This window comes from Vicugna pacos, chromosome 2 (assembly GCF_048564905.1).
Source record: "Vicugna pacos chromosome 2, VicPac4, whole genome shotgun sequence".
NCBI lineage: Eukaryota > Metazoa > Chordata > Mammalia > Artiodactyla > Camelidae > Vicugna > Vicugna pacos.
The window spans coordinates 8,226,429-8,298,517 of NC_132988.1; the positions used below are offsets into that span (position 1 = coordinate 8,226,429).

Below are 72,089 nucleotides of genomic sequence, written 5' to 3' on the forward strand. Positions count from 1 at the left end.
ACTGTATGGTGTTTTTCCATTGTTCACTGGTTTAAAGGAATAGAAGAAAATCCATGGATGTTGAAATCACTTGGCTGTCGGTTTGAATCTTACCGCGTCTTATGGGCATCAGTTTACTCACTTGTAATATCACAAGATAATGTGCAAAGAAAAGCATCTGGCAACAGACTGAATCAGATACATACATTAATGCAATATTCCCAAGAGACAGTTTTAATCAACACATCTTTCTCTTCTCTCTCACTTCGGAGGAGATGTTGTAAATGCAAAGTCTGACTTCAGTACGAGACTGCAGAGCTGTGGTTTTGTCTCGAGGGGGTATGTCGTGCCTACCCAGTGAATGCTTATGAGCATAAACGCTGAAGCTTTCACTGGAAGAAGCTGAAGCATCGCACAGAATTTTCTCATTAAGGGCAAACAGTAATCATCTGGATAATTTTATTCTGATCAAGTGTAGACATGTTTAGAAAATGAACAAGGTAATCAGATAGACTGGAACTGACACGAGCCTCAGAGTCAAACATGCAATTAAATCTCTGTTTTGCCCTTTGTTAGCTCAAGTGAGTTTAGAATGCTGTTTAATCTGAGCCTCAGTTTCCTTGTGTGTGAAATGAGGGTAAAAGAGGCTACTTGGAAGATATTTTGTGAAGATCAAATGAGGTAACATATATCCAATTTCTAGTACAGAGTAGGTGCTCAAATATTATCTCTCTTCCAACCTTCTATACTTTTTCTCCCCTTTAGAAATTATTGTGAAAATTAAATAAGATTTTGATGATAATTCAAGTGCTTCTTATGTCAGTTTTCCTTATATTTTAAAGTTAGGAGACACAACATTGTAAAATGATTATAACTCAATAAAAAATGTCAAAAAAATAATAATAAAATAAAGTTAGGAAAGGCAGCTCACAAAATGAGAGAAGATATTTGCAATGCATAAACCTGACAAAGGACTAGTACCCAGAATATGTAAAGAACTCTTACAACTCTCTTCCTTAATTTGTGTGTTACTTGGCATTAGGTTGCTTAATCTCTAAGTATTTGGGGATTTTTGAACTATGTTTCTTTTATTGACTTCTAGCTGAATTCCATTTTGGTCTCAGAGCAGACATTGAATGATTTCTGTTGCTTTAAATTTGTTAAGGTTTCGTTTTCTCTCCGTGGCTCAGAATGTGGTCTATCATGGTGAATGTTCCATGTGAGCTTGAAAAGAATGTGTAGTCTGCTGTTGTTGGATCAAGTAGGCAATAGGTGTCAATTCAATCCAGTTGATTGATGGCGCTGTTGAGTTCACCTATGTCCTTACCAATTTTTTGCTTACTGTTTCTGTCCATTCCTAATAGAAGAATCTTGAAGTATCCAACTATAATAATGGATGTATTTCTTTCTCCTTGTAGTTCTATACATTTTTGCCTCACATATTTTGTTAAGTGTATACACATTAAAAATTGTTATATCTTCTTAGAGATATTGTTTATGTAATAATATATATTACATAATTATTATTATGTAATAACCCCTCTACTATTCCGTAATGCTATCCTTTGCCCTCATAACTGTCCTTGCTCTGATGTCTTCTCTGTCTGAACTTATATAGTTAAGACTGCTTTATTTCTATCAGTGTTAGCATGATATGGTACATTTCTCTGTCTCTTACCTTTTGCCACTTTTTATTATATTTATCAAACTTTTGATTTTCTTTTTATGTGATAAAATGGGCATAATAGAAAATTTACTATCTTAACCATCTTTCTTGTGTACAGTTCAATGAAGCCATCACCACCATCTGCAAAACACTCCTCATCTTGTGAAACTGAAAACCTATACCAATTAAACAGCAATTATCAATTGTCTCTTCCTCCAGCCCAGGCAACCACCACTCTCCTTTCTTTCTCTATGATTTTGACTAACTACTCTAAGTAACTCATATAAGTGGACTCACATAGTGTTTGTGTTTTTATGACTGGTTTATTTCACTTAGCATAATGTCCTCAAAGTTCATACATGTGGTAGCATATGTGAGAATCCCCTTCCTTTATAAGGCTGAATAATAATTCATTATGTGTGTATACCACATTTTGCTTATCTGTCTGTCATAAACCACTTGGGTGGCTTCCAAGTTTTAGTTATTGTGAATAATGCTGCTATGAACATAAGAGTACAGATATTTCTTTCAGACCCTGCTTTCAATGTTTTTGAGTATATACCCACTAGTGGAATACTAGATCATATAGTAATTTTATTTTTAATTTTTTTAGGAATCATCACATTGTTTTCCACAGCAGCTATACCAGTTTATATTCCCACCACCAGTACAAAAGGGCTCCAATTTCTTCACATGCTTGCCAAAACTTTATTATTATTATTATCTTATAGTTGCCATCCTAATGATCTGAGGTGGTTTTATTGTAACTTTGATTTGCATTTCTCTTGTGATTAGTAATGTTAAGCATTTCTTCATGTGTTTATTGGTATATTTTTGGTGATTGGTATTTTCTCTTTGGAGAAATATCTATTTAAGTCTCTTGCCCAGTTTTAATTGTGTTTTTTCCTAAACGTCCATTTGCTTTTAATCTAAATGTATCTTTTATTTAAAATTGGTTTCCTATAAGCAATATAAAGTTGAGTCTTTTTCCTTTTTTGATCTGTTCTGACAATCTCTTTCCTTTAATGAGTGTTTTTAGACCATTGGCATTTAAAGTAACTATAATATAATTAATATCCACCACATTTTTTTTTTTTACTGTTTTCTAGTTGTTGTTCTTGTTCTTTGTTTCTGTTTTACTCTTCCACTTTTTTTACTGCCATTTATGGCTTTAATGGAGCATTTTATATGACTCCATTTTCTCTCTTTTCTTAGCATATTAATTATACTACTTTTTAAAACCTTTTTAAAATGACATCCCTAGAGTTTGTAGCATACATTTACAACTAATCCAAGTCCACACTCAAATAACACTAAACCACTTCATAAGTAGGCCAAGTACCTTGTAATAACAAAATAACCCTAATTTCGCCCTCTTGCCCCTTGTAACACTGCTGGCGTTCATTTTACATGTACATATATATGTTTATGCATAAGCATCCTATATCAATATACATTCAATTACGTATGTTTACATACAAACGTAAAATAACTGTAGCCGTGTATTTAATTATGCACGTTTATGTAAATATACACATTTTTGCTATTGTTTTTTGCTATTACTATTTTGAACAAACTGTTGTTTGTTAGCTCAGTTAAGAATGATAGAAAGAAAAGTTTTAATGTTATGTTCACTTATTCCTTGTCTGATGCTCTTCCTTTCCTTATGTAGACTTGAGTTTATGACCTGTGACATTTTTCTTCTCATTGAATAACTTCTTTAAATTTGTATATGATGTACCTCGGCGTAGTTTTCTATGTGTGTTTCCTTGGTGTTTATCCTCCTTGGTGTTCTTTGAGCTTCCTGGATCTGTGGTTTGGTGCCTGACATTAATTTGGGGAAATTGTCCCTCATTATTGCTTCAAATATTTCTTCTGTTCCTTTCTCTTTTTATTCCCTTTTTAGTATTCCCATTGCACATAAGTTATAGCTTTTCTGGTTGTCCCACAGTTTCTGGATATTCTGTTGTGCTTTCTTTCTCAGTCTTTTTTCTCTTTGCTTTTTAATTCTGGACATTTCTATTCATATATTCTTGTCTCAGAAATGCTCTCCTCAGCTGTGCCCAGTCTAGCAATGAGCCTTTTAAAGTCATTCTTCCTTTCTGTTATAGTGTTTTTGCTCTCTGGCTTTTTTTTTTATATTATTTCTTATAATTTCCATCTCTCTGCTTACATTATCCATCCATTCTTGCATGACACCTGCATTTTCTTTAAAGTCCTTAGAATATTCAGCATAGTTACTTTGAATTGCCAGTGTGAGAATTACAACGTTCCTGCCATGTCTGAGTCTGGTTCTGTTGCTTGCTCTGTCTCTTCAAACTGTGTTTTTTTATTTTGAGTGTGCCTTGTAATTTCTTCTTGATAGCAAGACATGATGGGTAAAAGGGACTGTGGCAAATAGGTCTTTAGTGATTTGACAAAGTATGGGGGAGCGGATGCTTTCTACCCCAGTAGAAGATCAGGTCTCAGTCTTTGAGCCTCTGAACTCTGAACTTAGCAAGGGCTTCTCAATTTGTTCTCCCCACCTTAGGTGGGAAAGGGTGGTTACATTTGGTTGGAGCTGATATTTTCCTTTTCTGTAGAAACTAGGGGTGGCTGGAGTTGGGTGTTTCCCTCCCCCCAGCTCAGTTAGGCTGATAAAAATTCAGCAGGTTAAGCTATGATAAAATAATTCCCCTCAAGGGCAGATCTTGTTATAAAGCACAGGATGCTCTGGCATAGCTTTAAATGGTTTCTTTCCCCTTCCTCCAGCCAGAAGCACAAGAGAGTTTTTCTCCAGTGAAAATATGGTTGAGCTCCTGGAGGTAAATGACACAAAGTGTGCCCCCCACCATGACTGGGTGCCCTTGGAGCTTTTAACCCTCACACTTGTCCATTCTAAGCCTCCACAGATTCACAATTATAGTTCAAGTTCATCTGCCCCAGCCCTGGTTCCACTGGAAGTTTCTACTCCAGCAGGTTGTGATTCTCTGTATCTTCTTGTGTCTCCAGTTTGGGGCCAGCAATTTGCTCAGTGACCTCACTTCTCTGATGGATCTAAGGAGAGTCATTGGTTTTCACTTTTTTCAGTTGTTTACTTGTTAGAACAAGGTGACAACTTTCAAGCTCCTTACTTGTCAGAATTTGGGGTTTCCTTTTGAAGTGATGAAAATCTCTAGAATCATAGAGTGACGTTGATTGCATAACTCTGTGAATATACAGAAAGCCACTGGAAAACACTCTTAAAAAGTGGATTTTATGGTATGTCAATTATATCTCAATAAAACTATAAAGGAAAAGATTCACCAGAAATCCAAATGACCCTCACAATTTTCATTCCTGACGCCAAAGCAAACAGAACCTTAGGCAAGGCTACTTTTGACGAAGGTAGTCCTGTAATAAAATAGAGTTGTTGTTTTTAAAATATGTCAAAAAGCACAGCTCATAATGGAATGCTGAGAAATGAAGGGGCAGTTGGGTAATTCCGTCAATAAACTTTGCTTTGGTATGTTTTCTGGCTTAATGAAATACTGTTCATCCTCGGTCAGCAATTTTAATGGATAGTCCTTTGTCTTCTCTCCCAGGCAGGATTCCAGATTTAGAAGTCAGGTAGGCAGCAGTCCTTGTTCTAAGAGCATTCAGATGTGGTCCTCCAGCCTGTGGGCTAAAGTGTGAGGCCAGGTAGGGTGATGCTTCAGGCTCCAAGGAGGAAGGTTGGCAGAAATTAGTCAAGTTCCAATCTTACCTACCTGAGACATGAAGGAAGGTGGCAGGGCACAGCCATTAAAGGAAGGGCACAGCAATTAGTATCAAGATGGTGAATAAGTCAACTCCCAGTAGACCTTGAGACCCAAGATGGCAGGAGATTTGACTTCAGGTAGACCTTGAGCTTCATTTTACACTCATTGTAGTGCCTTAGTGTGTTAAATGATACTCTCACAGGTGCCATGACAGTTCCAAGACTAACTATAAAAGGTCAAAAAGTGGGTGGTGGCCCAATTCCTGGGAATTCCCATCCCTTCTCCAAAGTAGTTGGGATAATCCTCCTACTCATTAGCATATGAAGTTACCAAGTGCATAAAAACTAACAACACCACACCTCATGGTTGCTTTCTCTCTTGCCTTCTGAGACAGCCCACACTCCGTCTATAGAGTGTGTATCTACTTTTACTTTAAACTAAACACCCAACCCCACACCTCTTGGTCTTTCTCTTGCCTTCTGAGATGGCCTGCACTCTGTCTATGGAGTGTACATCTCTCTGAAAGAAATCTACTTTTACTCAACTATGGCTCACTCTTTAATTCCTTCCTACACAAAGCCAAGGGCCCTCACTTGGCAGGGCATGTCCCAGGAACTCCACTGAGATCTGGGACATAGCCATCCTCTCACCCCTTTATTTTTTCCTGTATCATACGTATTGGGAAAATGATCCTAGAAGATGACTCAAGCATTGGCTGGAAGACTAGAAAGACTAGGAATTGTATAAACCAGGGCAGAGGAGATAGAGACCTGGAGAAAAGGAAAGCAGATTTGTACTGAGAGCCCTTGGATGGGACAGATCATGTCTCAATTCTGCAACTGTGCCTGAATCACCATGATTAGGAATTTGTGTTTGATCTCAGAAGCTATCTAGGTGATAATTGTTATTAGAAATCAAGAAATAAATGAGCAATGAAAATATTGCTATATAACATAACTATATAATATATAATTATAATTATATATTATGTAATTGTAGAATTATAGTTTTCTAAAAAAATGCATATATTCTTATCTATCCAATGTGTTGCATACATACACACACACATACACAGATATATTAATAAAGGAATCATTAAATGAAAGAAATTTGGGAAATCCTGTTAATTTGCCCTAGAAAGCTCTATGCTCTCATTCTCATGGGCTCTGACTCTTAAGTCAAACATGTTGTTTGATAGACCATGGGAGTAAGTCGATGAAAAACATATGAAGACTGTGAAAGATTTCATGTCTCACTGAGAAACTACATTCCAGAAGAAGACTTGATTGCTGAGAAGAGAAATCCTGGCTGTGAGGAAAGACTTGGTACTGCCCACAAACTCACTGAATGAGGCCAGTGTTATCCCTGGAACCCCAGCTTAAATTTGCCTCTTTCTACCACTTGTACTGTTTGTGGAGAAATACTTGCATTGTCAAAATACACATTATTCTGCAGTCAGATTTTGAAGTTGTAGTCTAATGTGCATGTCTGTATCCTTGGAAATCTGTGGACTAGAGGAAGGGATGAGAATATGCAGTTAATGGTAAAGAAATAAAGGTGATATGAATAAGCAAATTCTATTTTAAGTGGAATCCCATAACTGAGAAGGGAATTATGGGTATGAATAATTATCACCCCCCTTGTGTCTCAACTTTTCCACTAGACTCCTTTCGGCAGCTAAAATTAGAACGTGAATGGTATTGTTACTCCCTAATGTAACTTGTAACGAGAGAAAGATAATTTCCTAAAGCTATCGCAGGTTCAGCACACTGATCAGTTTCACAGCACTGGGCAGAGATCGGTTTGGTGCCTGCCCACTGTTACTCCGGGTGGGGCTCAAATTTTTCACCTTGAGCTTCAACTGCCTCTCCTGCAAAGTGGTCATATCAGCCACACATCCTCACAGGTACTTAAGCACTTGACATAGTACTCGCACGTGCTAAGTGTTTATGAATTCTGGCTATTATCATTTTATTCTAAATTTATGTAAGCTGCATTATAATCATGCTCGTGTACTAAACCAGCAATTGGTTTTTGTTCTTGAGTTTAAGAAAACCCAATGGTTTGTTCGTATTTAGCATGCACATTTATCTCTTCTTGAATCCCAATGGATCTGTTGTCGACCTGAGACTTTACGACTAGTTCACTCACTGTTTGGGGATAAAAGAGAAGAATTTGATACTCAGCTCATTATTTATGAAGAGCTAAGGAATCAGCCCGCACAGCTGAATGAGGTTCCTAGAAGTGACATCTCAGCAAATGTGCTGACAAAAAAGCACCTGCGTATTAAAGCTGTTCTCCAGCAGTGGTTTGTTTCCATAGCACCTAAGTAGAGAAAGACAAAATTCCCCATTAGTCCTCCAAAGCAGAAAATACCAGGGAGTTTTAAAACTACTGCTTTTAGTTAAGGAAAGATGATTACATTTTCCCATACACATTAGAAGCTGGTTTTAGAACTGTTTTTCTTTGTTCAGTTAACTCAAAGTCATTCTTAACGCTACAATTTGAATTCATATTAACATTCAACATATAAGACTTACAAGACTAACCATGCAAGTTTCTAAAATCTAAATGTCATTTTGCTTAGTTTAGGAGAGAAAATAACATAATAAAAGGGAAAATACCTCCTTGGTTAAGACAAACTGAGGAGGAGGCGTCCAAGAAGCTTTCAGGAATTGTCAATGATTGTCAATGAGAAGGAAGGATTTTGATCATTATTGATTCAACCGATTATTTTAGAAATTAAAAAGAAAAAACTGCTAAGTACTCGGCACTGTGCTAAATGCACTGGGACACAGTCACGTACAACAGTCCCTGCCTTCTCGAAGCTTCAGGAAGCATGGGAGGGAGACTGGACCACCAAGAGTTAATACCACAGGGTAGAAAACCACTCCTCAGCAGGCAGCTGGAGGATGCTGTGGACCATCACGGGAGGGAAGACAAAGGACTGAAACAGGGAAAAAAGGACACTACTCAGAAAAAGCAGAAACACTTTTATTAAAGAAAATGTCTGCTCTTCTAAAATCAAACACATTTAATACTTTGTCTGTATGATACATCAAAGCTATATCTTGTTCTTTAAAGTATCTTCCCTCCCAGTGATTCCGAGACTCCATCATGATTACAGGGTACATGAAATTCAGCACATTAACATGACGCAACCCCTCAGTCCTCTGTATAATGCATGATTGGTTAGACTCCACGAAACACACAGTTTGTACAAGTTAACACGGGCTACGTGAAGTGTCCTCAGTTTTCAGGTATTTACCCCTGCCGGCTAAAGTGGACATTCATTCAACATTGTACCTTGGTGTCCTCTGAAAGAATGGACATGAAAGTCAAAAATGACTTACTATATAGGCACTCATGTATGGAAAATACACTCTGTGGTTTTATATATACATATAGTAAGCTGGAAATAAATGCCTTTGAATTACATGTATGTTTATGCTAGAAAGGTTGACAAACACCAAATAGTCTGTGAAAAATGGAAGGCCTCTTGACCATCAATTCAAATAAATACAATTCCAACTACTTGCAGAAACATTAATTTCCTTGTTAAACTACTCTGAAATCCTTTGGTTGTCAGGTACCAAAATAGTTCTGAAGTTAGGAAATTCCTTTCCCACTTAATTCTTGTGGGTAGCCCAATTCCCCATGATATTTTCATAGCCGAAAAGTATTTTTAAATGCACTTTTTAAAATCTTAAGCGATAATCAATTAGGAACAAATTAAATGCTGTCTTTAAAAAAAATGCAAATCCCTTTTGAATGACTTCAGGCTATGTATACAAGACAGACTCTCAGCTCACATCCTGACGCTGCTTTTGCATGCTATCACCTCTGTAACACACTAAAAGGATGCATATCACCACCAGGACTGCCCAATCCACCGACAATCTCATCCAACCAGGATAGCCCCATCGAACGAGAGCATAAGGTGCAGTGCTTCTAAAGTCAGTTAATAGCAGTCCTTTAAAGAAATTTCATCCTAATAAATACAGTATAAAAGCCTTTATATTATATCCATAAGTTTACAAAAAGAGCACTTCAAGGCTGTCTGGCCAATACTATTGCCAGAAGATTCCAAAGCCCATATGTTTTGTTCCAAATATAATCATGACAGCTACTACAAAAGCAGTAAAAAGCAAGACGAGAAAATCTTTATCTTCCTTCCATGATGTCAGTCCCATTCCCTGGGGGAACAAGTCCTGAAAGTACATTGCAGGTTGTGCTTGTTTTCAAGCAGATGTCATCTGGGACCACCTGCTACCGCGGTCTCAGATTTTTTCATTCTCATCACTGCTGATCTTTTTAAGTGCGACGGGGCTTGCTTGCTTCAGAGAAGTCTTAGACACATCCGTGTGCATGGTGGACATGGCTATTGTCTCATAGTCATCATCCCGAGACCGGAAATCACAAAAGTTGAAGAAGAACTGCAAGTCTCTCTGGAAGTTTTTGTTCAGGAAGCCATAAAATATGGGGTTGACACAGGTGGAGATCATGGCTGTGAGGTGGCAGAGCAGGAATAAGAGATTATGGTTGCAGGTGGCAATGATCTGGTGATTCCAATCAAACACAGTGTTGAAGATGGTGAGTGGTAACCAGCAGACTGCAAACGCCACCACGATGGACAGCAACATGATGTTGATTCTTTTGGTTTCACTGGACCTGTACTTATTGTCTCTCATCTTATCCATCATGTGGTTCCTTCTTTTCAAGCGTATGTATATCTACAGAGAGGAAGAAAATAAAGGAGTGAGTTCAAATAGAACCACCAGGGGAAGGGTATAGCTCAGGTGGTAGAGCGCATGCTTAGCATGCACAAGGTCCTGGGTTCAATCCCCAGAACTTCCTCCAAAAATAAACAAACCTAATTACCTCCCCCACACCAAAATTTAAAAAAATTAAATAATACGGTAATACATAAAATATTAAAAAAAATAGAACCACTCATTGAGTGAGTAATTCAATGGTAAGGATGGAGATGGTAGGGGGAAAACGTTTTCTTACCTTGAAGTAGCAAATAAATATAAAACAGAGTGGGCCAAAATACTGCAGCACCAAGAGAAGGGTGGTGTAAGACAACCGATGCGAGTCCGACGGAAACTTATCAAAGCAGACGTATTTGTCCTTGAACGCATCAAGTGTCACGTTCTGGAAAGGCTCATCTGTCAGCACTTGGTAGATCAGGAAGGGCAGGGAGGACGCCAGAGCGAGGACCCAAATGACAGCGATCCCCACGTAAGCATGCCTGTTACTGGGTCTCCAGCCCCGAGGGTTGATGATCAGCTGATGCCGCTCCACGGCAATGAGAACCAGCGAGAAGATGGACACGGTGACGGAGACACACTGCACAAAAGGGTTCAGCTTGCACATCGCCTCCCCGAAAACCCAGTGGTCCATCAGCGTGTAGACGAACGTGAAGGGGAGACACATGATGGCCACTAGCAAGTCTGAGAAGGAAAGGTTCACGATCAGGATGTTGGTGACGTTTCGCATCTCCTTTTGCTTCAAAATGATGACGATCAAGGCCAGGTTTCCAGACACCCCCAGAATGATCACGGCCCCGTAAGCAAGGGCCAGTGTGAAGATCATGGCCAGAGGCAGATGGCAGTCGTCATTTTCAAACGCCAAAAACTGGGAATTCTTCACTGAAAAATTATAGTAGATGGAATGATTTTCAGCCCGGGAGAACAATGTTGAATTCATTTTGATTGGGTTGGTGGTTACGGATGACTTCAGACAAACAAACAGTATGTTTCCTCAGAGCAGGTCAAATATTCAACTGATTCTCATTCTCCATGTGGGAGTCCGTTTCTCAAAATTATTCTGAATTCTTCATTTCCTCGAACTGAACAATCTGTGAAGAGAAAACGACCAACTGCATTAGTAATGTGACTGAAGGCACTCAAAATGAATTCTGACTCACAGTATGGCTTCAAGTGAAGACACTGAAATACATAAGCAAAATGTATTCCATATAAACAACTTTTTAAAATAGCAGAAACAGTGCAAACATTTTGAAGAAAATTCCAGTAACACTTTTAATTGGACTTGAAATTTTAATTGGACTTGCATGAAACACAGTGGGTTTCAGCAAAATGTAGTGGTCCGGACATTTGTAAGATATGTGTAAATCTCACAGCCAAAATCTTACATAAGCGACTATCAGCACATTCCTAAACACTGTAAAGGGGAAAGGGTAGGGAGGGATAAATTAGTGGCTGGGGATTGACAGACACACATTGCTACATATAAAAAAGAAAAACAACAGGGACCTGCTGTATAAAACAGGGAACTATGTTCAATTACTTGTAATATCATATAATGGAAAAGAATTTGAAAAGAAAAAATATGTATGTGTACATGTGTAACTGTATCACTTTGCTGTACATCTGAAACTAACACTGTAAAATCAACTACACTTCAATAAAAATTCTTTTACAAAATGATCAAAAAAAAAACCTTGTAGGAATATGAATGTGTAACAAAAAACTTAATGCACAGATTAAAACTTATGAAAAAGATATGAAAGAAACAAAGAAAAACAAATAAACAAAATTAGCTAATTGTTCCTCTGACTATAAAAAAATTTATCAAATTGTAGGAATAGCCCCACCATACACTGAACTGATCGCCAGGGCAGACTATTTGGCACAAGAGCATTCAAAAGGAGATGATTAAAAACATCAAGACACCTTGTTACATGAAGGAGCTGAGGGAACAGAAGGTGTTTAATCTTGAAATGACTTCCTAGGAGTGGTCCAGACAACTTCCCACGTTTGAATGGGTAGCCTGTGATACATAGCATGTGGGTCAGAACATGATGTCCATCCAAGTTAGAAGCAGGACCAAGAGAAGTGTGTTGTATTAAAAATATTTCCCATCATCATGAAGAACGAAAGTTTAATCAGAGATAATGAGCTGCCTGCAAAACCAGCAAGTTGTCCACACACAATAGTTTGTAACTACTATGCAAGTTCTCACATTGTGTGGGAGATTCCACTGGTTAACTCTTAAACCCTGTCTGACTTTAAGATGCTCTGATTTTATTAATGTGTCAGAAGCTTTCAAAGGACATCTATGGTTTTAGTCAAATAAATATCTTCTGTCTCCAGGAGACTGTATACAGATACAATGCAGAGATCTAAATTTTAGTTGTACTTTAGATCTTTCACAGCATTTTGTGATTTGAATAGTCTTTTCTTGCTGACAAAACAAATCACAGACAATGGTCTTGTAGGGCTTAAAAGCTTCCCCCCCCCCCCAAAAAAAGCCATCTCTGATTTCCCTTAGATTACAAGGTAAATATTCAAGACAGAGTTTCTTATGTTAATTAACAGGCCATTGCGGCCGTGTTAAGAAAGGGAATTGCTTTTTCTTTCTTTCTTCTGTGAGAACAATAAAGCAAATCATGCAGATTTACTTCCGCTGAAAAGGAGGTAAGAAATTTAATGAACAAAATATGCGTTTGACTTTTAAGCAATGCCTCCACTGAACCTTTCCTTGAGTGTTTTTGCTTTCTACAACAGAGAATGGTTTTTAAATTATCAACCTGCAACTTGGCCTTATAAAACTAAAGAAGAAAAGTGAGGGTTGCTACCACTTAGTGAGAATAAGAGAATCAGAACTAGAGAAGGTGGTAGTCCTTGCGGATGTGATGTGGGAACGTTGCAGAAAAGTTCTTCCCTCCTCTGCACGACAGCTGGTAGCAACTTCTGAACCTCTGTGGGGATCACACCTTTTTCCCCGGAATCCCAAAGCAGAGAGACTCTGGGTGTCTCTCAGCATCTGAGGACAAACCTGGAGGAAGCAATTGCTCATCTAAAAATTCTCCGGAGATTTCTCACTTAAGAATTCGAAAAATTTTTATATCATGCTTCCTACTTCGGTGGCTACCCAGATATTTAACATAACTTCTCAGTTATCTGGGGTTTTCTTCATTATTTAAAGTAGAACTGATGTGACAGGAAAGTGTATCTTCTGACCCTCCTTGGCTCACTGTCAACACCAGGTGAGACACAGCCAGGAGGGACCACTGAGCACTTTCTCCGTCCAACACCTGAAGACTGCTACTTGACTGTCGCTCCTGGTCTAACAGCCCCACTGAGAATGCTCTGTATGGAGCGGGCTGGTCCCTTTATAGTCATCAAGTGCCCTGGCAATGGGCACTGAGCGTCTGCATCTCCATCACCCATCCACACTCTACCCGTCTTTCAAAGCACCACTGAGTCCCTTGACTCCTTAATTGGCTCCTCTCAAATGGAACATTACCTCTTTAAGGTAGGTACTCTGTGTATCTCCTAGTACCTTCCAAATATTAGATTTAGAACAGAAATGTGTTGATGACATAGCAGAGGCATCGATGGAATAGTAGGTTCTTGCGTGAGTTAATATTAACATCAAAAGCCAAATTCCACTGTCAACTGAAAAAGAAGAAAGTAGGCAACCTAAAAGTTGAGAATTCTGTGTCATTTGGCGGACTTGCTGGACACAAGCCCAGGAGGCAGCCTCTCAGATGGCTCTGAAGAATTGAGGGAGAAGCCAGGAGACAGAGGAGTTTTTGCAACAAGAGCCAGGTAGTTGAAACATCAAAAGATAACCGTTAATGAAAGAAAACCAGAGTCAATGAATTTAATGCTTTTCCATGTATGGGAATTTGCAAGAGTCTGGGCTCACTGAACCCATTCCTTTGCCATGCACCTAGCTCTCTAGGGCCAGTGTCCCGTTCTTTCCCTCCCGAGTTCCCTGGAGGCACAGCTGGAGGGCACCTGCAGTGGCTGAGGGCCCCATGGCCACAGCACCCTTGTTTACTGCCACAGCAGGTGATGTTCTTGTCCACACAATTACAGTCCTTTTACATGCAAAATGGATGCTAATTATAATAGTCATTTTATTTGGTTAGGTATAAAGGGGGAAAATGTTCCACTTTGTGTAAAAAAAAAAAAAGTTGTTTCTGAAAGAGAGTCCATTCACACTTTAATTTTTATTGAGCAGGACATTGTGTCATGTGTGGTTTTAGTGGAGACAACAGTGACCTTCCTGTTGAGTGTCTAGTCTTGTGGGCACAGAAAGACAAGGACAAATGGATCCATAGAAGAGACAGGGTGTTGGATAGGAAGTGCCACGGAGGAAAATGAAGCAAGGAAGGGGGACTGGGACTGGGGGGTGCAGCTTGTTACCGGGGGGCAGGGAAGGCCTCTGAGTGCCTGGGGAGATGGCGGTGAGCCTTGCCTTGAGGGAGGAAGTCAGGCAGATACCTTCGGGATGTGCCCCAGGTGGGAAGAACAAATGTGAGATCCCTAAGAAGAAAGGATGCTTGTTGTGTCAGACAGACGAGGAGAAGAATAAATAAGGCAGAGACTATAAGTCACTGGAAAGGTAAACAGAGGAGAAAGAGACTGTGGGCGCCTGTCTCCATGGGACAGCCTTTAACCTTGCATCTGGGACAGATGAGGACTTGCTGGAGAGGCGCTGGCAAAGGCATGAAGTTCTCTGACTTGCTTTCAGATTATTCCCCTCACAGTTGTTTTCAAAGACTGAAGATAGGAGAGAGCAGAAGTAGGGAGACTCCTTTAGAGGCTGGTGCAATAATTCAGGTGAGAGAGACTGGAGGTGTTAGCAGGGAAAAGGAAGAAAAACAGTTTATATCTCTTGACTGACTGACAAAATTCAACACATATGGGAACTAACGCAAACATTTATTAAATTATTACAATCTATGGGCTACAAATCTTTCTCGCAGATGAATTTAGTTTAAATATACTGAAACTCTATTTGGATACCTTTGAAATTCTATTTGCTAGACATCTCCTGTGAGGAAGAGCTGGTTCTTCATTAAGTAGAAGTTAACTTCGCTATACGGAAAATACAAACTTTATTGTTTAAATGTATTTGGAAGACGTTTATGCTAAGTGCATGTCATTCTAATTGGGTAAAACAGGTCTGCATTGGATACAATATGTATTCTCAGCCTACCTTAGTACGATCTCCAGAATGTGAGAAAATAACAATATTGAGAACGAATTTACATGCATTACCTTTGCAAAAGGAAAAGATTTGATATTTACTATTCCAATGTATATTTCTAAGATAAGGCATGCAATGACAGACACTGAGAAAAATTAAAGGTGGTTATATTTCAATATAGCTGTCGTGTGCCTTCAGAGACAAAACGGACACACTGCAAACATGTATCACCAGTTGGCAAATTGGCCCCCTTCCAAAGGGAAATTTCCTTCTCCATTTCAATCAGAATGCTGGCCTCGACCCTTCCTCTTACTACCTGAAAACACAGCTCTCCGGTCATAACCTGCTGCAGATACCTTTCTTCATATGCTCAGAACTGGTCACTCATCTCCCTTGTTTTTGGAAAACAAATGATCGCCTTGGTACAGCATCCTTCCAAAGTTACTGCTAGTTTATCGACACAGGTTACATAACTCTCTGTTCTTTTCCCTTCCAGGAAGGCTTGCTCAACAGACAGCAGCCTTAAAACAGTAAGAAAAGACGAATAAGGCAGTATTTACCCACTGAAAAGCTCTCAGTCTTTAGTCACGGGTGGGGAACTGTGCCGCCAGCTTTCTGCTCTCTTTTGCTTCCAAGGAAGGAGCCTGGAATCCAGGGACTGACAGCTCCCGGGCTGGGGTTCCCATTCAGGCAGAGCCAGGCAAGCCCTGGGCTTCCTCCTGTTACACTTTCCCTAGGGTCCTGGTGGAAATTGTTAATCTGAGAGCTCTTTAAAAAAAAAAAAAAAAAAAAGAGGGGGTGGGGGAGGTGTCAAAGCACACTCCCTCCCTCTTCCCGCCCCTAGGTTTTCCCTGTGCTTCAGGAGTTACCAAAGAGCAAACGGAATGTGTTAAATCAAAATTCCTGTCGGAACGCTGACGCGCCCACCTTTTTTATATTGTGTAACTAAGTGACTCGCCCCAAATTTTCCTCGTTCCTTGCACTCCCTTTCCACCACACTCAGACACACACATACACACACACACACACACACACACACACACACGCACGCACACGCTACCCATCTTTCGGGGGACATAATGATGAGACTGGCAAATCAGAAAACACCCACAACAATCAGAATCAAACAAGCAGAGCCCAAACTCGGTTCACTCTGGCCCAACAGCAGTCCTTAAAACAGTCGCCTCTGTCCAGTCTACCTGGGGATCAACGGACCACTCTCAGGCCACCTCCATCTCCAATCCATCCGCAATCTCTTACCCAGCCGGGCTCCACTATCACAGGTGTAAAAGGACCCGAAGAGTTAGATGATGAAAACTCGGAAAGAGGGGAAAAGGCTCAGGGCGTCTCCTAGGGCGCAGCGCAGACTGGAGGGACCAGCAAACCCGAGCAGGGCTCCACCCAGCCAGCGTGCGGGGCGCCCACGGGTGTCCGCGGACACCTGCCGCGCGCGGGGCGAAGGTGGACCCGCCAACCCGCCTCCCTCGGCCGTCCCAGCGGCGCGTTCCTCCGCAAAAGCCCAGCGTAACCGCCCCGCGGAGCCTCGGAAAGATGCCCAAAACATCTTTGCGAAGCAGGGAGGACCGTATTTCGCGAGAACTCGAGGAGGAGAATTCGGATCCCGTGCAGAAGCCGGGTGACCTGGGTCGGCCCCGCACCGCAGGCGGTCCCAGATGGCCGGTGGTTTGGAGCATCTCGCCAACCACCAGCGCGGGGACCGAACCGAAGGCTGCCTGCGCGCCCACAGCTCCCCAGAGCCCATTTCGGGACTCGCGTGCCTTTTCTTCCTCTCTCATCCTTCACCCCATCAGTGAAAGATTTCCCAAAAGTAAGTCCCCGAAAAGGTGTCCACTTGAAACTTACCCTCTCTGCCGGATCCGTCTTTTAGCCGGTTTCTGAGAGCGGGAAGGGCGGTCTTGGAGAGGAGCGGAGCGGGGAGAAAAGATCGCGGGTGTTTCTCCGGCTCAAATCCTAAAGATCGGTGAGGATGGGAAGAGCCGCCCCTGAAGCCGGGCTCCACCTCGTCCCGGCCACGTGACGGCCCCGGGCGGCGCCGCAGCCCCCCGCACCCCTTTCGGCGGACGCGCCCGGGCCGCCGGGGAATTCGGGAGGCCGAGCCGGGAGATGCGCGCGCTGTCGGACCGCGCGCCCGGCCCGGGGGTGCGCGCTCGGCGCTCGGCGCTCGGCGCTCGGCCAGGCCGAGAGGGAGGCGCGGTGCCGGGCGGCGAGGTCGTGCCCGCGCGCCGTCGTTGGCGGTCGGTGCCACCTCGCGGCCGAGGCCGCGCCGGCTGTGCGCGCGGCGGAGCGAAAGCCAGGCTCGGGGAAAGGGGCGCGCAGCCCACCGCCAGTGCGCCGCCCCTGCCCGCCTCGCTCTCCCCTGTGACGCTGGGATGTCAGTTACGCCAGGCCCAGAAGTTTTCCCTGCATTTTACACTGTGAACCAAAAGAAGACCTTAAAAAGGCAAAAGGAGCGAATCCCGGATGAAATAGACGGGCCTTTTAAAAAGTCCTTTTTCCCTTTACTGGGAAAATGCGTTGAGCCGATTTGTTCCCAGCACCGTTACTTCTTTCAGGAGAGCACGAGGAGCAGAACATTTTCCCGCTGGTCACTGAGAGTCACTGCCATTTCCTTGGTACTTAATCCACTACCTTGCTGAATAGTACTAAGGAAGAACAGAACAGAAATGTACTTTGATGGTGCAAAGCCGTCCTAGTGCCTGATGATTCAGGCTCATTGCTGATGCACTAATCTCAGATGTTTACACAATTCTAGACTACTTAGAGAAGCCAAAGTTGTGTAAGACATTCTCTCTCTCTCTCTCTCTCTCTCTCTCTCACACACACACACACACACACACACAGAGTTTACTGATGTAGATGAATACAATGTCTTCCAAATCAAACTGTCAAATAATAGAATGTCTTCCTAATCAAGATACAGGACACTGTCTAGAAGACACATACAAGTTTTACTACATAACAACTGTGATTGCATTCTGTCTTTAAAATAAAAACAAAACAAAACAAAATTCCCAGACAAATGGAATCCCTGGAACTTTATTGGAAAATGTTTTATTGTTCTAGTTGTCAGGCTGAATAAATACTATTTAAAGCTCAACAGAAACTGTAACTCATTTATTTATATAAATGGTGATGGTCACGATCTCTGTTGTTTTTTCTTACCCCCTTCCCCACCCCAGGAAAGCTTTCTAAAACATTTGTCATTTGATATAATGTTATAAAGTTGGAAAGGGATTATGACTGAAAATTAAAATAGCATGGCTGTATAAGTGTACTCTAATTGTAGATATAAACATATATTTTTAAAAACACCACTAATGACAAAAGAGTAAAATAGTATATATATATATAAGAGTATATATATATATATATATAAGAATATATATATATATATATTCTTTCTTTCTTTTTCTTTTTCTTTAAACCAAGGATGAAAATCTAAGGCATAAATTTAGGAATTTCAACTACTTAAAAAGCAATAACTCATTTAGGTTTCTGTTCACTCTGTGTTTACTCCATCCTGTTAAGTCACATTCTATTCACAGAAGCAAATTTACTCCCAAGGTCTTGATCATCAAATTGGCTATTTTTAATCTGCTGCAAGAATTACAAATAAAATAATTTAATTCTCTAAAACAAATAGATTTTATGTAAACATTTTTGTTATATCAGCAAATATTTTGTATTTAAGAATATAATTTGGACTCATTAGATCATTTCCTTTCCATGTTTTCCAAGAATACTAATAAAGGCGTGTCTGCAAGAATGCCTGAATTACTGTGACCTTGTATTTTGTCATCTTATTCATTTTTATAAAGTGCCTCTCCAGGCAAATTTGCAAAGCTGCATTCTTGAGATATTAATATCAATATCAGTACCAATCTTTGAATGATCATTGGTCTCAAAGACTTTTTTCCATGTCAGATTTTGAGAAGTTTTGAAACTTTGAACAAAAACAGCAAGTTTATACAATTGTCTAGGAATATCATTTACTAAAGAGTCTATCAAATGTGTAAACTAGAAAATGTAGTTATAGTATAATAACCAAATACAACATAAGATCTTCCTATAATATAACCTCAGAAGACTTAAAATAAACCAGGTAATCTTGCCCAGAAGATAAGCATTAAAGAGTAATCTGAGTTCCTCAGAAGATGTGTGTTGAAGACGTTTTTTAATCCACTCTTAAGTGAACAGTCAGTTGCAACTTTTAAAGCAGAAGTTTTAAAGATAAATATAAGTGTAAGCCAGCACCAATAACCGCAATCTGTTTGTTTTTTGAGGGAAGAAATGAACCTTTAAGAGATACTAAGTGCATACTTACAATAGCCAAGACATGGAAGCATTCTAAATGTCCATCAACAGAGGACTGGATAAAGAAGATGTGGTACATTTATACAATGGAATACTACTAAGCCAGAAAAAGAATGAAATAATACCATTTGCAGCAACATGGATGGACATGGAGATGATCATTCTAAGTGAAGTAAGCCAGAAAGAGAAAGAAAAATACCATATGATATCATTTATATGTGGAATCTTAAAAAAAGGACACAAATGAACTTATTTACAAAACAGACACAGACTCACAGACATAGAAAACAAACTTATGGTTATCCGGGGGGATGGGGGTGGGGAGGAATAAATTGAGATTTAAAGATTTGTAGATACTATTATATGAAAAATAAATAAACAATAAGGCCTTACTGTATAGCATAGGGAACTATATTCAATACCTTGTAATGGCCTATAATGAAAAAGAATATGAAAAGGAATATATATATATGTATATGTATGCATAAATGAATCACTATGCTGTACACTGGAAATTAACACAGCATTGTAAATCGACTAAACTTCAATTTAAAAAATGCTTCCAGTAAAGCAATGATACACAATCAATTGTAAATGAATCTCAAAGTTAGAGTGTTACAATGTTCTTAAAAGTCCTCATCTTAGAACCAATAAAACATAGTAGGTAAAGAACTTTGACTAAATTGGTTAGTACATTCAAATAGTCAATGTGATCATTTTATTCAGCTGTCTTTTTCAGACAATTAACTAGCAGAAAGAAGTGACAGTTAATTGAGTTACAATGTTAGTATATAATTAAATAGACAATCCATCTATCTTCCTTGTGTAGAAGACATCAAGTATCATTTATGGATTTGTTCTTGATTGGAAATGAGAATGCACTTCAAGAACATTCTCATTTGGTTACACAGGCTACAAATTTAGAGATTCATTTTAAAACTCTGTCAGAATAGAATCTGTAGGACTAAGATCTCAAAATTATTTGGTAAATATTCAAACATTTTCATGCAGACTTCATCTTGTTAGACACATTTTCAACCTTCAACAAATGTGTAATATTATTTTACAAAAGTGTAATATTGTGTATTTACTGCATGGTAAAATGAGAAGAGCTTTGCCATTGTCATATTGTTGTTTTGATTATATTACCAGTTGTTCGTATCTCCCTTCAAAAAGGAGTAGGGATAGCTAGTGAGAAGGGCAAATATGGATGCCACCATTGATTGACCTTCCACCTTCCATGAAAAAGGTCTCCATTCATCCTGCCCCAGTGCCACCCCAACCCTACCCCCACCCCTGAAACCTCAGGCTTGGCATTAGACCCCTTCACAACACAGCACAGCAGCAGATCAGACTTGGCCCCTTGATATAAAGCTATTTCCCATCCTGAGACAGGGCAATTTTTCCCAAAGATAAGAAAAAGATTCCTTACGTGAACATAAATCATTTAACAAAGAGGTGCAGAGGCGGTATGATTTCCCAAGGAATCACTTTTCTTAGGTGGTTGTGCCTCAGTCATTCCTTTGTGTAAGGTCTAGCTGTTGCTTTTCTTTCCCCAGACACATACAAAGCCAGAAAGAGATCACGGTGCCAAGTCTGGTCTGTGATATAACCTGACTCTTCTCACCCTGGAGACCTGCCTGGCTACCACTCTCTGCTAGCAGAGTACATTGGTGAAAATAACTCAACTGCACAGATTATTGCAACTACAAATTCAGAACCTCGGTTGAGCTTTAAATACTACTCAGAAATTCCTGGGCTTGGGTGACACCCAATTCTGCTCCTCTAAGAAGCTATTTCAAATTGCCACCCTCTCTCCCAGGCTCCTGCCTCATACACTCAAGCCTCAGTGAATGCCTTCTTCCTTCTGAAGGGAGTAAAAGCCATAGCATATTTATTTCCTTTCACAGCCCTCATTTTGGCAGCAGATCCCCCAGCCCAGCTGATTCAGCCTCCACGCATCGAGTGACACTAGCCCACTGAGTTTTCCCAGCTGCCGCGCTAAACGCCACGTGATGGAGACCAGCCATTGTCATTGTGCTTTCCTGAGGGGCGGACCTACTCAATCCACCAGCGGTTGTGTTGCCACTAATTTCTGGGAGGTTTGTTACGCAACAATCACATAACTATAATACCTGTTGATTCAACAATTTACATTTCTAGGCTCAACACTGAAGGCAAAAATAGCAAAACAAAATCACTCTCACTTCCTCACTGCCACTCTCACTCATGTCATAGCCTCTCTGGCGACCTTCTCTTTCCTGGTCACTCCTCCAAGATTAAGGTACATTTCCTGCCCTCTCATTGTTCCTCAGATGATCCACTGGGACTTGCTTCTTCCCAGGACACCAATGGCTAAACCAGTGGACACAGTTAAGACTTTATTACGTCTTTACAGTTGCATTTGACTCCCTTCACCATCTTCTACTGGAATCTTCCTTTTCTTTGAACCTCACTAACTATACTTCAGATGGCTCTCTTTCTTTACTGGCTATGCACAGTCTTCTTCCCCAGGATCTGCTGTCTCCACCTCCTTCTTAGGGTTTTTTTCTCCCTCGGACCCTTTTGTATCAATGGGCCAGAGATGGTCCCTGTCTATTAGCTTTAAGTGGTCGCCATAATGTTGACTTCTTCACAGCCGGCCAGGACACCCATGCCGGACGGCATTCATCTCAAATTCTCACACATCTAATTGCTTTAAATGCAATTCAGATAAAGATAATTTCAGCCATTTAGAGCTGACCTAATTTCAATACTCTGAGAAATTGCACCCAACATCTGCTAACCTTCAGTAAGACAAATCCTGTAACTCTAAAAAGACATTGATCCGCTGCCACCCTTTGGAGCCCTCTGACCCAAATCTCCCCAACTTGCCACTGAGTGATGTCACCTAAACACTGAGCCCCTCTCTGTTTTTTCCTTCTTCCCAGGGGTCCCCTGTCCCATCCCCCTTCTGAGTGGTAGTCCACAGTATTGTCTCTGGAAGATCTCTTGCTGGGAGAAGCTTCTTTATCAAGCCAGCCTGTCCAGAACCACCCAAATAAGGCTTGTGTGTCCTGCCTTTCTGGTCCTGTCTCTTGCCTGATCAGCCCTGAAATTCCCAGATTTACCAGAGATCTCATTCTTAATCTCCTTTCACTTTCAAGCTTAATCATACCCTCTGCCATCAATCACATGCTTATATGTTGTTTGTAATCCTAAATCTCCACGTGAAGTACAGACCCCTCCCCAGCTTCCTTGGCAAATGTGCTTCACTGCTGGTGGACCTTATGCAAGCCAGTAACATCTTCTCTACCCCTCAAGCTGGAACCTGAAAATCGTTCCTCGTATTTCCCTCTCTTGCACTCTCAGATTCAACTGGTCTCAAATTCAATTGGTCAGTTGGGAATTGGTCACACATTCTCACTGCTTTCACCACCTAATACATCTAAAATGTGTTCTTTCACATCCATCAAGTTCCGCTTATTTCTCTACTAAATGGTCTCTTGGCCACCGGCTACTTTCGCAGCAGTCCAGTGATATCACTGATCAGCTGAAATCTTCTAGGTGCTCTCCAGATCCTTTACCCAAAGTGCAAACAATGTCCTTTCTAACATTTTCAGTATCATCCTCTACCCATCCCTGCACATTTCAGTCAAATGGCACTGTCTGCACTTCTCTGAATGTTACTCCATCAGCTTCACACTGTTTCCCCACTTCTTACTTGCTCACCCCCTCGGTCTGCTGGTTTGTTCCACCAGTTCTTCAAACTTCAGTTCAAGGATCTTCTCCACTATGAAGCCCTGTCTTAAACATCTCTCTCCATCTCCCAAATCCCCCCCACCCCCACCGCCACCGGCTGAGTTTGCCCTCCTATGCATTCTGAGTTCATCTCTAACCTAGAATGTTTCACACTGTATTGCAGTCACTATATATGTACACAGATGAACAGCTACACTATGATCTCTAGAAGGCAGTGACTATTTTTTTTCACCTCTTAAAACTTAGAGCCAGGAATAATATCTGGCATATGATAAGATACTGAAAACAGTTCTGTTGGGGGACTGAAGAACAAGAAATAGGATAGGACTAAATAAATTATGAACATCACAAATCAAGTCCATTTGTTCATCTCAAACCTTTTAAAATAATCTTCAGCATTTGTAGCCATGGTGAATTACTGTTATACACACACACACACACACACACACACACACACACACACACGTAATGCATGTATACATGTAGGCATTTTATACATTATTACAATTATACTCCTCTTGCTGATTCTTCTTATAGTTTTGGATTTCCTTATGTGTTGATTCTGTTTTCCCCATTAAGTGTAAGCTTAAATAATTGACCTTACTGCCTTTGAAAATGCATATAATGTCAAGTACAGAAAATGTCTCATACCTTTTTCTACCTACTGAATACTATAATTTTAAAAGCTGGATTACCTGTGAGAATGATAAGAGTAAGACTGTGGTAACATGCATTTTTGAATAGCATATTATTCAATCATATCCACTTCTGATTCTGAGCTTATGCTTTGAACAGTTCTCTAAACATTCTTTTTAAAGGCCATTCAAAACAAACCAACATACCAGAAATACATAAATAAACTGGTTCCCTTTCATTTCCACTTAAATATAGCAAAGCTATATTTAGACTTATAACTAGATTTAAAATATTAACCATGAAAAATTAACTAAGAAATGCATATTGAGGTGATACTTATCAACAACACTTTTTGTGAGTTTTAACCTACAAAAGAGAAGAATATATGATCTGTATATGAACTTACATGATGGAATATTGTGTTTCCAAAGGAATCTATGTTCTCCCTCATTATTTACTTTGCAATAAAATTTTTTAAATAATATAATTAGATAAAGAATGGTTTGTTGTAAGACACACACAACTTCTTAAAAAAATGAATCAAATAATAAATATTATATATTTATTACTAGCTACAGGGAAGAGAATCTGCCATAATAATGGGAAACTTCATCATCAATATTTTTCTTCTTTTTCTTTTTTTTTAGTTCTCCTAATATGAAGGGGAAACAACCAAAGTTTATGGCCATCAAATTTTTCTGAAGATCCAAAAGGCTATTTTTCTACCCATATGTCTGTAATATGTGCTTATTAATGGCATAAAATCAGAGGTATTCCAAGCCCAAAGTGGGTGCCAGATCTACTAGTCAGAATATTTTGTTTTGTAGGCAAAGAAAGTAAAGACTAAAAAGATCAAGTGGTCTAAAGCCACATCACTAATTTGAGATAAAACCTGGCTGCATCCAGGTGTTACGAAAAACATCCATCAAACAAATATGTATATGGTTCGTGATTGTATAACTATATACGTGTGTATTGCACATAAGTGTATATATATTTTTAACATAAAAAATTAAAAGAACTGTACGTTCCCTCTGGAATCATTCACTGCTCTATATTTAATGATGTAATCATTAGCGCATTAAAAAGAAAGATAAAATTTTGCTTATGTAGCACAGTGCTGGGCAGAAAAAGGCAGCAAAATGTTTATAGTTCTCCCTCAGCTTCTCAAAATGATCATTAATCTCTGGAAAAATGACTCTATGCATTCGAATACTTTGAGTTTTTTTTTAATAGCTTTTGTTACTTTAAAAAATACATGCATCTCACAATTATAAGTTAGTTCCTTAAGCCTAAATATTGATTATGTGACAAACTATGACTATTCAAAGAAATCAATGCAGCAATGAGCATCAGGAAAGTATTTTTAACACATAAAAATGGCCCTTTCCATACCATTTAAGAATTAAAGATTTAAACTTACCATGAGAGAAACAGTGGACAAAGAAACGTTTACTCTTAATGAATATAATAAAAATTGTCAGAGAAAAAAGTGCAACAAATAATAGTATTTTCTTTAGTTTATTTACTCCCACTATTCCTATAACTAACATATCAAGATCATGTATCATTTGAGAAGATATCAAGGCGCTTGAGTAACTGTCTTTCCCAGATGGTAGTCATTACTAAAATGTAGCAGTTACTTTGACAAAAACAGCAGAGATTCCTCAGAGAAATGTCACCCCACGCATTGTCTAAAGAGTGCTTTATCATTCAATAATTTGTCTTAGGAGTCCTCAGTAATTTTAACTTTTACCTTTATAGATATTTCTTCCATAACTGTTAAAGAAACATGAGAACTGGGAAATAGCCAGTTTAATTTTGTAACACAGATGAAATCCAACTTAATTTCCCAACTGAGCATTTTCTGAATAGTGAGTGGGAAAAAAAAACATAGGACAGGGGTGGACATTACTAATTCTCTTCCCAGAGGTGGTTCTCCCTCTGCTAAAATGTTACTCCCTCAGACAGAAACAAAATTACTCTATCATGTCCTGCAGAGTGATGATGATTAGTCTTGAATCCCTCTAGGGAAATTTGAAGGGAAAAAACACACTTGTCCTGATATTTTCCTGTTTGTGTGGCACATTGTAGGAATTTTCAAATTGACAATTTCTTCAAAAAAAAGGATTTCTAATAATGTGTTCACTCCATGTGCACCAAACGTGTCTTTAAAGAAGAAATTCTGACTCCCTTTTTGAAACTTGCACATTTGTGTGTATGGTGAGAAGGAAAAGGGTGAGTTAACGAAAATCTTCATCTCAAAAACATGTTGTTCTTTTATTTTTACTCTAATCATGATAGTTGCTTCAACCTAAACATTCATACCATCAAAAGAAAAAAGCCAAATTTGTAGAAAAGTGAAAAATACAATTCATCTGTGTCTCTAATATACAAAAGTTTACAGCCTAAACTACTTTTTTCTTTTTTTTTTTTTTTTTGGAAGATGGTATTGGGTCTCAGGGTGGGCTTCAAAATATGCCACAGTGGCATATTGATTATTTAAAACTAAAGTTACTTAAGAAATGACCAGTGCAAGAGAGAAACTCTGACCCTCCCGCTCTGCCTCCCAGAAAACAGAGAATAAATCTCCCGCGTGAAAGGTGCACTCCCTGCATGTGGAGGTAGGACACTTTTATTGCCAGAGAGAGGGAGTTTGGGCAGAGCAGCTTTGCTGCAAGGCTTACAAACAAGCCTTGTTACTCCTTTAATTTACTACCCCAAGCCCAAACTCTGTTTAGATTCCTTACTAAACCAAAACCTAAGTTCCTTTGTCCCATCAAATCCTCACAAATGTATTCTTTTTTTGTCTAAAAAATGTAAAAGTTGCCTCATTGACCCACTTCCTAAGTCCCATTTCTATGAGACCTCCTTGTGTGTAATCAAAATGTGTTTCTATTTCTCCTGTCAATCTGTCTTGTGCCAACTTTCTTATTACTCCAGCCCCAAGAACTCAAGACAGGGACGGGGGACATTTCCCCCATTCGTCGTGGACAGTCGTCACAGCAGGGTTCATTTGGAAGCTGTTTTACGTCCAATGGTACTGGAAGGAGGTGTGTGCTGTAACTGTGCAGGGATGGGAGGCTAGGAGTTCCTGTGGTCACGGGCGGTACCTCACTGCACAGATGCTGGAGTGAAGAAAGTCTCCCAGCCAAGCTTTTGTTTCCTCCCAAGGGTCCCCTGCTTGGCGCTTCCACCTGGCCCTCACTCACTGAAGAACCCCGTGGGCCTGTTCACACTGCCTATCGTTAACGCGGCCAAGGAGGACGCACTGGATTTAAGAGCTCTCGGATGGCCCTTTGGCTGATACAATAACAATCTAGACGGGTCCCCTGAGTATCAAATGCTAACATTTAGCAGGAAAAGGCCACAAGAATTTTTCTCTGACCTCCGGGGTAACAGCTAGCGCTTGCTGCCCCCAGAAATTACATTTACAAATAGCCTTGCTCCCAAGGGATACAGGCCAATCTTATGGGACTGGCACTTGTCCCCATACATGCGATACTGGGACTGTCACACAACCGTTTTCAGTTGTAAAGTGCACAAAAAATACACCATCTTCCGGTCTCTGCTATGGTCAAACACATATGGACCTCTCCCTAATGTGTGTGTGGGCGGGGGGGGGGGGGTGCTGAAGTACCTGACAACTGGTAACTGAAGATGAGGCACATGTGTGCAATACATACTTGGAGGCACTGGGGATGGAAATCACGTTGAGAAGAAACGGGAGGACAAGTTTTGTTTGTTTTGTCTTTCTAACCTCTTTTCACCCCCGTCCTCTCTCACCGCCGCGCTGCGGGGAGAAGCGTGGGCTCCGCTCTCTCCGCGCCCGCCCCGCGCCCACGCCTCGTCCCCGCGGCGCCGGGAGGAACCCGGTCCCCGTTCGCCCGGGCGTCTCCGCGCCCCCGCGCCCCCGCGCCCCCGCGTCCCCGCGTCCCCGCCGGCGCAGGCCGACCCCTGCCCGGACGCCTTCCCGCCTCGCTACAAAAGGTGCGAGAAAGAGCAGTACTCCGCTTTGGTTGGGGTTTTTATTATTATCATCTTTTTTATTCCCCGAACAAAGAGAAAACCTGGGCCCTGAAGCTTTCTGGGGGCGCCCGGGCTCCGCGCGCACCGCGCCCACGCCGGCTCCGCACCCTGACTTCCCTGCGCGCCCGGCCCACGCGGCCTCGGCGGGCCCAGCCTGGGAGACCGGGTGCCAGAGGCCCCCGCCCCTCCTTGGCCCACCCGAAGGTAGGGGGCGCCCCGCGCCGGACTCGGGGAGCGGGTCCCGGGTCCCCGCGGGCTCAGTCACGTGCCGGGCGCCCCCCGTCCCGGTCCCCGCCGCCGCCGAGCGCAGAAGCGGCCGGGATCCCGGGAGCCGGGGCGCCCCGAGGTACGGGAAGGGCCGTGGGTGGGGGCGGGGGTCCCGGCGGGGGAACGGGCGGCTCTCAGGCGCGGAGGGAGCTGGCGGGGCCCCGGTGAGGGGCAGGCGTCCCCCCGGGTGGGCGGGCAGGGCCGAGCGGGGGGAGAGTGTCGGGGGTCCGGCCGGAGCCGGGGAGGATGCAGCCCGCTGGGAGGGCGAACTCCGGGCGGTCCGGCAGCGCTCGGGGCCGGGGTCCCCGTGGGGTCCCCGGGGGGTCCTGGGGAGCCGGCCACCTGCCTCGCCGCCCGCCGCTACCCGGTCTCCGCTGCGGGACCAGGTGCCGCCGTGACACATCCCTGCGCCGCGAATTCCGAAACCGGGAATTTATCCCCGAGCTTGCGGACCTTTCGGTTGCCTTTTAAAGGAACCCAACCACCGTGTTGGATCGAAGCCCAAAGACTTGACGGTAGACGGCGGAAATCGCCTAAGGCGCTCTCAGCAGAATTTGCAGCCCAAATGCAATTTTTAAATTTCAGATTTCTCAAGGGAAGAGCAACTCTGCTGTTAGAAACGAGAAGAGAGGGTGGCGCGTGCTGGCGTGGTTATCGGCAGAGCGGAGCTGTATTTATCTTTCCGATTCAAATTTTGCCAGATTCTGGCTTTAAAATCAATCATGGGAATATTTGAGAACGTGGAATCTCGCCATTGTTCCGGGCTCACGGCAAAGGAGGCAGTGGTTGCTATTTTATCATGGTTAGAGGAGAAAAAAAAAATACCTGTATTTTATTCTTTTGTGTGATGAGCATCATCGTAAGGCAGGAAATGAGCCTAACAGAGAAAGAGACCTGGTTTCAATATACAAGCTCAGTCTTGCAGTATCCTTTGAGTTCATGCAGTAGTTTCTTCCATTATTCTTTTCAACAGCTCTCTACTTAACATATTTAAAGTCTATTTACAGGATTTCATTTGTCTTGGTGTCACATATAGATCAATTTTTATAAAACATTTTAATATGAAAAAATTACAATGTCTTTACAGTCTTTTTAAAGACTCTCCACAATTCGACCAATAACTTTTTTTTTTCACTTTTTAATCAGAGGATTAAAGTTTGATGTTTCAGCCTGGGAATTCTGATGGGTGGGGGTGGGGGTTAAAACTAGATCTAAAAAAGAAGATCAAAATCTGGTAATTAGGCACCACAAAGGTTTCACATAGTCAGTGTCAGACTTCTAAAATAGCAGTTCATTTTTTAAAACAGTCTCTCTTTAGCTATATTTCAGAATTTCTCTAATGATCTGAGATGAAGAGAAGTTTACATTTAACATTTGTTATATATAAAATATTTAGGTGGCTTAAAATTGTGCAACGTTCATTATAACACGTGTTGAAAAGCAGATAATCATTAAAGAGATTTACATTTCCTCTATAGGCTTGCTTTTTGTGCTTTTCAGGAAAAAAGGAAGTGAAGGGGTAAGTTTAGGGAAAGAAATCGTTTGCTTTTTTTCTTTCATTTTTAAGTTATTCCTCTACCATAGACTTTTCGATTTAGGAGAACAGAAGACTTGGATCTTAGTGGACAGAATTTTCTTAATGTATAAAATGTTGGCTGGCTACAAGGAGGCAATTTTAAAGAAACAAGTTAGCGTTCCCTCCTTACCACTCCCCCTTTATTTGCAGTATCCATTATTTGGTTGTAAGAAGTCATTCATCTGAGCAGACTGACAGACTGCTCCTTCAGTGCAGAACATGGGATATTAGGTGTTGTTCGTAGATGGGGCAGAGTGGGGCTAGTGAAAGAGCAGGGAAAGGTTAACTATATAGTCATGTCCAAGTAAAATGAAGAAATTAATATTAAATGAATAAAATGAATGTTAGGTGAGACAAAAGCATAAGGGGAAAATGATATCAATCTATCAATAAGTCCGAATAAGTATTTGTGATATTCAGCAACAATTCCAGAGTTCATGAAACAAGACCATCAGGAGAATGCTGTTCATTCATTCATTCATTCACCATCATCCACCTAGAGACTTCAATTTCCCAGGCACTTGCAGTTGGTAATTACTCACTGGGAACCTTGAATTAATCTCTTAGAATATTCCTCACACGGTACCTTGTGTTAGTTATCTTTACTCCATCGGAGCCTGACCAACACTTGGCATATTAGATGTTAAATAAATGTACGTTGAATGAATAAAGGAAGGGACCACTGATCTTTCTTAGCTATTCATTAACGAAGGGAGCTACCCCTTTAAAATTGTGTATAAATTAGCATTTTTTTTTTAGGGAAGGAAAGACTCGTTGCCCTCAGTTTTTCCTGTATCCAGTGAATACTCAGGATGGCATTTCCTTCATCTGCTTACTAACAGGGCAGTGGTCTTTATAATTTAATGAATTCAATATATTATGTGCATATTTCATAATAGAAAAGTATTAGCGACCAACTCTGCAATCTGATGCACTTCTTTGTCCTTTCAATAAAAGACATGTCGTAAATATTTTTTGCTATTTCAGTTTTATGTTGCTGTATGAGCCTTTATTGGTGAAGATACTGACGGGCAGACCTCAGAGATATTGCATGTTCAGTTCCAGACCATCGCAATAAAGTGAGTCACGTAAATTTTGGGTTTCCCAGTGCATATAAAAGTCTGTTTACTCTAGACTGTGGTCGGTTAAGTGTGCAATAGCATTTATGTCTAAAGAAAACAATGTACACACCTTAATGTTAAAACACTTTGTTGCTAAAAAATGCTAACCATCATCTGAGCCCTCAGCGAGGGTAATCTTTTTGCTGGTAGAGGGTCTTGCCTTGGTGTTGGTGGCTGCTAACTGATGAGGGTGGTGGTTGCTGTAAGCTGGGCAGCTAAAGCAATTTCTTACAATAAGACAACAATGAAGTTTGCTACATTGATTGACTCTTCCTTTCAGGAATGATTTCTCTGTAGCATGCAATGCTGTTTGATAGCATTTTACCCACATTTAGAAACTTTTTCAAAATTGGAGCCTTGCAGCCCCTGATGCTATTTTATCAACTAAGTTGATGGAATATTCTAAATCCTCTGATGTCATTTCACAGTCTTCACAGCATCGTCACCAAGAGTAGAGTCTATCTCAGGAAACCACTTTCTTTGCTCTTCCATAAGAAACAACTCCTCATCCATTAAAGTTTTATCATGAGATGGCAGCAATTCAGTCACATCTTTGGGCTCCACTTCTAATTCAAGTTCTTTTGCTATTTCCACCACATCTTCAGTGATTTCCATCACCAAAGTCTTGAACCCCTCAGTGTCTCCATGTGGGTTGAAATCAACTTCTTCTAAACTCTCATTCATGTTGATATTTTGACTTCGTCTCATGAATCACAAATGTTCTTAATGGCATCTAGAATGGGGAATCCTTTCCAGAAGATTTTCAATTGACTTTGCCCAGATCCATCCAAGGAATCACTATCTACGACAGCTTCAGCTTATGAAATGTGGAATAAGACTTGAAAATCAAAATCACTCCTTCTTTCACGGGCTGCAGAATGGATGTTGTGTTAGCAGACAAGGACATAACGGTAATCTACGTCTCCGTCAGAGCTCTTGAGTGACCAAGTGCATTGTCAGTGAGCAATCATATTTTGAAAGTAATCTTTTATTTTTTTCCTAAACAATAGATCTCCATAGTGGGCCTAAAACATTTAGTAAACTGTGCTGTCTGTCATCTAGGCTTTGGTATTCCATGGTCAGAGCCTAAGCAGGGTAAATTTAGCATCATTCTGATGGACCCTAGGGTTTTCAGGTGGTAAATGAGCACTGGCTCAACTTAAAGGCACCAGCTGCATTAGGCCCTACAAGAGGGTCAGCCCGTCCTTTAAAGCTTGGAAGCCAGGCATTGACTTCTCCTCTCCAGCTATGAAAGTCCTAGAGCACATCTTCTTCCAGTGGAAGATTGTTTTGCTTACACTGAAAATCTTGTTGAGCGTAGCTACCTTCATGAATTAGCTAGATCTCCTGGATAACTTGCAGCTTCTGTATCACCACTGGCTGCCTTGCCTTGCATATTCACATCATGAAGATGGCTTCTTACCTTGAACCTCATGAACCAACCTCTGCCAGCTTCAGACTTCTCTTCTGCAGCTTCCTCAGCTCTCTCTGCCTTCATAGAATGGAAGGGAGTTGGGGCCTCGCTCTCAGTTAGGCTTTGGCTTAAGGGAATGCTGCGACTGGTTGGATCTTCTACCCAGCCCACTCACACTTTCTCCATCTCAGTGAAAAGGCTGTTTGCTTTCCTATCACTGTGTGTTCACTGGAATAGCATTTTCAGTTTCCTTCAAGAATGTTTCCTTTGCGTTCACAGCTTCAACTGTTTGGTTCAAGAGCCCTAGCTTTTGGCCTGTCTCACTTCCAACGTGCCCTCCTAAGCTTAATCATTTTTAGCTTTTGAATTAAAGTGAGAGATGTGTGTCTCTTCCTTTCACTTGAACTCTTAGAGGCCACTGTAGGGTTATTAATTGGCTTAATTTCAATATTGTTGTGTCTCAGGGAATAGGGAGGCCTGAGGACAGGAAGAGAGATGGGGAATGGCAGGTCAACGGAGCAGTAAGGATGCATGACGTATATGGATTAAGTTGCCCATGTGGGTGCAGTCCGTGGTGCCCCCAAAGCAATTACAATAGTACATCAAAGGTCACTGATCACAGAGCACCATAACAAATAAAATAATAGTGAACAATTTGAAATACTGAGAGCATTACCGAAGTGTGATGGAGACACAAAGTGAGCACGTGCTGTTGGAAAAATGGTAATGATAAACTTGCTCTCTGCAGGGTTGTCACGGACCTTCAATTTGTTAAAAAAAAAAAAATATATATATATACACACACACACACACACACACACAATAAGTGGAATAAAATAAAGCACTATAGAATGAGATATACCTATAATTTAAAATGCTCCAGTGCTAGGGCCATGGGAATAGCTCAGCGGTAGAGCGCATGCTTAGGTCCTGGGTTCAATCCCTAGTGCTTCCATTAAAAAGATTTTTAAATAAAATAGAATTTTAAAGTGCTAAATTGTCACAGTTGCCTATGTAGGTGCTCTTCATTTCTTTTTGGGGCCATTTGAAACCTTGTCTAATTTCAGTGGTTCTAATATATGTGTATATGTAAACAGACACACACACACATACCACATATATACACACATATATACCCATATAGTCATGGTCTATCCTAAATTTGCCCCTATTCCCAGGATGATTCATTTCTGTTACTTTAAAGCTAAGAAAATTAAACTACTCTTCTAAAATGATCAGCAACACACATTTACTTAACCTCCACATGTACAGAGCGCTCTGTTAGGCAGCATTAATATCATGAACATAATTAAGTCATTTCCCCTTCTCTCTATTGGAGTCTAACAGAGGACTAACCAGAGACATTGAAGGCACTCTGAAGTTTCGACTCAAAACCACACTGTTTCAATTAGCACAAACTCTGCTGCATATCCCCTTACTTCAGACTTCAGACAGTAATATTTTTCTCTCAAGGGGTGTCACCCTTCAGTTACATGTGGCAAGAAAGTGCCAAGCCATCATGCCACCTACTAGCCCGTTTCTCTCTTGCCCTTTCTTGTTCCTACCTTGGTCAGGGGAGGCAATCGGTAACTCCTATGAACAATGAAAAAGGATTGTTTCCCAAAAGTGAGTCAAGAGAAGACGACGCAGGATCACGCTAACAAATGGGCTGTGCGCATGATGCGTGTAAATAGGATGGTGAGCAACCTAGGTGGACTGACTTCTGCCCCAGTTACCCTTTTTAACTTGAGGCTGCATCAGTGTAAATGGTTGGTTAGGGTCTAAGAATTAATGAGTAAGTTCCTGAGCGCTTGAATTCATTTATCTTGAAAGGGATGTAATTAGCTTTCAGAAATTCATTCAACATAGACTCAGGTGTAGAAGTTGTGGAAAGCTAAAACTTTAAAGTTTTCCCATGGTGCAACGATGCTTATATCATCCTATATGAAGATTGCTGTGTATAAACTTGAAATTAAAGTTATTTGTGATGAATGTATGTACACAATATGATTTTCTATTTAGAAATGTACTGGAGCAGGACTTACAAGTTCTTTATGTGTATTTATTTATTTGTGGGGTTTTTTTTAGGGGAGGAGGTAATTAGGTTTACTTATTTATTATTATTATTGTTTTATTGAACGGAAGTACGGGGGATCGAACCCCTGACCTCATGCATGCTAAGCATACAGTCCACCACTGAGCTATACCCTCCCCCCTTACACATCCCTTATAAATTAAAGATACTAGTGTTTACTATTAATGTAAATAGATATGTATTTTTACAGTTTTAAGTATATTTATCCAACTATTGATCTAGAAACAGGTTGATAAACATGTATCAATATGTAGGGAAAATGCTTTTTATAAACCCTCTATATTTCAAGATCTCTATAACGATGTATATTCATCAGAATTAATTAACTGTTGCTGTCCTGAGTATTCTGTAAGATGTTATTGTTAAAAAAAAAAAAAAGGAAGTGCTTACTTTTTTAAAAGGGAGGATGCATCCCTTATGCCGCTTACTGGTGTATTCTAGGCAGTTTTGTCCTTCATTCGACAATACTGCCAGGTGGCTTATGTATGTAGTGGTATGTGTCATTAATAATATTACAGTATTAATTTCCTTGAAATGAAAACACTTATTATGGGATTTTATATCAATATCACAGCTACATTTAACATTATGCTATGATAGTTTCCTTAAACAACATGAATTTATTCTGTCCTTTGAAAGCTGAAATTAATTTTCAATTTTTAAATGAAAAGACAAACAGGTAATTTTTGATTTAAAAAAAACCCAGAAGCCAGCTGAGCTGGTCAGTGGTTTAATTTATGATAGTCTGCACGTCTCAGAGGATTGACAATTGCTCTTGGGATGATTTTGCTCACCAGGATTGTGTTCACACAGTCAGCAGTACCACTTGATAAACACTTATTTAGTGCCTACTGTATACATGTAGGTTCTGGGGTAGCGTTTCTGTACTTGAGAGGCTCAAATCTGAAGACCTCATGAATTGGATATATTTAGGATACTAAACTTTTGTTTGAACTTTTCATCTTCCCATAAATATTTTTTTTGTTTGAATTTCTCATGTTCTTGTAAATATTTATTTAACACCTGGAATGGTGAACTTACCAGGCCGTGTTTTATGGTAGATAGCATGGTGCAGAAGGGACAGTTTCTGCTTTTCCATTGCTTATACTAAGTAAGGGAGACAGGTTTGCCTTGTAATTGCAGTGCAAAGCGAATTGGGTCATGTAGCATCAGACAGCTATAAACAGAAGAAAGTGGGGCTTCCGAAAGATCACATCTAGTTGAACAGCCCTGGGAACACTTTAGGGCAGATGACTTTTAAGTGTGACCTTGGTTGAAGTAGGAAAGGAAGGAATGTTTAAGGTAAGATTATGTGACTACAGTTTGTATCAGGTACCTTGAATAGAGATCACTCTTAATTAGCTGTTATAGAGATCTTGGGTTCTTACCCACATTTGCCTTTTCCTTCCCTTACATTATTTCTACATCAATTTGAAAAACAAGGTCTACTATTTTAACACAAGTTAACACACCCCATAGAGGTGATGACAGATTTAAACTTACTGTAATTATCATTGGCCATATCAGTGTCTGGTATTTGCACTATACTTGGAGCCAGTTAAAGATCTCACTAAACTGGTGGGGGTATATATCTCAGTAGTAGAGCATGTGCTTAGCATGTGCAAGGTCGGTTCAATCCCCAGTACCTCTACTAAAAAAAAAGAAAAGAAAAGAAAAAAAACGCTAAACTTTCTTAAGAGATTTATAAGGTAATGGGAGCAGATGTGAAATTTTGTTTTTTTCTTAGTGGATTAATATACAGTAGTCATGTAATTTGTTTTCAAGTTGCCAACTAATGTCTTTCTATTTCCAGCAGGAGTCTAATATGGATTCAGAACTCAAGGATGTTTACAACAGGACACTTGCCGCAGAGAACAATACTGCTGGCACTCGGAATTCGGATTTCCCAGTCTGGGACGACTATAAAAGCAGTGTCGATGACTTGCAGTATTTTCTGATCGGACTCTATACATTTGTAAGTCTTCTTGGTTTTCTGGGGAATCTACTTATTTTAATGGCCCTCATCAGAAAGCGAAATCAGAAGACGACAGTCAACTTCCTCATAGGGAATCTGGCCTTCTCCGACATCCTGGTTGTGCTGTTCTGCTCACCCTTCACGCTGACCTCTGTCTTGCTGGATCAGTGGATGTTTGGCAAAGTCATGTGTCACATTATGCCTTTCCTGCAGTGTGTGACGGTTCTGGTCTCAACATTAATTTTAATATCAATTGCCATTGTCAGGTATCATATGATAAAGCATCCTGTGTCTAATCATCTGACAGCCAACCATGGCTATTTCCTGATAGCCACCGTCTGGACGCTAGGTTTTGCGATTTGTTCCCCCCTCCCAGTGTTTCACAGCCTCGTGGAACTTCAGGAGACGTTTGGCACCGCCTTGCTGAGCAGCCGGTACTTATGCGTGGAGTCCTGGCCGTCGGATTCCTACCGAATTGCTTTCACTATCTCTTTATTGCTGGTGCAGTATATCCTGCCCCTAGTTTGTCTGACTGTAAGCCATACCAGTGTCTGCCGGAGCATCAGCTGTGGACTGGCCCACAAAGAAAACAAGCTAGAAGAAAATGAGATGATCAACTTAACTCTTCACCCCTCCAAAAAGAGCGGGGCTCAGGTGAAGCTGTCCAGCAGCCGCAAGTGGAGCTATTCGTTCATCAGAAAACACAGGAGGAGATACAGCAAGAGGAAAGCGTGCGTGCGCCCGGCTCCGGCAAGACCTCCCCAGGAGAACCGGCCCCGGGCGTTTCCAGAACGCCCCGGCTCCGCGAAAAGTCAGCTGCCTTCATCCAGTAAGTTCATGCCGGGGGTCCCCACCTGCTTCGAGGTGAAACCCGAAGAAAACTCGGATGTTCCTGAGATGAGAGTCACCCGTTCTATCATGAGGATAAAAAAGCGATCTCGGAGTGTCTTCTACAGACTGACCGTCCTGATTTTAGTGTTTGCCGTTAGCTGGATGCCGCTGCACCTTTTCCACGTGGTGACTGACTTCAACGACAACTTGATTTCAAACAGGCACTTCAAGCTGGTGTACTGTATCTGTCACTTGTTAGGCATGATGTCCTGCTGTCTCAATCCAATTCTATACGGATTTCTTAATAATGGGGTCAAAGCTGATTTGATGTCCCTTATACACTGTCTTCATATGTCGTGAATCTCTGTGTTTACTGAGGGAAGAACAAACATTGGGATCATCTCAAATATGTTCACAATGACTATATATGGGTAGTAAACAAACTTTGTTAAACACATGGAATTTTGTTTATGTATAAAATCTCTGGGTTTGAATGTCAGTTCATAATATAGGGAAGATAATTTTAATACGTTATAATCCGATGCATTCATTTAGTTACATAAAGTCATTGTCAATCCAATCGGTAATTCCATTAAAAAAAGTAGTTATATTACTTTTTATTTCAGCTTGTCTTGTGAACAAATGAATTGTATGTTCTTGCTTAAAATAAAAGTTAGCTCTAACCATCTCAGTATGTTTTTCAAAATTATAATAAGCAAAAATAATTTTCCTAGGGCACATTTAATTTCCAGTAGGAAGAATATCTATTAATCTTCATTTTTACTTCACAGACTTCTTAATATTTAGTGTGTGAAAATACAGAAAGTATTTTCCATATTTTAATATGCTCAGCAAACCATAACTAAGTAACAGGTACACCCAAGTCATGACTTTCACTAACTCTGGATACAGTTTTGGAACTCCTACAGGAAAATGCTTTTTTCCTAGTATTGATAATCGGTCAAATTGTCAATTTATCCCTTAGTAATCGTAGTAATACAGTTAATTTATCAATTAAATGCAGATTTTAAAATCTTTTCTAGACTTATACCATGATATTAACACTATCAAGTAAAGATTGTTTTCATATACCTCTTTTATATTCTAAGAAGTGAAATATAAACGATATCTGTATTTCCAAGTATTAAATAATGGTAAAAAATACTTAAAATTTCTACAGGGAATAAAAAAGACTAGTTAATTTTTTTTGGCCAAGATAATAAAATGATTGATATATTTTATACTATTTTGGTACTGAGGTCTCGTATGCTGTCTTACTAAATTGAGGCCAGTCTTTTCAACTAGAGCTTTTTGTTTCTTTCGACCAGTTTGTTTGTTTGTTTATATAACTGGGTCCCTGAAAATAATTGAATATTTTCACATAGGCTAAGATGTGCAAAATAATAATGCTGTCTTCAGGTCCCATCACTGACTTAGCCGTCCTCCATGTTGATTCCTGTTCATAAGGGAAAACAACTAAACAAAACAAGAAACTGTTTCAGTGTTCAAGTAATAGATAATTCTGGTAATTACTAAATCAACTCAAAGGCCAGTCTTGCCCCCAGGGCTTTCTTTTGGCCCCTCCTTCCCTAGATGACACCCACATGTGGGGGAAACGGAAGATGCTGCTGGTCCACACTTGCGCTCTGGGGGTTCCTGCCTGACTCCAGGCGATAAGTAATTAGTCTTGCCTGATCGCTGTGTTGCCTCTGCCTGTGCTGTGTTCGTAGCAGGGTCAGAGCCCGAGGGTCCAGCCCCAACAAGCCCCCCGGGCCAAGACGTTGTAAACTCACTGACTCTGGTTCATTGAATCTCAGCCACATCCTCCAATTTGTTCTGAGCCCGGGCTGTCCGCTTTGTGGGGTCTGGCCCCTGTCAAGTCTAGGGACTATCCAGAAACTTTAAATTCACCACAAGAACTCTTGAGAAACTTGAACTTCTGTTAGAGCAGGCAGATAGCTAGATATGAGCAGAGAAAAGGGGACACAGGCCACATGGCAGGAATTGGGAAGAAAGGAGGGACACAGGCCAAATACAGGAAACCCTACATAATGTAAGCACCCCGTCAGTGAAAGAAAAGCAGTGATCACAACTCTGGGGGTGATAAGCAGCCCGGGGCCAACAAAGAAAGGTGGAAAAAGGCAGGAATCTCCAGTGTCCGAATGTAACCTTTTGCTCATTATGCTCTCATTTCAATAAAATTAGCCTTGCAGATTAGAGGTAACCATCACAAAACGACATCATGACACTTCTGATCCAGACCAAATAGCGACAGAAATCCCTCCTCCCTTCAGGAAGGTGGAGCTGGGATGAAAATCAGGGAATAAGACCCCAAACCCCTCCCCTCCCCCAATGAATATTCTGCCCATTCATTTTACACCCTATGTAACCAACTTGCCAAAGAAACGCCGGGCAGCCGCTCACCTGCCCGCTCTCCCCTTGGGAGTGCACTATCCATCCCTTAATAAATCCTCACTTTACTTTATTAACCTCTGTGTCTTGTCTCTGAATTCTTTCTGAGATGGGAAAGAACCTGGACAACAGTTGCGTCTACTGGCAACACTTCTGCTGCACACATGGCACGGGCAGCATGGGCTTCCGCGGCTTGCTCTGCACAAACACTATGAGCCCCCATGTCCGTGCTTTTGTGCTCACACCATGTGGCTACAAAAGTGTTCTGCTTTTCAGTCCCTTTCTAGATATTCAAATGTGAAATTAGGTTAAAGTCCCTTCTGCTTTTAGCTTCCCTCTAATCTGTCTGGTGCCATCTGACTGCCGCCCGCCCCGCCAAGTTTTGATATGGCAGCAGAGAGACCCAGCGAACAAACTCTGGTTCACTTTGGCTTTTCCTTCCTTTTCTTCTTTTTATTCTAAGGGCATCTGCTTCTTCCTGCCCACCAAGAATGGCCCTTGCTAATAAAACCTTCATTTTTACCCCTGCACTGTAGTTTATGGTAAAACCACATTCAGAATACATAGGTTTGTTTTTAGAAAACGAAGCCTTTATGATTTAAAACGTCTCTCTCCTTTAAATGCTTGGATTCAAAACTGTTGTCTCACCCCAGACCCCAAACAAAAAAATCTTTTAAATCAGTCTCTGATTTAAAAGAAATGCTTATTTTCACTTTCACTGGGGCAATCGATTTCAAGGTTTAACTTTAGCAGCCAAAGTGGGAAAAGCTCGCTGATATGGGCAAATATAAACACATGGGGGATATTTTATCCTGTTTGAGTGACTTACATTAGCAAATGTACAACGACTGTCAGACTTCACAGATTTTATGGTTGCTGATAGATGACTTTAGTTAAACTGGATAAACTAATTCGGGGCTCTTCAACTATTGAACTCAAAGGAAGCCATTTATCTTCCCCAACCAGAAACGACTGAATGTTGTTAACAATCAAAAGTTGAGAAGTTTAAATGGATTGCTGGATAGAAGTCATTAAGAGGACGATTGATGGTTTCAGGAGATGATTGTGAATAATAATTTCTTCAACGGAGACTTGCTTTGTGAGTTAAACAATTTGTATTCAATCTACTTTCCATTGCTCAAGAGCTGATTATCTGACTTTTTTTCCTTATTGTCTCTCAGTGTCTGAGTTGATTGCTTGTTTCGTAACACCTCTGCAAAGCATGGCTAGTAAGTGGTGATGAAATTATAAATGGTCAGCCTGGTCTCTGTGATCACTAGATTTTAACAATTATTTAGAAATACTTAATTCAGGAAGAGACGTTAAATTGAGTTTTGGTGGCTATTTTTAATTATTCTTGCTAGCTGTGGATAATAAAACAGTAAATAAAAAAAAGTAACCTGGGAAATGCACAGAGTATCTAAAATGATTAAATGGTGAAGAAATGTATGTATGAGGATTATTTTATTCATTATTTATTAAATAGCTACTGTGTACCAAGACCTCTTCTAGGTGTTTGGGACACAGCAATGGAAAAAATGAAAAAATCCGTCCTAGTCTGATGTTTGCCTTCTGGAGCCAGGGATGGGGGTCAGTGGCATGAAGTGGACAAACATACATGATAAGAACAATAAAAGGTGAATTACATAGTAATGATCTAGTACATAGATGGGTGTACTTATTTCCTGGCACGCCTTAAGCTGGGTGGACTGAAACAATAAAAACTCACTGTCTGACAGTTCTGAAAGCTAAAAATCTGAAATCAATACGTCTGCAGGGCAACGCTCCAATGAAACTTGCCTCTTCCTGTTACTGAGTCCAAGCTCATATTGCTTACCACACGACTGGCCGGTAAAGCAAGGGACGAGTAGTTGGGGAAAGGAATAGCAACTTCATTTGGAAAGCCAGCAGACCGAGAAGATGGTGGACAGGTGTCCCAAAGAACCATCTTGCCTAAGTTAGAGTCCATGCTTCTTTTATACTCAAAAGGGAGGGTATAAAATCGAACATTTCCTGACTCCTGTCAGCCTCCAGAGAAGATGTGTTAATTTCTTCCAGCCTGCAGCCATTCACAGGTGAGCCTGGTCAGGGTGTTTCCTGCGAGCTAAACTAAGGTATTTTAGCTTAATGCTCATTACCTGGGGGACAGGGTTCCCAGAGATGGGCCATTATGTATAATTTAAGCTTATAGGCAACATCCCTTTAGTGATTAACTTTGAAGGCAATAGAATACAAAGATTAAAGTAAAAGAAGTAGATCCAATATGGAGTCAGATTTGTTCTTCCCTATTTCGCTCCTAGTTCTGTTATTAGCTGGCAATTTTTGGTGGTCCTGGAAGGTGTATACCTCCATCTCTGCCTTTGTCTGTGTGTGTATGTTTATATATATATATATATATATATAAACTATATATATAGTTGACTCTTGAACAACATGGGTTTGAACTGTGCAGATCCACTTATATGTGGAATTTTTTTCAACAAATATATTGGGAAAATGGATATTTGTGACAATTTGAATACACTCACAGATGAACTACACAGCCTAGAAATAGCAAAAAAAAAATTTAAGAAAAACTTAGATATGACATGAATGCATAAAACGTATGTAGATACCAGTCTATTTTATCACTTGCTATCATAAAAAACACACAAATATATTACAAAAAGTTCCAATTTACCAAAACCCATGCACACAAACACTTCCCGACTGTACATGGCACTATTCGAAGTCAGAGAAATGCAAACCCAGGTAAAGATGCAGTTTAAATCACACCTGGATAAAGTTAACCACAGTTCATTCTTAATAACTTTGTAGACACCCCCTGTTCACCCACATTTTAGTGAATCATTTCTTTGACTAATTCTTTATCCCTTATGTATGTATGTATGTATTTAAAGGGAGTCTCAGCAGGTCCATCACACAAGTCTACATTTCCTAGTTGTCTCCTAGTTTGAAACTTCACATCCTCATCTTGGATTCGAGCTTGGATATCACTGCCATGTGAACTCCCTCATCCTTGAGATAAGACCTCCAGAGTGGCAGTAGTTTTCATCAAGCCTCAGCAAGTGACTTCGGGGCCTCAGCAAGTCTTGGGGGCTTGGATGGCTTGTGCAGGGGTTGTAAAGAGCCCCCTGCTCTCTGGAGGGAGGGGCGTTAGGACTGATGACCAGTGTCTTCCCTGCAGGGAGGGGAGCCAGAATAGAGAGCAGCGTTATTGCTCACGCACTCTGGTTTATCCTCTAATCCAGGCACATCTCTAGTACCTCTTTAAAATCAAACAAGCAAATAATTGAATTAAACCTAACACTTAGAAAGCACTACATAGTAATTAGTGTGATTTAAAAATTCATTGTCATCATTGTCATCTTCGTCATCATCAACAATAGATGCTCATTATTTGCCAAACACACTGTAGGCTCTTTGCCTGAATGGTCTCATTTGCAACCTTGCCTTCAAGCACAGTGCTTACCCGGTACTGCTCTGGCCTTGTATTTCCTTACTGTGTCTGTAGACCTTCCTGGAGCTCAAGAAGTGTTTTGTGCGATACAAATCACTATAGGTACAAATGGGTGCCATTTAAATTGTTCCCAGGTGCATACTGAGCTGAAGTTCATGCAGGTAGTTTAAGTCAGAAGAGCAGGTGGGGACGCAGTGACTCAATCAGTAAAGTACTTTGCTGAACACCCGAAACCACGGTGGTGCTTTTGACCATTATAAAGTTTGTCATTGTTTTTAGTTTTAATTTTTTTTTTATTAGGGGGGAAGTAACTAAGTTTATTTATTTATTTATTTTTTGATGGAGATGCTGGGGATGGAACCCAGGATCTTGTGCAATCTAAGCATGCACTCTACCACTGAGCTACGTACTCCCTTCTCTTTTTAGTTTTAGACTTAAGTTGTTTAACAGGGACCATTGTTTCATGGGAAGCATAAGCAACATGTAAATGAGGAGGATGAACATGATGATAAATGTGCAAATTTGTCTCAGGGTATTATGCAACAGCTTTAGAAGTTGCAATTTCTAATTAAAAATTTTGTGTGGCCCATTTGGATGACCTTAACCTAATAAAAACATTGATAAATAAGAAAATAACAGAGCCTATATGATATATGATCTATTGTGAACAAAGATTATCCAAATACATGATGAACCTTTAGAATAAAGTGCTCTATAAATAGAAATTTAAATGTCTAATATATCTGATTATTAAAATCAAAATACATAAGAATTTTCTTTAAAAAATTGACTGCATGAAGTGCAAATTGTAACAATTTCAGATATCAGGTTATGAAAACAAGGTGTTTTATAAAAATATTATTGACTTCATTCCTCCGCACTATGAATTACTTATTTTATATCCTTTTCTTTCAAAAGTGTCTATGTCAGTTAATTTTGCCTTTCATTCAGGTATTGCATATTATTTAGCCAGAAGTATAGAGGCATATTGAAAATCAATTTTAATGTTACCCAGAGTTTTAAAGAGTAGATTTCCTCTTTTAGTAGTCTACAGAGATAAAGAAAAACACATTAACTGTATGAAATTGCCAGTATTCAATGCTTTTGACCTACAAAAGGTGGTACTACCATAAGCTTTAACCTATAAATAAAAGTCTGGAAATTTTCCAACATTGGCCAGATACAGAAGTTTCAGACTATTCCAAGAAGATTTTAGTTTCTTCAACTTCTTTACTTTTGTCTAATGCTTAATTTAGACTGATTAGTTATATATTAAAAAACAAAAAGAAACCTAAGTTATATTTAATCATTTTGGATTCATTGTCAGGTACCTGTGACAAGAGGAAGCTGGGGATCTGTTAAGAATATCCCCTTAGAATCTAAGCTCTATGAGAACAGAGACCTGTCTAAATTATTCATCAGCAGATCCTCATACTCTACTGCAGATCCCGACACAGAACAGGTGATAGTAAATAAGTCCTGTCAGACCAAATCTATGAACGGACATAGAGCAAGCCCTCACAAAGAATTAAACACATGTTGAGAATTAAGAGGGTCTATGAAGCCCTGGGGCTCTCAGTCACAAGATAGTCTTCAATCTAGGCTTCTGCCACTGAGGTAATTTAACTATTGTCCATGTTTATTGCTTCTCTCTCTGTAACTACAAGCTCTCTATACATCCAGCTTCCTCCATCTACTTGTTCCCTTCCTGCCTTCTCCAGAATTCAGCTTGCCATGACTCCCCTCTCTTCCCAAGCTAATGTCACCCGAGGATCTCAAATGTAATAGCTGGCATCTCTTAATGGTGCCCTCTTGACTTTGCTTACACTGCTGACTGCTTCATTATTTTCATAATTGGGACCAAGCGTTAGGACCTGCCTGGATACATGATATTTTTAGGCACAGTGGGGACAAACAAAATAGCCACATGCTCAAAAAATGTTTTGGGGCATCCTTTATTCCCCTGGGTCTAAAGATAGGAGGTCCAAATGGTGAATTGAGAGGTGAGAGAGAAAAATTGGCTGGCGGGGAAGTCCCTGTGACCAGGGCAATAAGCAGCTTCAGGATAATGATTTCCATGGTCAGTTTTCTGTGGCCAGCGGTGCTGTGCTATGAGGTTGCCTTCTTCCTCATTATCACCTGCTCCATCTCCTCAGGGACATCTACAAGATGCCATCGCCTTCCTTAAGCATTTGTTGAGGGGATGAACGAAGTGGATGAACAACAGTTCATAAGAGGGGAATCCCAGATGTAGAGAGAGACTGAAGATAAAGGAGCAGGATGGGTGACAATGAGAACTGATGTTCAGCATGGATGAACTTTGGGGCGGATGCTTCCCCCTAAATGTGAGATGAAGGCTTCTGCTTAAGACTAAGTGCTGCTTGGGTTTATCTCTCTGGCTGATGGAGCTTCACTCGCCCCTCTGTCCTGTTGGCTTCAGCTTTCTCCATCCCTCTTCGTTTCTGATGTTGCTCTTTTGGGGAAAAATTAAATCCCCTGCAAATCCAGTGACTCCTTTCTACAAAGGCAGAGGAGAATTTAACAGTTTTATTACTGGAAAAACATTAAGCTGGACTTGATGGGCATCACAGGAAAATTGCTAAAAAGATTATAAAGACAGAAAGAAAGCTTCCCCTTTTATAGAAATAGCCAGGCGTGGGCAGTCCATCACCTCCATGTTCTCGGGGTCAGCGATAGCTTGTGGGTAGGTAAGGGGACTGGACAGAACTGTTTGCTCTACGTAGTTCATCTTATGTTCACTTGGTCTTGGTGTGACATCTCTGTTAGGTAATTTTTTTTATCCAATAGAAAATAAAGTACCATATAACTCTATGACAAGCAGGAAAACCCCCACAGAGACAGGAGATAGTGTACTAGCCTTGATGTGTCCATTTCAAAGAGAGGTCCCCAAAGCTCTTAAGGGAAACATCCCTGGGCTGTAAAAATGTAAAATTGCAAGGGGCTTTTTTTTTTTTGAAGCTTCTTAAAAGATTTACAAATCAAAGGGACGGGAAAGAATTTATCAATGATGTTTCAAAAAGAAATTATCTAAGAAGAGATTTCTTTCCTTTATAGCAATAGAGAAAATTCCTTTTTGTTGTTTTTTTTAACATTTTTTATTGATTTATAATCATTTTACAATGTTGTGTCAAATTCCAGTGTTCAGCACAATTTTTCAGTCATTCATGGACATATACACACTCATTGTCACATTTTTTTCTCTGTGATTTATCATAACATTTTGTGTATATTTCCCTGTGCTATACAGTGTAATCTTGTTTATCTATTCTACAATTTTGAAATCCTAGTCTATCCCTTCCCACCCTCTACCCCGCCCCCCCCCCCGGTAACCACAAGTCTGTATTCTCTGTCCATGAGTCTATTTCTGTCCTGTATTTATGCTTTGTTTTTGTTTGTTTGTTTGTTTTTGTTTTTTAGATTCCACATATAAGCGATCTCATATGGTATTTTTCTTTCTCTTTCTGGCTTACTTCACTTAGAATGACATTCTCTAGGAGCATCCATGTTCCTACAAATGGCAATATGTTGTCAGTTTTTATGGCTGAGTAGTATTCCATTGTATAAATATACCACCTCTTCTTTATCCAGTCACCTGTTGATGGACATTTAGGCTGTTTCCATGTCTTGGCTATTGTAAATAGTGCTGCTATGAACATTGGAGTGCAGGTGTCATCCTGAAGTAGATTTCCTTCTGGATACAAGCCCAGGAGTGGGATTCCTGGGTCATATGGTAAGTCTATTCCTAGTCTTTTGAGGAATCTTCACACTGTTTTCCACAGTGGCTGCACCAAACTGCATTCCCACCAGCAGTGTAGGAGGGTTCCCCTTTCTCCACAGCCTCTCCAGCATTTGTCATTTGTGGATTTTTGAATGACGGCCATTCTGACTGGTGTGAGGTGATACCTCATTGTAGTTTTGATTTGCATTTCTCTGATAATTAGTGATATTGAACATTTTTTCATGTGCTTTTTGATCATTTGTATGTCTTCCTTGGAGAGTTGCTTGTTTAGGTCTTCTGCCCATTTTTGGATTGGGTTGTTTATTTTTTTCTTATTGAGTCGTATGAGCTGCTTATATATTTTGGAGATCAAGCCTTTGTCGGTTTCACTTGCAAAAATTTTCTACCATTCCGTAGGTTTTCTTCTTGTTTTGTTTCTGGTTTCCTTTGCTGTACAGAAGCTTGTAAGTTTCATTAGGTCCCATTTGTTTATTCTTGCTTTTATTTCTTCTAGGAGAAAATTTTTGAAATGTATGTCAGATAATGTTTTGCATTAACATCACTAGACAGATCTTCCAGACAGAAAATAAACAAGACAACAGAGAAATTAAATACTACAATAGAAAAACTAGATTTGGTGGATATTTTCAGAGCATTACACCCCCCAAAAATAGAATATACATTCTTTTCAAGTGCACATGGAACATTTTCCAGGATTGATCATGTACTTGGACACAAAAGAAACCTCAACAAATTTAAGAAGATAGAAATTCTCTCAAGCATCTTTACTGACCACAATGCCATGAAACTGGAAATCAACAACAGAGAAACAAAGGAGAAAAAAAGAAAAGCATGGAGATTAAACAATATGTTATTGAAAAAACAATGGATCAATGAGGAAATCAAAGCTGAAATTAAAAAATACCTTGAGACAAATGATAATGAAAGCACAACCACTCAAAACCTATGGGACACAGCAAAGGCAGTGCTAAGAGGGAAATTTATAGCAATACAGGCCTTCCTCAAAAAGAAGAACAATCTCAAATAAACAAGTTAACCCACCACCTGAATGAATTAGAAAAAGAAGAACAAAAAGCCCCAAAAAGCAGCAGAAGGAAGGAAATAATAAAGATCAGAGAGGAATTAAATACAATAGAGATTAACAAGACCATAGAAAAAATCAACCAAACCAAAAGCTGGTTTTTTGAAAAAGTAAATAAAATCGACAAACCTCTGGCCAAACTCACAAAGAAGAAAAAAGAGAGAGCATAAATTAGCAAAATAAGAAAGGAAAATGGAGAAATTACAACAAACAAAATAGAAATACAGAATATCATACGAGAATATTATGAAAAACTATATGGAACCAAACTGGATAACCTAGAGGGGATGGACAAGTTTCTGAAAACATACTGTCCACCAAAACTGAATCAAGAAGAAACTGAACACTTGAACAATCCGATCACTAGAAAGGAAATAGAAATAGCAATTAAAAACCTCCCTACAAATAAAAGTCCAGGACCGGATGGCTTCACTGGGGAATTCTACCAAACATACAAAGAAGAACTCATACCAGTCCTTCTCAGACTCTTCCAGACGATTGAAAAGGAGGGAATACTCCCAAACTCATTCTATGAAGCCACCATCACCCTGATACCAAAACCAGGCAAAGACACTACAAAAAAAGAGAATTATAGGCCAATATCACTGATGAACATAGACACCAAAATCCTCACCAAAATTTTAGCAAATAGAATTCAACAACACATAAAAAAAGATTATACATCATGACCAAGTGGGGTTCATCCCAGGGACACAAGGCTGTTATTTTTTGTTTTTACAATTGTTTTCACCTTTACACTGTATGACAGTGGTTCTCAGAAGAGGGTCATTTTGGCTCCCAGAGGTCATTTTACAATTGATGGAGGCTTTTTTGGCTGTCACAACTGGATGTGTAATCAAAGCTGTTGCCGGAGAATCATACCCCAGAATGGAAACCAATTTCTCTTACCTAAATTTCAGGAGGAAGCTGCAAAGAGAAAAACAAGAACTGGTTAGAACCAACAAGGCCCAAGATGGCAGAGGGTCTGACTTCCAAGAAACCTTGAGCCTCATTATACACTCCCTGTAGTGCATTAGCTGCTAACTGACACACCCACAGCTGCCGTGACAGCTGACAATTGCTATGACAACAATCAGAAAAGCCCATACAAGGACTAAAAAGGAGAGCTGCATCAATTTTGGGTCCAAACCACATCCTCGTTCTTGGATAAGGCGTGAATATTCCTCCCTCTCTTTCCAGTTGCTTCCCTTTTATCTTGACCCTCCCATACACTTGATGTCTCTGCTGGAATTGGGTTAAGAAGTTGATTTGCCAACTAAGTTCCACTTTTCCACTCTTTGACCATTGAATAGAACCCGTGTTGTTCCAGTCTCAGCATTGGTTTTGTTATGGCTGTGTGAATCCAATGGGAAAAAGAACCTCCCTGACTGAGGCAAGGGGTCTCAGCCTGGGCTAGGACCACAGCACGCATTCAGTCGACCAGTTCGGTGATGGGAGAATAGGAATACAAGCACCTAGTCTAGAGGCCAGGGACGCAGCTAAACACCCTACAATACGCAGGACAGTCCCACAACAAAGAATCATCCAGCCCAGCACATCAGTAGTGCCGCGGTTGAGCAAGCCTGCTCTATACGGAAAGTAACCACTCAATTTATCATCTACATTGGGATGCTTTTAAGAAGGAAAGCTGGTACTGCTAATAGAAAGCCTGGGACAGCACACCTATATAAGACGTATAATCATATTGTCCAGGGATTTGACAGTCAGGAATTATGGTCAGGATATCTACATCACTGACAGTGTCTCTCAAGATGTGCTGGTGAACACTGAAAAATTAGCTTTCTGCAAAGGAGTAGGTGTGCCCTGATTTACAGTTTTCATGATTCTGCAGTGTGGCCGATTTCAAGCTATCAACATGCCCTCATTAGACGGGAGTTGGGGTGAGATGTGCAGAAGCAGAGCATTATACAGGACTCCCACCAAAGGTGTAAACAACCTTCAGAACAAAGGAAATAGTAAAGGGGGGAGGGTATAGCTCAGCTGGTAGAGTGCATGCTTAGCATGTATGAGGTCCTGGGTTCAATCCTCGGTACTCCACTAAGGAAATAAATAAACTTAATTGCCTTCCCCTTCAAAGAATAAAATATTTTTTAAAAAGCAAATAGAGAAATAATTAAGGAGTGATGAATGTGGACTATTTATTACCTTTGTTTTAAATATAATTTAATCATAAGTTTGTATCTTTTTAATCATGGCTGTTTTTAACAACTGACTTGCAGATTCCCTGCAGATTTAACAACGAGCTTTCATGAGATGGTACAGACTGGATCCAACCCACCGTTATAACTTATTTTATGATATAACTGGAAATAAGACTCCACTTTTTTTTTTAAGAATCCACTTTTGAGCTTTTAGAATATGTAAAATGACTACACAGGGTGAGGATTTGCTCTTGTATTTTTCTCGCCCCAGCACCCTGCTGCCTAATCCTGTTCCCCACCCGTCAAAGAAGAGGATTTACTCACTTAACTGTTTAGAGCTCAGGTATTTTTCAGTGAAAAAGGGTTAGCTCAAAAGCAGGAATTTAGTCTCCATGCTGTCTCTGCATCCTCTTGCTGCCATGGAGCAACTAGACCTTAGTCTAGAAATAAGGAGTCCAGAGTGGGTAAGTCCAGAAATGAGGAGAGAACAAATGGGCAAGTGGGAGTGCCCTGTGGCAGAATCCCAATTTCACATTATTTGGAAAAAATCTTCACAGTGTGTATAGTTAAGGTGATGGCACCTTCCTGGTTCCATCCAAGGACAAGCCCAGCATCACCATAGGATATCAATATCACTGAACATAATCTGCTAAGCTTTCATTAGACTTGTCACACCTCTAGTATGTTAGCTCCATTTTAATTTTATTTTTGTTTCAATAAATACGTTTGGCAAAAAATGTGCAAAAAATATTTAAAGGACAAGACCAATACATTATAATAATATTGATTAATTAGCTGTAATAGTTTTCATAATTTTCTATAATGTGCTCCTTTAGGTTGTATAAAGCCATGTATCCATCGGGACCAAGCACCCTTGAAGGAGTTCATTTTACACAAACTTTTGTATTTTTTTCTGGCTTTAGACTATTCAGATTTTTTTCTCAAACACATTTTTTTAAGTGTTTAGTTTAAAAACTATTCAAATAAATTTATATGTATTTTTGTTACAAACAAAACTTATTTTTCTGTGTCTGGTTGCACTAGCCCCTTATCTAATGTTATATGTGTACCTTATTTAGTTTATTCTATCTCAAACATGCCATAGGACTTCCCATCTTGAAAAACCAAACTCTTTTTAAATTTTTTTTTTATTTTTTTAATTGAAGTAGAGTTGACTTACAATGTTGTGTTAGTTTCTGATGTACAGCAAAGTGATTGAAATATATATATATATATATGCTCTAAAATATAAAATAAATACACATATATATATATATATATATATATATATATATGCTCTAAAATGCTTGACTGACTCCCAATTTTCTTTGTTTAAATGGACTTATTTGTTGCTGAAGTCCAACATTCACATGTAAATCATGGGTGTACAGTTCAATTACTTTTCCCAAAAGGAACACATTCATGGAATCACCACTCGGATCACCCTAGAGTAACCTCCTGGGGCCCAGAATCTCACCTCGTCCTGGTTATCACACCTGCCGTCTCCTCTAAGGTAATCACTATACTGACTCCTATTACTATAGATTTCGTTTACCAACTTTTGAACTTTATATGAATGAAATCAGAATTTACTCTTCTGTGTCTGCTTTTGGGTTCACATTATGTATGTGAGATTCATTCACTTCTCTGCATGTTCTAGGAGTTTATTTTCAATGCTATTGGATCCCATTGGATGAATATAGAACAGTTTACTTTTTCATTCTGGAACTGATAGATATTTGGATCGTTTCCAGTTTTAGCTATTCTAAACAGAACTGCTATGAACATCTTTGCACCTGTTTCTGATGAATATGTTGTACACAATTTGGTTGTACTTAGGAATAGAATTATGCGCACCAGATGGCAATTCCATAATATCCAAATCTGCATCACAGCAAAGCCCTACTGAAATATTGTACTATATTTACTACCCAAAAGTAACCACTTATAGACAACTGAAGGTAAATGATGTGTGTTGATTCAATTTAGAGACTCCCACACTCAAGACAGAGAGTGTCTGTTCACTCACATGGTGTGCCCTGGTCTCCACCTCAGGTGATATTATGTGTTTGCCTGGTTTTGCGTGTGGTGCAGAACCTGTACAATGAATCGAGCTAAGAGATAATTAAGATGTAGGTCCACTATCACAAACTACTGTATATAAAAGAGATAAACAACAAGGTACTACTGTATAGCATGGGGAACTGTATTCAACGTCTTGTAATAACTTATACTGAAAAAGAATCTGAAAAAAAACATACGCTTGTATATGTATGACAGAATCACTATGCCGTATGTACAGCAGAAACAAACACAACATTGTAAACCAGCTATACATCAATAAAAAAGAAAGAAGTCTAATAGGCTAAAGTGACTTCAGAGGGAGGGAGAATGAGGGACAGAAATCTCCACAGGTGGGCTTAGATGAACGTCGAAGTGTTGAGTTCTGAAAGGCTCCAGGGTACATTATATATGAACAAATGAGGCTAGAAGGATATGGTTGGTGATGAATCAGTCGCCTTTAATCCTCTTTATGTCACTCAGGTTAAGTGATAGTTTTTTTCTTCTTATCCTTGGATTTCTGGACTGTGCCTCTTTGCATCCCACTGAGCAAAGCCTGAGCCATGTGGACTCCTAACTTATATTTGATTTAAAATTCAGCAACAATAAAAACACTCTTCTGGTATTAGCAATAATCCTTATTTGAAGGAGAAAGAGTGACATGGTCAGGAGTGTGAAACCAGGAAGTACTTCTGTGTTGGTTTCCTTCAGATACTTTATCTTATTCATTCATCTGTTTTACTAAAATTCTACTCACTTCTTCATCGTGAGAGTCATTTCCTAAGTGAGAATTTTTGGCTAAGTCCAGAGGATCTGAAATTTCTCCGCTCATCTCTTAGAGTAGAGGATGTATGTGAGCTGCCCCTCTGTAACTCTGATTATTGTTCATAATTCACTGCTGCAATGATCAGTTCAGGACTGAGGAGTCATTCAAGCTTTGAAGAGAAGGGCAGAAATGTCAAGGGGACCATTAGTGATTACTGACCAGGACAACAAAAATATGATGCCATCAAGGCAGGAAGGCTGGTCCTGACCTCAGGACAGAAGTGCCAGGAGAGGACTTCCTAAATAGTTTTCATTAATAAATATATACACATAAATAAATACACTATTTACTCATTGATCTTTTTAAAAAGAAGTACCCTTAATGCTGTGTTTCGCTAGAATCGTGAAATTTTCTCTCCGATTAATTTCCGAGCACAGATGGCCATGTGGAAATCTTGGGCTGAAAGTCTGCGTTTTCATGCTCGTTTGGACATTGTTTTTGTTTCTTTTTAATAGAATAAACATAACCATCTTAATTGATGGTTCTTTCTTTAAGAAAAGTAGAAGCACAGATGTATCGAATTCTATTGCTTTTATAAAAAACTTGGAGAATATGCAGTTTTCCTTATAAACAAAAATAAATTTCTCAGTTCCTTGGATTGTTATCAGCTGATTCTTCTCAGCAATGAGCTTCATGTAATGTTTCAAAATAAATATCACACCACTTCTGTTATGTTATTTTATTATTATTATTAATTTATTATTATTATTAATTAATATTTTATTATTTTTTCTTTTGAGGCAACTGAACAGGGTTTTTGAAAGCACATACCCAAAATGAGTAATATTTCTAACATTTCAATTAAATATATAATAGCTGAAAATTAAGAGTCTAGTTCAGAAGTTCAAGAGGACGTAAGTAAATCAGTCACTTATGAGAAGCTCTCCTGTTCAGTCTATCTGGGACAAGAGAGCATCCGCTAAGCTCCATTAGATTTTCCTTGTTTCCTTTGCACCTTTCATCTCAAATTCTTCTTGTGTTTTCAGTCTCCTAAAAACCGTCTTGCTGGCTTTAGTTCACCTTGTTTGGCTTCTCAGCTTTAAAGGAAGTTTTTCAAGAAAGAGGTCACATATCACCGTAGCAACCTGGTTTGAGGGGAAGGCTGTATCCTAAAGCATAACAAAGCTCAAACCAGCCGCTGGCGGATTTATTATTGCTAGCTATGTCTTTTTTAACCCTTCATGTTGTCCTGCTGAAAAGTGAATTATGCCAGGTCTTAAAGAAAGATGCTAGAAGTGTTTCCTAAAAGCACTGTGTGTAGTGGTGAGACCAGCTCATTACGCTCAGAAGAGTACCAGTCACTACTAGGTGAGCATAAGCTATCATTTTATTTTAAAAAATGAGTAACTGTCAAAATACAGCAGGCTGAATATGAATAGGCACAGGCTGAGAACTTATAAAACAACAGATGTGACCTAAAAAGACGTTATGGATTGAAGGACCATGGCACTATCTCCGTGTACACACATTGCCTCTTTATTGAAGGAAACAAGAGCCCAGAGAAGGTGGCCGCACCCAGACAGACTCACAAACAGACAGACACCTGTCCTCCTCTCTCCTGGGCTTCATTTGTGGTGCTGTGTCCCAGATGTGTGAGTTTTCCCGTCGGCCAAAGGTTTCCAATCACGGATTAATACTTGCTTTTCTTTGCCTTTCTTCTGCACTTTCCAGATCAAAGCTGGAGCCAAAAATCCTTACACACTCCTGCACCAAACAGGTAACCAAAAAATCAGAGAGACTAAAAAGAGCTATGAACGAAAAGGCAGAAACATTTCTCAGCATTGTATATCATTCCTATTCATATTTTCTGTTTCTCTTGAACGTGTGACGTCAGCCTGGTCCAAGACAGAAAGAGAAAAAGAAAAAGAAAAATTCCAGGTGGATGAAAGAGGCACTTTGGGTTGTGACAGTCGTATTATTGTGTTATGGCAAAGCTGGCTGGCACCAGCTCTCTCTATAAATCACCCCAGAGTGATAATCGTCCAATTTTCCCCACACTAAGGAAAAGATTTTGTTAGAGTAGAATCTCTACTGAATTCTAACAGCAAATTACATTTAGCCAAAAGCTCAGTGGACCCTTAACCACCATCTTATCCGAGTAGGTTCAGCACAGATGGACTAGATTAGAAAGGAGGATGCTCTTAGTGTGGTTTATTAAGAGTAAAACTCAAGAGTGAGTGCTCATGTCCTTGCTTCCAGGATAATAATGTTTTGATTATATGATGCTACAAGGTAGAAATGTTAGCAGAAGACTTTCACAAGAATTTAAGAACACGATGAATTCCTAAACAGTATGCATGGCCTGTGTCCTTTACAATCTCAAGACCAATTACTTATCCTATCAATGGATGGCTTAGGACTCACTGCCCACCATCCCTCCAACCCAGCTGTCTTTTCTGCCGGTGCCTTTCCTGGGACTGATCCTAGGAATCCTAACAGGTAGCAAGCAATGGGTTACATATGCTGTACCAACTCTTGTTCCTCAAAGGTCCATACATCCATGCAGTCTTTCAGAAATATAATTTGGAAATACATTTCAAAATCTGTTTTAATGTTTATATATTTTTTAAATCCAGAACATGTCTTCCAGGAAATTCTAGTAAGGAAATAATTAAGACTACACACAAAACTAATACTAAGATATACAGTGAAAGTTGTATATAATTTAAAAATGCAAATGATCAAAATGTCCATTAATAAGGGATTGTTAAAATGAATTTTGGAGAGGAGATGATATCAGCGAGATGGCAGAATGGAAAGCCTCGATCCCTCCTTCCCCCTTCAACAGAAACACTGATTCAAAAACAGTACATGTACCAGTTCCCTGAAAAATGTGGAAGCCAGCTGAGAGGCTCCTGTACCCCAAGGGAGCAAGAAATCAGCCACATCAGAGCTGGTAGGGAAATCTGAGACACGCTGTCACCATTGTCCCTCCCCTTGCCAGAGTCATAGGATGGGGAAGAACCCCCCAGCTCCCAGCTTCTCTCTGGGGAGGGAAGGAAAGCACTAGAAAGCACACCCAACACTTGGATCTTCCAGGGGGCCGCCCAGGGAACTGGCTTCTGTCTTGCTTGAATCTGAGCATTGAGGGGAACTCCAGGGCGCTCTCTGGTTGGCAGCCACTGAGAACAAAGATGGTGATTTGGACTAGCATGCGAGCAATCACCAGAGCTCCTCTCCGCAGCTCAATGCAGAGTGAGCTGGTGATAAACCCCAAATCCCAGCTCCACCCTCAGGGTGGAAAGAGTTAGGCTACACATCAAGGTTCCCTTTCCAAGGGCTGCCCAAGGGACCAGCATCTGTCTTGCCTGTCTCAGAGCACTGTCAGGGCTCAGTATACTCTAGACGCCTGAGAGCCACCGAAAACAAAGATGACAGTTTGCACCAACAGACAAGCATTCCCCGTAGCCCCTCTCCCTGGTTCAGCACAGAGCAAAGTGCTGAAAAGCCCCTGATCCCAGCTTCTTCTTGGGGAAGGAAAGATTTGGAGCACATGTTCAATATTCCATCTTTCCCAGTGGCTGTCCCAGGGACTGGCTTCTGTCTCTCCTGTTTTGGAGCACTGATGGTACAGGGCACACTCTGGATGCCCGGGGTCCTCTGAGAACAAAACTCATACGCAATCCCCTACAAGAGTTCCACCCCAGCAAGACTCCAAGCCCTTGGCTTTTCTCTGGGGAGGAAAAGAAAAGACTGAAATGCACACCCAGTGTTCAGACTTCTCAGGTGACCATCCAAGGCCCTGGCTTCAGTCTCTGCCATTTCAGATCATGGAGGGGACCCAGAATATTCTAGATTTCTGGGGGCCACTGAGAACAAAGAAAGAGCTTAGAGAGTACCGCTTCCCCAGAGAACCCACGTCACATGAGGAAGCAAGAGATTACAAACTTTCAGGAGAAAAAAAAGAAAAAGAAACCAGCAAATCCCTCAACTTGGGAACTTATACCCAAGTCCAGAGAAGCTACACACACACAGTCTGAAAGGCATCCTGAGTCTCTTGCCAGACTGACGGGCGACGGTCTTATCCTGTATGGGACCAGGCCACGAAGACTGGAGGAGGCATCGTGACATTGGTCTTGGTGATGATTTCTTGTATATGACACCAAAAGCACAGGCAATAAAAGGAAAAATAGACAAGTGGGACTACATCAAACTAAAAAGCTTTTGCTCAGAAAGAAAACAATCAAAAGAGTGAAGAAAGGGAAAACATATATGCAAACTGTGTGTCTGATAAAAGGTTAATATCCAAAATATCCAAATATATAAAGAGCTCATATAACTCAACAGCAAAAAAAGACAAATCATCTGATTTAAACGTTGGCAAAGGACTTTCACAGAGGTTTCTCCAAAGAAGACATACAACTGGTCTTCCTTGACCATATCGAAAGATGCTCAATATCGCTAATCATCAGGGAAATGTGTATCAAAACTACAATGAGATAACACTGTTAGGTTAGCTGTTATCAAACCAAGACAAAACAAAACAAAAGATAACAAACATTAGAGAGGATTTGACAAAATTATAACCCTTGTACAATATTGAAGGGAATGTAAACTGCTGCTGTTAGGGAGAATCCCCCCAAAATTAAAAATAGAACTACCGTATGATCCAGTAACTCTGCTTTTGAGTATTTAGCCAAAAGTATTGAAATCAGGACCCTGAAGAGATATTTGCACTCCTGCGTTCATGGTAGTATTATTCACGGTATTCAGGATGTGCGGGCAACCTACAAGTCCACTGTCAGATGAACAGACAAAGCAGATGTGGGACATACAGAAGGCAGTTCTGCCGTATGTGACAACAAGCTACCTCAGGGTAGATGCTGAGGACATTATGCTAAGTGAGCAGTGTCCATGGTTCCAGTTATCTGAGGTGTCTAAAATAGTGAAACTCATTTAACAGAAGAGTAAAATGGGGGGGAGGGTATAGGTCAGGGGTAGAATGCGTGCCTAGCATGCAAGAGGTCCAGTGTCCACTTGCCAGTACTTCCATTATATAAATAAACAAATACATACACCTAACTACATCCTCCCGCAAAAAAAAAGATATAGATAGATAGATAGATAGATAGATAGATAGATAGATAGAAAGAAAAGAGGAAGAGAATGAAATGGTGCTTGTCAGGGACTGGGGGGAGGGAAAAATAGGGAGTTACTATTCAACAGGTGTGAAGTTTAACTTACGCAAGATGGGTAAGTTCTAGGGATCACTGCACAATGGTGTGCCTCTAGTTAATACTGTATTGTATATTGAAAAAAATTTTAAGAGAGTAGAACTCATGTTAAATGTTCTTACAACAACTGAAAAATTAATTATGGTATATCAAGACACTGGAGAAGTATGTAGACAATAAAAGAATATTGTTAATGGTGAGATTTTCTTCCAGCATTGCGTGAACAGAGCAAGCCACCAAAACAGAGTATGATTCTTTTGGGAGTAATAAAAAAAATCTGCATATAAATGCAAAGCAAAGCAGTGATAACTGGAAGAATATGTATCCAAGGCCAATGATGGTCACTATTTGCTGAGATTAGAATATACATCTTAAGCAATATGTATTTATACATACGTATATTATGTGCCAGTCTTTATTTTTCCTGATTGAACAGGCATTATGTAAGTAATAAGTTGCTGTTTTTAAATTAGTTGATAACACAACTTACCTCTCTCAGAGGCACTTACACGTAAAAAGAATTTCAGCACCAACAAATTGCTACTCTTTGTTTTAAAATGGATTAAAATGGATTAAAAAGCAATTACTATGAGAGACCTTAAAGTCTATTTCACCTTTTGCCGCAAGAAATAAAAGAGAAAATTTGACATATGAAGCCACTTCAGAGATGTTGCTAAATCTAATCAGAGGACACATGCATGGGGTCCACAGCATCCTTAACTACAGATGATACATTTTACATCCTGGGCCGGATGCTAGGATCAGAGTAGGCTTCCATTTACTTACTTATTTATTTATTCATTAATTTATTTAGTGGGCTGTGAGAGTTTTATCTGGAGGGATAGAAGGCCCAGCTAGAGAAGGACAAAAAGAGTGCAAGAGAGACCAAACCTGAGCAGTTAACCATTTTTCTGTTCCCAAGAGGTAATTGCGGAATACCGGTGGATTAAATCACACAGCTATAGCGAGGGAACCACACACACTTATTAGCACGGCTAAAACCCTGAGGAGTAACAACAACAAATGCCGGCAGTCGTGCAGAGCAACAGAAACTCACACTTACTGCTGGCGGGGCTGCATAAGGCTACAGCCACTTTGGAGTAGTTTGGCAGGTTCTCACAAAACTAAGCGTATTCTTACAAATGACCTGATGATCACAGTCCTCGATATTAATCAAATGAGCTGAAAACTTCTGTCCACACACACATAGATGTTTCTAGCAGCTTTACTCCATAACTGCCAAAATTTGAAAGTAACCAAGACGTCCTTCAGCCAGTAAATGGATAAGTACACTGTGCTACAACCAGACAATGAAATCTCACTTCACATTAAAGCAAATGAGCTATCAAGTCATGAAAAGGTATGGAGGAACTTTAAATGCACATCTCTAAGTGAAAGAGGTCAATCTGAAAAGACTCAGTACTGTATGTATTGGTTCCAGCTATAGGAGATTCTGAAAAAGGTGAGACGTGGAGACAGTAAAAAGATCAGTGGTTGCCAGGGGTGGGAGAGACAGAGCACAGAGGACATTCAGGGCAGTGAAACTATTCTGTATGATACTATCATAGTGAATATACGTCTTTATACATTTGTCAAAACCCACAGAATACACACCACCAAGGCTGAGCCTTCATGTAAGCTATGAACTTTGGGTGATAATGAAATGTCAATGAAAGGTCCTCACTTATAACAAAGGTACCACTCTGGTGGGGGATACTGATAATGGGGGTGGGTGCTGTGGGGGGGGGGGGGCAAGGGGCACATGGGAAATCCCGGAACCTGCTGCTTAGTTTTGCTGAAAATCTAATGTAAAGTCTATTTAAAGTGGAGATACATGTATGTATATATACACATATGTATCTATATATCTATATCTATATATAGATACATATATATTCTATTGTATTATATAATGTATCATATAATTTATTATATTACTTCTATAATTAAAATTATATGATAATTATTTACAATTTATATAAAATATAAATTTTATTTATTTATATATACTATATATATTATATATAAATATATTATATGAATTATGTAACTTTAACTATAAAATTTATATATAAGTATATAATTTATGTTATATAAACATGTAATTCATATAATATAAAATTTATTATATAATTCTATTATATAATATAATAGAACATTGAGAATAAGATGTTAAATCATTAAATCTAAAGAAATAAAACAACATAATCAGAAAGAGGGGAAGCCTTCAGATACAGAGAGATGGGGAAGAAAGGAGCAGGAATTTTCCCCCAAAGATGTCTCATAACTGATTGTTATCGAATATTTACTTGCCCTTTGAGGCCACGAGTGTATTTGTCCTCAGTGGCTTTTCTGCTGCTCAATCACTTCCGCTCATTGCCTCATCCTCTGTCATGCTCCCCTGGAATTTTCCAAGCCTTCATCTTGCTTTTAGTTTGGCTTGTCTGATTTCTTTGTACTTTCATTCCTCCATTTTCCGGTTGAAGAGAAATGGTACATGGAGACCCTGAGCCCTGAAGATCCAGGGCAGCTAGCTCCCAGATACAAAACAGTTACCAACAAGTCTTCAGTCCAAAATCAGTTCTAGCTTTAGGTCCCCTAACCCACAAACAATAAAGGAGAATGACACTCCCTTTGAGACAAAAGTTCAAATATTAGTTATTGTGGTAGACTCTTTGCTGCTGTTGTATTTGTCTAAGTGGAAAGATACAGAACAGCTTATTCTTTGTAGAAAACACTAAAATGTCAGCAACCCTGATAGAACAGAAATCCTAATGGGATGCTCTTCATTACAGCTATAGGAATAACTGACTGACTTCTCCTTTACCTCCTAAAAGAAAGAAAGCGAAGAGTTGACTTTCTAGACTATTTTAGAAACGTGGCCAAAGTCTATTGTTAGAGATAGCGATGGGCTACGCTGTGGAAGTGGCTAGGGGTTATCTTTGCTGTCTTGCTGTCAATGTGTTCCCTATACAGGGGGTGTTGGTGGAATGTTCTGTGCAGTGGCGCGTCTTCCATTCTGCCTTGCTGCCTTAGGACAGCGTCCGCGGAAGGTCAGCTAGCATGCTGAAACAAGCAACGGTCATCAGCACTGACGGCTGCGGGACTTTTCCAAGACCTCAGAGGCCAGCAGAATTACCAACCCCTGCACCGCTCAGTTAATTCTAAGGGAAGAATTGGGACAGCCAGCGTAAACACTCTCAGTAAGAAGCTTTGGTCTAAAGTCTGGTGAGGAACCAGGTGTGACTGAAGAAGTACATGGAATCGGAAGGTTTGTTTTCACAGGGGAGAGAAATCACAGCAAACTGGCATGATGATGGAATGATTTTTCTTAACAGAATAAGGTTTTTGACGGAGAGGCAGAAGAGGGGAGAGGTGGTGGTGGTTTCAGGAGAGAGAAGAAGAAATTTAAAAACCATTTAGGAAAAGTGGGAGAGAGAGAAAATAAACCAGGAAATAAACTTGGATTGCTGGGCAGGTCCAGGGCCTGTCTTGAGTCTAAGTCATGAATTTAAAGAAAGACCAGGCAGCACTGAGGTGTGATTCTCTCTCCAGCAGTGCTCAGACATGTGGGTGCAGCAGGCAATGCGGGGAAAACTGGATTTAACCAGTGCTGGAATTTTTCCAGGCAAGCTTGATGAAGCCAAAGAGGGCACAGAAGTTGAGCCTGTAGGTAAAGAAGCAGTTAGAATATTGAAACATAGAAATAAATAAATAGATTTGTAAAATACTGACATAGATAAATAAATGAATAAATAAACAAACAATTGCTTATTTAGTTCCTGACACTGGGTGACTGATAGATTTCTTTCATTATCTCATTTAATTTTTGGAACATTAGGGGAATATTGTATTTATTTATTTTATCCAACATATGTTTACTGAGGACTAGTAAATACCAAACACTTTTCCATAATCGTGGCTTATTCATAGAATAAGTGTGCAAATGAAGTGTGTAGATGAACGGTGCACCCATGGAGTAGGAAAATGAAAATAACCATAAATGCATGAACAGGATAATTTCAGATAGCGGGCAGTGCTTTGAAGGCAATAGAATTGCATAAAATAGCGGAGCTTGGCTGAGGTGGGAGACGATATTGTATCAAGTAGCGAAAGTGAGAAAACTGGGCTGGAACAAGGATAAAATGGTCCATGCAGCACACACATGTAAAGCGAGTATGAGCTGAGGATAGAGGTAAGTCTTGCATGTACAAGAGCAGCAGTGAAGCAAGTGCACTCACAACTGAGGCTCAGCACAGTCTGTGTGAGTGGCGCCCCCTAGAGGTGACAGCCTGCACACGCAGCACCAAAGGGAGAGGGCATCCTCTGCAGACATCTCTTTTCAATGGAGAACACGTGATTGGTCCGCATATAGAAATCACTTCAAAATACATACGATGACGATGAGACGCTGATACCCAGTTCCCTAGGAATCTGAGAAAACCCTTAACTGCGTGAGGTTGTGATAACCGCTTCTGATTCTGTCTGGTACCTATCTTCTCTTCTTCTGTTGCTGAGCCCCGCTGACTCTTGTGTGTGTTTTCCATGGTTCTTCTCCCACACCTGTCCCTGCTTGAATGCCATTTACTTTTAGGAGAAAGCTTATTTAAGTCACTGTAGGAAATGACTGGTTTCTACTCCCGCAACTACTCCAGGTTCATGTAAAGGGCAGCCGTTACCTGCTGTACCGTCTGGGACGCTTGCATCTTCACTGTGCTCTGCAGATAAATACCCGTGGCCGGACTTAGATGTGAGCTCTCTATTTGCAAGCGGCTCTGCCTGGCTGGTTTCCTCTCTTTCGAGTGCTTTCTGTCCTTTGGCAGATGCCCCAGGTTCTCTGTCCTTTCTGTGCTGCTGCCATGAGAAAACACTGTATTTTCCCTTCTGTTATGTCACAGTTTGGCATAAAGAATAATTGTCTGATTAAGTTTGAATTGAAAAGGAATCTCCATTGGGGGAAAATGTGGCTGCCATAATAGTTACAATGTAATAGAGTGTGTATCCTAAATTATATCGTCTCACGGATTTTTCTGGCTAGCCATTTAGTGGCCACTGTATCACAAAATATAAAGAAGAATGAATTAAGAATGCAAACTATGGTTCCCAAAACAGCAAAGGTAGGGAGGGATAAACTAGGGGTTGGGGATTAACAGATACACATTACTGTATACAAAAGAGATAAACAATAAGGACCTACTGTAGAGCACAGGGAACTATATTCAATTCCTTGTAATAACATATAATAGAAAAATAACCTGAAAAGGAAATATATATATTTACATGCATGTATAACTGAATCACTTTGCTGTATACTTGAAACTAACATTGCAAGTCAACTACACTTCAACAAATTTTTTAAAAATAGTAAATTAATTAATTAATTAATTTAAAAGGTCTGGAATCCAGTCCCACTGCTGACACTTACTTATTAGTTAGCTACTAGACATTGTTTGTTCTTATATCATCTCCCTAAACAGGTTTGGGTCTAGCTGATAGTGTTCTTCTGAATGTAGGTAAAAATGATTTGTTCATCAGGAAAATGCTTTATAGACCTAAGGCATCATTGTACAGATAATTTTTCTGTGTGCTTCTCTATACTACCTTTATTTTAAGGTTATAATTAAGATGGATCTTAAAAGGGTACAAATGCAATGATATCTGTCCATGAACGTAGTGTTATGGAATATTTAAATGTAACCATATCAGATTCCAGCAAAAAGACTTTTCCCTGGGAAACTTACTGTGTAGGAGACAGGGTTAAAGATATTCACAGTAATTGTGAATGTGAGTCATGAGAAATTGAACTGCCCTAATGTACTAATGGCTTAAAAGCCTGTGAAGTGACCAAAATATCCACTTGCACATGGGAAAGAACATCATGGCCTCCTAAAGGACTGAAGTTACATAGCTACCTTGAAAAACACTGAACTGGAAGAAATCCTGCTCTCCTTTTTTCTCCTACTTATTGGAGATTTCACAAAATTAGTTCTAAAAAAAAGAAATTGCACTGAAAAATTGTAATGAAGGAAGAGTTTTAAAGGGTCACAGTTATGACAAGCATTCAAGAAAAATAAATAAGTAGAGTTGGGTTTTTTTTGGCGGGGGGAGGATAATAGCTCAGTGGTAGAGCATGTGCTTACAATGCCCCAAGCCTTGGGTTCAATCCCCAGTAGCTCCATTAAAAAAAAAAAAAAAGAGTTGATTTTAGAAGTGAAATAATCCTTTTAAATAAAATGAAACTCAGAACTTCCAGCAGTTGGCATTACTTAGAGAATCAGTAGATTCTGAACCAGGTGGCACCAATTATGTCCCCTTGATTTTCACTTTCTCTCTTGGGTTCTCTTTAGTCCAACTGCCATGAATATGCTGGTTCCCAGGGCTTCCCCTTAACATACAAATAGCCTCCCCTGATTCTCAGCCTAAGTCCAAATCTGTGGAGCTTTGGTCTAAACTGACACCTGAGTTCAATTTGAAATCTTCTCCTACCGTGTTTCACTTCTTGGCATCATTGGTCACAACCCAAGTGGAAATTCCTAATAGCTTCCCTGATTTGTCTATCATTTCTACTGCCTGACATCATTCAAGTACTTCCTAAGGCTCTTCTTGAAATACTCTTTTCACTCTCTAGAAAATATTCCTTTCCAAGAACACCACTGGGATTACCACCAGTAATCATCTCAAGTGGTGGCTGTTCAACCTCTTAGAGTCAATATACCAAATATACTCCAAGACCAAAGAGTGGAATTTTTAGCCTGAGTAAGATTAGAAGCCAGTGGGTTTTGAACAGAGAAGTGATATAACCTGTTAAACATTTGGGAAAGACTCTGGATGTTGTAAGAATGAAGCAAAAAGAAGCTATTCCAATGATCCAATTTGTTGATAATGGTGGACTAGAATGGCAATACTGGAGGTGATGAAAAGTGGTGAAACGCTGAGTATTTTTCAAAGTAGAGCTATCTGTATTTGATGTTGAATTGGATGAGGATGTAAGAGAAGAGGAGGAATCAAGTATGTCCCCAAGTCTGTGTGCATGTGTGTGTTTGTGTGTATGAATAAGTGTTTGTGTGTGAATGTGTGTGTGTGTGTCCACGATTAGCTGGGTGAAAGACAGTGGCATCTACTGGAATGGAGAGGACCGAGGAGGAGGCAGGATTCTTTGGTGGGAATGTTGGATAGAAATTCCAAAGTGTCACCTTGGATGTATAAGTTTGAAATGCCAACTTGACATTTATATAAAGATGTCAAAAAAGCAACTGAATTTTCAAGTCTGAAATGAAAGGGAGGATTGGAGCTGGATACAGACATTTAGGACTTTCTGCTCATAGATGGTATAAAGCCATGAGACTGGAGATGACCAGATATTGAATGAATACATCTAGAGGAGAATAGAAATGTAGGAACTGTACATACTTGTGTCAAGGGGAATGTGATAAATTGAAAAAAGAGACTGAGAGGGAGCTTTTAGTGAAGTAGGGACACCAAGTGAGAATAGCATTTTAAGGGCAAGAGAGATAGAGCTTCGAGCCAGAGGAAATAAGTAATGCTGACAGAGAAATATGAAGATAGAATGATAGATGTGACAGAAATTTGCAAAAAATATTTCTTTGGATTTGAGGAAACTTCAGTGCAGACAGCTCACTGCTTGCGTTTAATGGAGGGCCTTTAGAGAGTCCTGTCATTGAAGAAAGTCATCTTTATCCCAGCTACCAAGTGAACCCAAGTTAGACGAGAATCTAAGGATAAACGATAGTCAGCAACAACCACAAAAAGAGAACATAATTAGAAATAAAGAACATCAGAAACGGAGAAGACCTGAATGAAAACAACTGTAAAGGTTTACTGAGAGATATGGTGAAGGGGTCTCCAAAGTTGTCTCTGTCTTATTCCTGAGGCCCATGAAAAAGTGATCTTCCATGGACAGAAGGACCCTGTAAAATGATTGTGTTAAGGACATTGAAATGGGAAGATGATCCTGAGTGATCCAGGTGGGCCCAGTGTCATGATCAGATCCTGTGAGAGGGAGACAGAGGGGTCAGAACTATGGAAGGAGGTATGATGACAGATGCAGAGGTCAGAGGGAAATGGGGCCACCTAGCAAGGATGCAGGCAGCCTGTAGAAGCTGGAAAAGGGTCATGGCATGGCTTCCTGTAGGCTCACAGAAGAAACATAGCCTTGCCAGTCCATTTTAGACCTACAACCTCAAGAATTATACATTTCTATTGTTTTAATCCACCATGTCTTTGGGAATGTGTTGCAACAACAATAGAAAACCAATTTAAAAGACTTGAACCAATGGGAAGGGGAAGAAATCACTTATCACACATACACAGAGAGAAATGTCTATATCCTGGAAGAGTTTCTTGAAGGACTCTCCATTGGGGAATAAGCCTTGGAATAATCTTAGAGAAGAACATTTTACTTCACTTTTTATCCTCCTGTGCTATTGGAATCTCTCTTTTTTAAATTAACAATATGCATGTATTACTTTTTATAATTTTGGGGGAACATGCCACAGAGCAGATGAAATTAAGTCAATTCATTTTCAGTCACTGCAGAAAGCAAGTTCTCTCACCATTAGTGAGTCAGATCGCCTCTGCCCCTGAGATGGACAAGGAGACTGGAGCAAGAAATATGTGAACAGTTGGTTTGTACTGATGCTCTTAAAAATCATAACTTATACCTTGGCATAGAAATAACAGAACACAGAATCACAAGGAAAAAAATACAGCTAAGCTTTTCAAGCTTCTGCCAGATATCCTGCAGCCCAAATAATAAGGAATCATCAAATAACAGTGTTCTCTTACACTTAGAAATGGTAATAGCTTTGAAGCAAGTTTCATATGCCTACCTGTTAGCATTTATTAGCCTAGAAAAAAAAGAAAAAGACAATGGCATAAATGTTTATGAATAATAGCTCAACAGCTTTGATAGAACTGGCATTTTTGTAGAGACCTGCTGTTACTTAGTGGATTGTATTTGCCTGAATGATAAGTGGATGTTGTGGGAAAGGGCATAAATGCGGTCGCTTAGCAAGTGGCACGTTTTGCTTAATGCAGATCACTATGATGTAAATCCTTTTTGTAAGGCTTCAACATGCTTATTTTATTTTTAAAAAGTGATATTGCTGACAACGTACAAAGCAATAACAGGGTGTGTGACAAAAAAGAAGGAGCAATCAACAAGGCTTTCCTATTTCCTGGACAATAAAATCATTTGTAAAACTGATGTTTGCTTATTCTGACACACAGTTGTTTCTTGCTTTTTTCAACCATAAACCTTTGGTCATCCACTATTAGGTTAAATATTGCTGTCCTTTCTCAGAAGGTCACATATATATGACATATGTCCGGTGGGGAAAAAACACACACAACATAAGAACTGTGAGTGGAGCTTTTTTTCCAGGGTCTTACTGAGGACTATAGCCCAGGAGACAGCCTCTCAGATAGCTCTGAGGAACTGCTCCCAAGAGGCAGGGGAAGCGGCCAGCATACATATGATTTTGTTAGGGAATACATGCAAACGCATCTCAATAGAAGGTCACTGCTAGTCACAAGAAATAAGTATCGCTTTTAATGATGTTAGTGCTTTTCTGTGTATGAGAAGCTGTAAGAATCTGGGTCCATTAAATGTTTCTTTTCCAGAGATACATTTTAACTATGTTACGGACTGTTTGTTTCTAAAGCACAGAGTGTCTTATCCTGGTTTTCATTCTGAATTCCTTTTAGAGTGTACTGTTGGTTGACTGCAATGGCTAATGATTTTATCCTTGTTGAACTGGATGGTGAGCAACATTCTCTGTTTTACAATTTCCCCCTTTTGGTCACAAATTTGACCAAAGTTTAGGAGGCATTTCATGACTTTCTAGGAAGGCTCATTCCTAGCTCAGGTGATGATTTGGTTAATACTGCTGATGTATCAGCGTGTTATTACTAGACAAGGCCCTGTTAATGGCAGCCATAACATCCCTGGAATACGTGTCTTACCAGTCTCTTGTGGTTCACGAAACGATTTTCCTTTGTTGCTTTTCCCCGTATCTAGAATTGAACGAGTACAATCACTTTAATCTTATACAGAACTATATATTTGGTCAATTGCTTCAGGTCACTTAGTCATTATTTTTGTCAGAGGCTCAGATACACATTGGGCAATACAAGAAACAACAATCTCACAGAATAAGGAGAATACAAGTAAAACAGCTAGTAACATTAATGAAGTCACAAGTAAGAATTTAAGCCAAAAACTTCCATTAGGTGCAGCCCAGTATATCCCAGCCAGTTCCGTGCCAGTTGCTATCTTTGCGTAAGTGCTGCCTTGTTCATAAGGCTCCCGGTCTGATTTACTCACGTTATTAGACGGATTACCTTTAGTACGATTTAATTGCTCCCGACACAAGGGGGCCTTTAAACTTAAATGACCATTACCTGATGTTACTCATAGAAATCCACCCCGTAACTGAGGGATGGTCCCGCCTAATAAGCAGGAGGTTATGATTTTTTGACTGAAAGTTAGATTGCTGCTTTTATTGAGCTTGAGTGATTTTTAAAGAAAATTCACATTTATGGCGATGGTCAGAGCAAGCATGATTGATTGGCCAAGTGAGGGGGTCCATTTGGTAATATCAATGGTGGCAAACAGAATTATAACTTCTTTCTTCTAGAATAAATGTCCTACGGACAATCCAATCAGAGCCTTGGGGAGGATAAATTCACCAAGGTATACCAAAATTACTGAACATAGGTAGTCAACCATAAACCCAAATGTCGGATTGATTTTTAAACCCTGCCTAGGATTGTGCCCATGGTAGAAAAACACTTTATTTATATGCAAAAGTCCAAGAAATCAAGAAAACACTGTAAAAAGGTCCCTGATCTAGTAGAACACACATCTCAAAGTCACATGGAGAGAAATGCAAAACAAAACAAAACAAACAAACAAAACAGGGGCTTTCATTTCCTTAGGGTCAGAATTTTGAAGAGATGTTTTGTCAAATCAGCTTTCTCTAACTGCATATGCAAAAACCGGTTTTGGCATGTCAGAAGAGCCCCATCTTGGCCATTTCAGGGCAGTATTTCTTTAGTCCCCAGGTAAGTAAGTACTTGGCAAGCGTAAGTTTGTATGTACAAAAAGCCAGCTGAGGCACTAGATGGAGGTTGTTTGGTGCCTGTTTTTCTTCTGTTTTGATGGCTTTATTTCCCATTTCAGGGTCAGTTTGGGGATAAAATTACTGTTGAAACCTGTGTGGTGGGCTGCTCTGTCTGTGAGCTTGCCTCCTCTGGGTGTCCCCCAGGAGTCATTTCAGCTTTTATATGTCTCAGTTTCTCCCTCTGGTGGTGTGAACATGCCCTGGGTGCTCAGAGCACTGGATGGCCAGTCCTTATGTGTGCATCCTCAAATGACAGGTTTTTAATTAATGAGCAGGTTTCCCTCCAAGACTGCTATGCGACATGAGCACTCACCTCCACCACTCCTGCAAAGGTGCCTGAGAAAGCTGAGGAAGGAGCTGTATTCCCTTAGCTTCAGAGTTGAAAGATTTCATGTAGTATCTTCATTTTTAGTCTTACAAATGCCTGTTAAAATGGCCAATTTGAGGAAAGACTTCATGTCAGCCTTTTATCTAATTACCCAGTCCAAGCCTCCTCAGTGTCTTTCAACTGAGTAAAATCTCCCAGTGTCTTTCATCTGGGGAATCCAGGTACCTCTTACTGAACTCAAGTTCAAGGAAAACCCACTCCTCCTAGCAAGGAGTTTAACAACCACTGGATGAAAAGGAGGATCATTAACCAAAATGAGAGATGCAAGGCCAGGAGGGACTCACCCCAGTTCATCTGGACTCACCAAGGGGATGGATGGGCACAAGGGTCCCTTGCTGGTACCAAGACTCTGGGTCTGCATAGACTTCAGGTGAAGGAGAGACATCTGCTCTGGGTCTCTTCATGGTCACTAAAATTGTCGACTGAAAGAAAATGCACAACATAAGAGCTGTGGGTTGAGTTTTATTCAGGGTCTTACTGAGGACTATAGCCTGGGAGATAGCTCTGAGGAACTGCTCCCAAGAGGTAGGGGAAGCAGCCAGTATATATATGATTTTTCTAGGGAATGTGTGCAGTCAAACACATCTCAGTACAAGTTACTGCTAGTCACAGGATCAGCCATCTCATCTAATGATTTTAGTGCTTTTCTACATATGGGAAGATGTAAGAATCTAGGCTCATTAATTTTTTTCCCCAAGATATTTCTAACTGTCTAAGGGACTGGCTTTTCCCAAGCATGGAGTACCTTATCCTGAGTTTTGTCCTGAATCTATTTCAGGGTGCACTGTCAGTCAGTGACCGTAGTGGCTAATGACTTAATTCTTGTAGAGTCAGGTGGTGAGCAACATTCTTTGTTTTAAACACATTTTGCTGTTGTAGCCTCATGTTTCCCTCTGGTTACCTCACTTTGGCTCCATATAATAAATTACATAGGATGGTATAAGACTTCAATTTTATTGAGGATATTATAAATTTATAGCAATTCATCAGCCTGTATTTTCTAATCATCATTTTTTTTAAATTCTGAAGCCTACCAATGTTTCTCATAAACAAAAATAATTTTCTCCTTACACTTTCAAATTAACCTTTTATTCTGGATAAAGACATTTCATGATATTTTATAAAATTGGCCTAAAAGACTAGACTTATTTGTTTTTAAATATAGAGAGTTCACTTGAATCAAAAGTTCTGTGTGCTCCCTATTCTTTCACAAAATATAAATGTGAAAAAAAATGCTTTTTGGAAACATGATGAGTTTATCACAACCAAAGAATATCTTCCTTTTTTTTCCTATTGATGGTAATCTTTATATTCCCAAAAGTTTTCATTTAAACCTAGGAATTTTAAAAGCTATGAAAATAGCATTTAAATGTTATTAGACAGTTACAGAACCTAGGAATGTGAATTCAGAGGATAAATATCGCATAAAGATAGTGGTTGGGGCCTTAAAAGAATGCATTTTCTTTTCTTTCTACAATGTAATTCCAAAGGAAGTAAATAATGAAATTGGTGCTATGCTAACTTGGCAGGGACTTTTCCATAATATTTTTTTTCTTTAAGAATCTGGATTTTCAGAAACAAGCATTTAGCACTTTGCCTGTAATTGACATGCTGCCAACAGGAAGATTGAGCTGTGCCTTCATTACAATCCACTGACCGCACCACCATAACAATTTTACATGTTTCCTACTCAATGATATTAATAAACAAAAACATAAAACCCTGAACAATAGCCAAATATATCGTTTTTTCACAAAATAATACTAAAATATGGATGTTCTATAACACATATGATCAAATTTAATATTTTCCTCAATACTACCAATCTTTGCTAATAACATATTTTATTTTTCCAGGCAGAATGCAACCTTACTATTGCAACATTCTGCAGAGGATGATATTGTCTTGTTCTGCCCACTTTAAACAACACAGGAGTGACTACAACAGCCTTTGGCATGTCTCCCTGTCTCTGTATTTATGGGATGAGACTCTTCTGCTGTGCAGAGTGTAATTCACTAAGCGTAATCAAATATTAAACAATACAGAGTGGAGCTGATACTGGTTAGAGTTCTCCACACTAAGCAAATGGCAAGAACTCTAAGACAGGTATAATGACTTTCATTCTGGCCGACCTTTGTTTTCTGTTTAGTTCTCATTTTGCCTGCCTCCTAGTTTCTGGGTGTAATCTACTCTTTTGACAGCCCTCAAAAGAGATTGGGAAACTCCAGTTTAGCTAGAGAGACGGTGATACTGCGGCCTAGGCAC

At 39.9% G+C, this 72,089-nt stretch overlaps 2 protein-coding genes across 2 annotated transcripts; one reads left to right on the forward strand and one right to left on the reverse strand.

The window, feature by feature from the left end:
* Positions 1-8,402: 8,402 nt before the first annotated feature.
* Positions 8,403-17,337, reverse strand: NPY1R (neuropeptide Y receptor Y1). Its single transcript, XM_006215116.4, has 3 exons — positions 17,200-17,337; positions 10,378-11,227; positions 8,403-10,097 (listed from the first exon to the last, which is right to left on the reverse strand). Exons 2-3 carry the CDS (start codon positions 11,074-11,076, stop codon positions 9,645-9,647), a joined length of 1,152 nt encoding a protein of 383 aa, XP_006215178.1. The 5' UTR covers positions 11,077-11,227; positions 17,200-17,337; the 3' UTR covers positions 8,403-9,644.
* Positions 17,338-36,345: 19,008 nt separating this feature from the next.
* NPY5R (neuropeptide Y receptor Y5) lies at positions 36,346-37,718 on the forward strand. The gene has a single exon (XM_031670218.2). The coding sequence runs from the start codon at positions 36,346-36,348 to the stop codon at positions 37,714-37,716; it is 1,371 nt and encodes a 456-aa protein (XP_031526078.2). The 3' UTR covers positions 37,717-37,718.
* The last annotated feature ends 34,371 nt before the right edge of the window (positions 37,719-72,089 follow it).

Excerpts from the sequence above, each read along its gene's own strand:
- NPY5R (XM_031670218.2), top strand. The coding sequence starts at position 36,346 with ATGTCTTTCTATTTCCAGCAGGAGTCTAATATGGATTCAGAACTCAAG.
- NPY1R (XM_006215116.4), bottom strand. The coding sequence starts at position 11,076 with ATGAATTCAACATTGTTCTCCCGGGCTGAAAATCATTCCATCTACTAT. Across the intron at positions 10,098-10,377 it reads TATTTATTTGCTACTTCAAG|ATATACATACGCTTGAAAAG; the intron begins GTAAGAAAACGT and ends TCCTCTCTGTAG.